The sequence below is a fragment of the Argopecten irradians genome, chromosome 3 (genome assembly GCF_041381155.1).
Source record: "Argopecten irradians isolate NY chromosome 3, Ai_NY, whole genome shotgun sequence".
Taxonomy (NCBI): domain Eukaryota; kingdom Metazoa; phylum Mollusca; class Bivalvia; order Pectinida; family Pectinidae; genus Argopecten; species Argopecten irradians.
Genome location: NC_091136.1, coordinates 374,138 through 446,226, shown reverse-complemented (window position 1 = coordinate 446,226; position 72,089 = coordinate 374,138). Strand labels below are relative to the sequence as shown.

Below are 72,089 nucleotides of genomic sequence, written 5' to 3'. Positions count from 1 at the left end.
TCAGTAGGTAAAAGGTTGTTCTTTCTAAATCAGGCATAAAAAGGGGTCGGTGTAATTACTTTTGGCCCAATGTAAATATTTCTTATTTTACAATATTTTAGAGTAAAGAAAAAAGATTAAATGTAAAAATCAAAGTGACAAAAGGTTATTATTTGTCACACATTAATGCTTATTTTTTAATTACCATGTACCAGTAAAGATTCACAGCAAAACTTAAATCAATTCAGTTTAAAACTGCTGGCAGTAGTTGATGAATTAAGGTACAACAATTTAAAGCAAACAGAATAGTAAAATTTTACGCTTGGTATCTGGAAGCAAAAAGAAGACATAGTTTCATAGATGGCCGCCCCGCACACGGGATTATTTACTTAAAACATCCCAATATAAAATAAATCTACTAAAAACTAGAAAGCTCAATTGTTTGACAAAATTTGCATTTGGCAACTTGTCTTTCTATAGATATTGATGAATTTAATTGATAAAATTCAAAAACGTTTCTTTGATCTAATCTGTCTAAACGAGACCTCAACGGGATCAAAACCTCAGGAATTGTTCCATCCCTAATAATAACTTAAGATAAGATGCTTACATTATGAAAATTGTAGAATTTTCATTTAGTTTTATTCCTACATTTTTGTTATTTGGTAAGATATATGGTCGTGAACTTATTATATTAATCCAATTTACATCAAGGTGAGGAACTAGAACCAACACAACTACTACATCGATATTAGACGGAGTAACCAATTTCGTTCTAACTTCTCGCCAGTTTTCAATTACGGTTGATTCGTGAATCATAACAAGTTCTATTATCTATAAAACTTGTAATTAAGACCAAGGTAAATGACATGTCATCAGCAAGATTATGCAAGATTATACAAATGTAACAGCGGTATCAGTTTATGCGAAAAGGTATAACACAATGTCACCAAGAACAGAAACAGTCTGAAACATTGCTTTACATGACCGATAAATGCTTTTTTAGTAGAATCAACTAATAAACTGTTGTTTCCAATTTGTTTAAACAGTCTTTTATCCAGAAAAGGATATTGTCTTTTTATTCTGTACTTATACAATTACAGATTGATAGGATTATTTGGTAAACATCCACTTACATAGTAATTTTAATCAAGATGTATATAACTGATATATGACCATTGGAAAAGAAGAGCAAAGCGTGCGTATTTTCCAATTATATCAAAAGCAGACAAAAACCATTATAATTTACACAACTTAAAACTAATTATGTAAGACTACTATTACATTGATATATCTACAATGATTGTTTTGTGAGCACTATCAAAAACCAAGCTAAAGCAACGTAAACTATAAGCCTTTTTGAAGAAGAATTCCCTTAATTGAGGATTATACGATATGATTACTATGGGCAGGGTTCAGGGTAAGTGAAGCACCTTATCATTATACTGACATTTGAATTAATACAGTCGCCTTTTGATTTTGCACTTCAGATTATTGGATTTTCGGATATTTAGTCTACTGGAATGAAAAACAATCATTTCCACACAACAGTACAGTTAACAATTGAATCTATTTGATGTCTGCAGTATATAGTCATTTTCAACGCAAAACTTTAGTGTCTTACAATGTATGATAATATCGGATGCTATAGTTGGATTCCCAATCTTCATTCATTAGCGAGTACATCTGTACGTCCCGTGTTCTGATCTGTCCAGTTGTCCCTAGTGAAACACAGGTGACTACAGTAAGTTGGTGTAGTCCGGTCCCCGTGTCAAGACACAAAACGGTACAGCCTAGGTGTACAGTTACGCTGTACAGGTGATGTCTGGTAAAAACGTGTCACTACTCTGTCCTGGTGTAGGTAGTGTCGGCTAGGTTGACAGGGATATTGATGGTTGGATGCAGGAGTATATGTAAACATGTTACATTATTTTTTATCTCCACCTTTGTAGCCAGCAGAAGTCGAGTAAAAATTAAATTAATAATGTGTTTTAATGTATTTAATGGTAATTGGGACATTTTGAATCCTTTTTGATTATGTCTGTAATTTTCATTTTGAACTTATATTCCTTTTCTTCCGTTACAAATATTTGGTAGCGTTTTGTGTTCTTGGTTTTAAATGTTTTGGTTTGTTTAGTTTTTATCGTCTATTAACAGCCAGGGTCATGTAAGGACGTGCCCAGGTTTGTTGTTGGAGGAAAGCCGGAGTGCACACAGAAAAACCACCGACCTGAGCGGTCAGTACACTGGCAAACTGTCCCACATGGGATTCGAAACGATACGCTTGTGACCAGAGGTGGAGGGCTTGTGGTAATATGTAGGGGTCATACTTAACCACTCGGCCACGGCGACCCCTGGTTTTAATGTAATCCTTTTGAGTTAACAATGGTTTCAACATAATGCGTTTACTTGAATCCAATACATGGGTTGTAAAATTTGTTACATACGTGCTGAAATCGGCTCGAAACTACAATGCATATCGCATATTAGATATTGCTAAATATTAATATGGCATTTTGTTAAAGAAATTACATTTGTAATTATTGTCTAAGTGTTGCAGATTGAATAGGTATTAAATAAATAGTTTCTTATTACTCTTTGCATGCAATTAAGATTACATTTCTCTTACAATCTTTGAAACAATAAATATCCATTAGTTCATTATAAAGATGTTGGACCTTGTCCAGACTCCAAGACTTCTGATTTTGCAACATAAATCACTGTTGACGGCTCGTCGATCCTAAATCCACCTCGAAATACCGATGATTAGAGCATTTGCGACCCCCGGCTGTTGTCACAGATCCTATACAATTTATACTTTATATCGAATGTATACGAAGCGTAATATATGGATAAAATGGTTATTTATTGTAATTGTAAACTACCTCGTGCGCAGATGCGAGGATAATGCACAAAATACGCATTTGCCTTTTTATAACATATTTAAATATGATTCGTAAAATTGTTTTCCATTATTTTAAATCAAACGTATATACTGTGTTATCATGAAAATTCATACACCAAACACATTACAGGTAAAAATAACTTACCTGCTAAGGTTGAGTGTGATAGTATCTTCACTGTCATGGGTTTGGTTTAGGTATGGTTAAGGTTGGTACGTCTACAGAACCACACTATATTCCTGGTCTCCCGTCTGTGGTTGTTTATGATCCACCGGAACACTGTCACAAGGTTACTTCCAGACGTTATGTCACAGGAAAACACATCCGCTGTACAGTGGGACGGGTGGGCTGGCTTTGGTGTTGTAACATTGACCACCAGCTAATTGTTTATACTACCCCAACTGGGATAGTGTAAACGACGTAGGACGGCGGTTAAAACTCGGAAAAGAGACGGGCCTCCTCTTCGTACATCTACACGTCAGTGTAAAATTTCAGTCACGGGGACAGCGTTATCAGACGATTAAGTCAGGGTTACAGCATCTGGATATCGTTCATCGAGATATGCATGTTGCTTTTGAATTTTAATTTTGAATCAGTGATTTCAGTGATATAATTGCTTAATGTATATTAAACATTAAAAACGCATAAGTGATTTTTTTTTCGCTGAAACCACTTTAAAATGTTGTGATTTGTGGTGGTGTCATTGTGGCACACATCTTAAAGAGGGACAGTTCAGTCTAAGAGTTCAGTTAAAATTTGATGATATATCGGAACAAATCAAATTTCTAATAAAAAATTGCATTACTTGGTTTTACTGTGGATCTGTCAGAAAAGTAGCCCTGTTGTGAAATGTATGTGAACTGTTCTAACTCGCTTGGCATGTCCGCCATTACACATTGCGGTCTGACGTCTTGTATGCCGAACCCTGGCCTTTGCCAGTGTAATAAAGTTTTTTGTCTTAAATACTGCTCAAATCACAATCTTAAGTAGTGTGTTTACGTTATTAGGTGCATGCTCTTCAATGGATTATGCTATTGCATTTGTTTAACGAACGTGACTTTGGCTTCGAGTATGGGCTACGATCATACTGTAATACCGATTGCTTAATTCTTATTGATTAACGATTTGGAATTTCAACCGGTCATCAATTCAAAATACCTTAGCAATGTAGTGGAATTTGTCAATATCTTCTTGTTACTATAGTTTTTTAAGGGAATAGCAATAAAATACTACTAAGATCTCTTCATATGTGGATTGCCTGTACATAGTAACATATTTAAAGCACCTCTTTCAATGGTGCGGTATGAAGGATCATGGATCTTCTAACCCGACGGGTCTACTAAATATGTTGTAAAACTCCGACGGGCTTGCCGAGCGTTTTTACAACATTCTTTGTGATCCCGATAGGTATAATATCCCTCAATCTTCATATTTACTTATCGAAAGAGTATTTTCTTTCATACCTCGACCGTTTTATTGCCAAATTTAACAACGATAATATCACGCCACGAAATATTCGAAGAAAGCCAAAAGTCTTTTCCAAGCAATCGGACATAATTGTAAACTCTTATTTTAAATACGTATGTTACTAAAATATAAATTAGTTTAATTTTCCTGAAATATAATCTAAATAATCACCTGATTGCGATATTACATTGTAAATTTACTTTTTGTCACTACCATGAGCAATGTACGCTTAAATGGTTTGCTTTATATTACCTATGTTAACCAGCAAACTCATCTTGCTTATGAGAACGTTATATGATAATATACTTCACTCATGATATACCTATATATGATCGATATTTAAGGATTGAACGCCGTGTGACCGTAGAGATTGTTGTTATTGCATGTGTAGCTGATGAAATACTTGCTAAAATCGTAATATAGTGTATTCTACCTTAAACCAGCAACGTATTACACCCATATTTGTATGAAAGAAATTAATATCATTTTTTTTTGCTTGTGGATTATGTAAACAGAATTAGCCCATTTGAATTATGCTCTTTTTTATCGACATAACTGTAATAAGCTCTTAATATTACATTCGTATGTACAGTAACATCTTTTTTGCCTCTCTAGTGATTATTAATCAATGCAAATATAATCTATTTTTAATATTCAGAATGATAACGAGATACATTGTAAATTAACTGTTTGTCACTATTTATCATTAGAAGATATGGACTCTTACAAATGGTGTTTTTACGCCATTACCTATTTTATTTTTGGGACCAGTATACTCAATTTGCTTTATCTGAACCTCCATTTTCTAATTGATATTCTAGATCACTCTGCCATACCATTTATATTCGATATCATGTATTATACTGCATTTGAAACGGAAAGTACTTTCACTTTACTTATAACAAAAATATATTTCTATTCGGACTTATTGTCTTTCTTAGATACAGTTAATATCTGAAGAAAAACTAATTCACTAAACGTTGTAAGAATAATTCCGGATTCTCGATGTAATTACAAGTTGTACCAACGTTACCCAGGTTACAAAATACACGGTATTAAAAACTTTAATGTCAATAACATAAAAATGAAAGTCTACGCTAATCATAGAAATCGAAACATAAGGACTATTAAAATCGATAAAAGGAAATTTAAAACTACCAGTAAAAGTAATTTTCCACCCCTAGAAAATTCCGGATATCGTGGATAGCTATGATACAGCAACGGGTAGGTGTCTTTCGTGTTATAGGTAATCCCATCATCATGTCGCAATAATCAAACTGAGGAGGAAACGTACTTTTATTCGTTTAATTTATTTTTTTTTTTCTTCGTCTCAATTTTAATATTATAAATATTTAACATTATAGAGTCCAAAGGGGCCTGGCATGTAGCCATACCGATTTACGAAATGTGCGAACCGGATTGGGTAGAAATCACGTAATATTTAGAGGTCCCTATCCTTTTCATTAATATCAATGAACAGATATTATAATAAACAAAATACCATTTAAAATAGCAATTTCTAATCTCATAATTTCTTTCTTCGTTTGTTTACCTGAAATGTACGGCATGTCCTTAAAGTTTACCCATGTATTGTTTTCTGTACATTCTTCTAGACTTAATGATTAAACATCTGCGAAAACAAATATTCCACGATTTGCTTTTTTTGGCATTTGTAATTAAACAATTGCTTAGTAGTATAGTGATGAAAATTTTCAACGACCGCGAAACAGTCAATATGATATATTTTTTGCAATAATAAACGAAGTACCGCATACAAATTTAAGGTAAATAATGTTCTAAAGACAACCAGAAGGATCGGAGTAATATATTGTATCAACGCGTTCAAGACGCAATGCTCTTATTGTTTTCGATTACCGATTCACGGTTGATATTTGAACAATTATTATAACAGTCAGTGATGAATAATTTGACAGCGTACCTGAATCTGACAAAAAAACAACGTTGCTGATGTTTACGTAATGCAAAACAACGTGAGATTTAGCTAAGAGATAGATAAGTGTGTCATTTTGTGTTGCTTTGAAACGGCTTTTGTAACTGCCTACCCTGAATCACATGTGTCATACCGTTTCGTCTGCTGATTGTTGTTACATTAATAGATTAAATACATTCTACATACATGTGCAAGTCATGACTATTATTGATTATGGAAGTCAAATAATGGTTTAAAATAATTCAGATAACATACCTGTTTTCCTATTCGCTGTTAAGAACACAAAGATGAAAACGTTAACATAGAATAAACTTCTGAAAACCGATGGATGTTGATTTTGTCGATAGATATCGGACGTATACCTGAACATGTACATGGTGTATGGTTCACTTCCTGGTTCGCAAAACGTAAACTTGAGTTAAAAATAGAACACCACAAATTTATATGTACACACTGGGTCAACAATAGAACGATTTTTATCTTATATATGACGATACATATTCAATATAGATCTCGACAAATATACAAACTACTGAACGATATAATTGTCTCAACCAAAAAGTTATGTGAATCGTCAATCATTTGTCAGCATATGGAATTGATCCTAATGTTATGCAAACGGAAAATAATCGGCGTTTTAAAAACATAAGTTACAGGTAAACAAATGAAGCTCATGTTTTGACTATCTATATATTCTTAATTTCACCCTTTCTTTGCTGTTTTCCAGGTAGTAAAATTATTAATTTAGCATTTGATATCGTGTTGCATATTATTGGTAAATCATTATAGGTATTATATTTACTAACATTTTAAGTGTAGGGTATTCTTATTGTTTATTGCATATGATATGGTCTCCAAATTGATATTGTTACGCCGAATCATATGTTAATAAGCAGAAAAAAAGAAAACTGTTCATTAGAGTGATTATATTAATTAATTAAGATTCTTATTACGAACCGGGTGATTCTGATATTATGTTGTATAGTTTGTTTGTCGTTTTCCAATCATCGTTATATCTTTTTCCACTTGCTTTCGTTAATATCTGCTATCTTAATCAACCATGTTTACTTCTATAGTAGAATACAAATAGCAAACAACCTATGACATAGCGTGAAGTCCATTTTTATACTCACATGGATATACAAGTGTATTTTATATTTTTGATAAACATAAACAATGATATAGAACATAGTTAGAAGCGCCATTTTATCAAACATAGGGTAAATATATACCAACATATACATAACGCAAAACTTTAGCCCCGCATATGTTACGCTAGAAATTTCTGAAGGAGGCAATTCATTGCAAAGTTGTCGCTACGCTTACCATCAACCAGTTTTCACTTGTTGTCAGAAATCTCTTACCACAGTGGGGTTTACAGTCATCTTTTTTCCTAGTCAGACACTTACACAGGAACTCCATACACTAAATATAAAGCAAGGAAACATTAGACACAGGTTTCCGGAAAGGGAATATTCTAAATAAGTATATCAAAAAGAACAGAAAACGTTACTCCATACCATTAAATGTTTGTTTGATCAGTTGTACCGTAGTGATTGGATGATACATCCGGAGGCACATTACTGGGGGTCCTTTTGCATCTTCTTCACCAACAAAACTGGGTAAACACGATAGAATTAGTAATATATTATACTCATTGCTTGTTTAGGTAGTTAATTTTCGGTTGAAGTAACACAATCGTAAATAGACACGGGTACGGTTGTCTAATGTATCTAACTTCTCGTTCATTAGTAATAACTTCTGTATACATAGAATGTTATGTATTGTTACAGTACTGTAGATGACATCGTAGATAGACATTGTTTGTAGTATAGGCCTAATATATTAGGTTTATACATGTTTATTGACTGAAAATTATAATAATTACGTTAAGTAGTACAATTAAAATTATGGTAAACACTAGCATACATAATTAATTAAAGCTGTTGTTAAAGTATTGTTACGATTGTAGTATGCACATATACTTGTGTTAGTATAGGTAGATCCCCATGATTACGTGAAATAGATCCAATTTTTAATGAAACAAAAATATGTCTTAAAACATTAAAGCTATGCCTAAAATATTCGCGCGATCGCGTAGATGGACATCGTAGATCGACATTTTGGCTATAGTTTAGGCCTAATATATTCGATATATCATATATAATTATTTATAAAATGACTGTGCCCTTAATTACGTGAATAGATCCATTTTAATGAAACAAAAATATGTCTTAAACACTAGAAAGTATATACATAAATAACTAAAATAAAGCTATCGTATATCATGGATTTGATCGTGTTTATGTAAATCGTTCTTGTAAGTACTATAATTCTGTTTTAGTTTCTAATTGTGTTAAGGACTTTGTAATGAAGAATGACATTCATCATCGATCAATAGAAAGAAATACTGAATTAATGCGGTTTACGAGTCATTCCTAAATCGTTAAATTCATTTCAATAACGAAAATATAATCAAGCAGAATGGGTGTTAATTATATAGTTATATTGTAATTGTACTCCTCATTATGCATAATGAAAAGATATGCTGCAAAATACGGGTCGCAGTCAGTTTCACTCAGATATTTGACTTTGTCAGGATAATTTACTTTGAAAAGAGAATGTGTTAAGTCTAATCATTAACTGAAACTGACTACAGAAACTAATAAAAAACAAATGCAACACAATAGAGTAGAAGTTATTACTTAATATAAAATAATAACATGGACTGTGCATAATTATTACACTGCCGATTCTGGGTAGTGTATAGGCACAAATGAATTTAAACGTGGATATCAAAAAGCATTTGGAGTGATATTTTACACAATATACATAGGTACTATCTAAAACCATTGTTGCTAACATAACCATTCAGTAACAGTTGCATGAACCTGTTTAACAGGTCTCTCTTCCGACTCAAGTGAGTTCGTTTTAAAACAGTCATGGCATGTTATTTCAATGTTCGTAAATGTTGAAAAGAACGTAACAACTTTTCTTTAAAAAGGTCAAACAAATGGGACATGTAGATACAGTAAAATGTAACTTTGCAATAGACATTTGTCGTATATGATAATCTCGGATCAATTCTTCTTTCGAGAGCCTGTGTTGACATAAGTACCCCTGTTACCCCTGAAAAAAAATCATAAAAAAACATAAATAAAACAGATCATACAAACCATATAATGCATCTCGAACATTTTCAGAAGAACTACGCTTGCGCCCAAACTGTGAAACCCTACAATTACATTACTCCAAAGCATATTGCATTTAACGACTCTTTTGACATACAATGCCAAAGAAACGGTCTAATATTGATCAACAGATGTATGCATTAATAAGTAACAAATTCCGTATTACCTGTTTGAGTATTGAGATCATCGTAAACGTTAGGCGTAGGTCGATCTTGTAAAAACTCGTATTGTCTGTTAACAAAATACAAAATACGATGCATGTACAATCTTAACATTATTATGCATGTAATAAGTAACGAATGCGATTTTATTTGTTTTGAGTAAGAAATAACGTTTTAATATATTAACAAAGCACATTAAGAATCAACTGTAGCATATAAGACGATCATCACATACCCTGTATCTGCCTCATTCCGCGGATCGTTTTGGTAAACTGTAAGTATAAAACAGAAACTCTGAATACCAAATTACAACGATGTGATTATACACGTATGGTAAACCTAGCTGGAAATAAGGTCTGTAGTACTAATGGATTTCACAAATTCTTATATCTCCCTGGAAAATCTAGTTTTACTGCGAAGAATAGTTTTGTACCAATTGTAAAACCCCGTCCCCTGTTAATGTTTGGATAAGAAAAAGAAGAAACCTATGAAGTGAAGAAACAGCAAAGGAATTCGGATAGAAAAGAAAAACGAATTGACCTACCGTGATTTGAACTTCCAAATCTCAGTGTATACGGACGGCCTTGGCTATGTTACTGGTTTTCAAGTTCCAAATACTGATTTCTGCGTAAACAAATGAATATCAATTTACAAAATAAGCAATATAATAAATAGGTAGACATTTATAATATCGAAATCTATTTAAAGATTTGTTTACATTATGTGACTGTTTTTGACAGTCTTTAACATAATTAAGGGCAGATATAACCACGAAAGTTTTTTTCCACACTGTTTGGAATTACTATTTTGACCACATAATTAAGGTGCCAAATTGCCAAAATCTTACCTCGTTTCAGGGTCATTCTTTATTATTCCTTCTGTAAATACATAAACAAACAGAAACTAATTATTTCGGAATTCAATCGCGTGAATTTATACGCAGCAAGTTGCTTTTAAAGTATTTTATAGAAATAAATTGTAGAAATACTTCTACATGAAAATATATTTTGTATAGCTATACGAGTATATATTTCAATGCTACTACACACATTTGGCCTTTAACTAATGCTTAATGGGTATATCATGTCGGTCTATTGTCTTTTTATAAGGACCTTAAACCGAAGATCATGGCCACTATATCAATTGACCATAGAACAGCAGAATGGTTTGGATACTTGGATAATGTGTTTTGGATTTAAATCATATTAGTAACATTGTAGTTTTCCTTGAATTTATCGGGAAATAATGTGTATAAGATAAATTATTATGATTGTCTTGATCTAGATGCTAATAAAAACGCCATATATTAAATATCCTATAAGATGACAAAATTAAAAGCTCGATTATACACCACACTTACATAAATGGTATTGTATTTCCCCTTACAAATATAATTAAATTGTCTAACATCGGGACCACATAACGATCGCTTATTACACTATGGTAAAAATGAGATGACACACTTCCCTATCAATAGCAGGAAACTATGTAGTAGTTGATTTGTTTAAAATACCATATTAAGTTCTTATTTATATTGTTAATTACATTGTGAAGGTGTAACTCTTTCCGAAATGTTGTCCACTTTGTGATTACCTTCGGTTTCAGAAGCGGGCAGCTCCTGAAATCATGTTAATTTAGTATATTATCCAATCGTCTTTAGTAAAGCTTAACGGTTTAAATTCAAAACAAAAGTGTTCTAAAACAATCTGGACGAACATATTGATGTGAGGTAACATTCATATGGTATCATTAATCTTCTCTAGGTCAATGAACATTCCCGTATGTGACTGATTTGGGGGTAAAATTGGTTTCTGATATCATTCTGATTTTAATAGGCTTGTGTTGTTTATACAGTCCACAAGTCTGTAATGTTAGAATGGTAATACAATGTATAAACTGAATATACTTACCGGTGACAGCATTGTCGGTTTTCCTAAAAAAATAAATACCGCTTTTCTCATTAATTACTTTAGCAATGTTGTAATATATCATAAACAGAACTATAACTGTACCATTACTTTTAAGGTTATGTCAGTATTGAAGAACACGAACTTTCTTTCTATGTATGTACGTACGGCAAATATAAATCACGATTGCAGCAATCAACAAAAGGATGAAGACACCGTTGAATGATAAAGATACTGCTAGTGGAGTCGAACTGTACGTGTCCTCCTTAATAGAGGCTAAACAACCAAAAGGAAAACTATATTTAATCACCATATCATCTATAATCATGTTGTTTGCTTTAGATTAACAATCTACGTGTTAACTAGTAAATAAGCAGGATATATAGCAATAAAACATGATTTTCATAAAATCTGTGTATTTATTAAGTACCGAAACTGGCCACTACATTTAATATCACATGCAGTTAATGGCTGATAATTCAAAAGTAAATGAGTTTAAAGTGTTTTATGTGAATAAGTCCATAGCGGTATACGGAATTGCAATTATAACTTCACCCGGCACTAAGCAAAATTTCCGCAAAAATAATTCACCTTTCGTTGTACAATTGATTTCTTGAAAGCCTGATGAGATTCCGAAATCATTAACAGCATATATAGTAAAGAATGTCTTGGTGTCAGCTTTTAGTCCAGAGACTGTAGCAGTGACAATCTTTCCAAGTCCAGGATCAGGAATCACGATAATTCTATTTATAGTGACGTCGATCCGTGTATCTGTACCAACTCCAACAGTAAATGTTTGGGTTGATCCTCCATTATATCCGGACATCCACATCAATATAGCCGTATCATCATGAGGGCAAACAGCTTTACCACCGTAAGGAGGATCTGGTGGTTTTCCTATAAAATATAATAAAAATGAATGAAAAGAACGAAAAGCAGATAATGTTTAATAAAACATGGTTAGAGTTTTAGTGAACATAGCATCAGGGTAAATAAGATCAAAATGAAGTCAACTGCATTATAACTGTAATATCCATTCACAAATTAGTTCTTTTACTTTATATACATGATATAAAATGCTATAACATTGCTTGGATTTATGAAAATAAAATGAAAATAAGGTCGATAGGCTAATGATGTTAATGTATTATGCCATGTTTTTATAAACCATCAAAACAACATAGTGTAAATAAATATATATATATGCAATTAAGCTAGTCATTAACCATTGCAGTAAGCTTTTCTGCCATCTAATTCTGCCATCTGTCATAATATATTAAACGAGATGTATTAAAAAATAGTTTACAGTTGTTGACTGGGGTTGAGGGCAACAGATAATTTGTTGGACATGAAGACAAAATGTTGCCCGAGACCGAAGGCCGAAGGCAACAGTTTGTGTGAGGGTCCAGCAAATCATCTGTTGCCAAAAAAACTCAATCGATAACTATTTTTGTTATGCCCATTAACTCAAAACAATACATTGACGTCATGAATTGTAGGTGTGACGTCACTCCGGTCGAACAGTACAGTTTTAACAGTCGATTTTAACAGTTCTTTAGACCGCTCGACGGAACAGTTTATCTGTTGGCATTCTTGTCAAATAGAGTTTATATAAAAGCTATTTTATAGGGGTATAACAATTTATATTACTTACTATTCTAATTATAATGTGAAAGTAATACAAAATATGCAATGCAAAAAAAGAAGATAGATAAATGAAAATGAAATTAAAAAGTACCTGGATTTCATGTATTTTCGTTGATGACTCGATTTTTCTGAAATATCTTAAGTATGTGATCGGTAAAATTTATTCACCTTTAGCTGAAGCAGTGAAGCTCAGAGTGTGACTCCCCTGACTGTTGGTCGCCGTGACGTTGTAAACACCAAACCAGGACTCCCGTATATCTGTCCGTGTCCCCACTGATACAGCCGACAGGTTAGTCGTTATAAAACGGTTATTGATAGCGAAGTTATCCTGACCATTGACGAGAGTTGTTACACTTGTGTCTGGTGATCCTTGGAAAGACCAGGTGTATGTTGGTTCGGGATTTGAGAGGAACACCGCTCTCATGGTCAAAGTCTCAGATGTGGATAATTTAATTTCATAATCAGTTAGAACTCTCGAATCAAGTCTTGGCTCACCTGAAATGTCGAATTAAAAGCCAACTTGAAATACCGTGTTCTAAGTGTGTGGGACGTTAAAGAACGACGGTAAGAGGACGGAGATTTCCATTAAAACCTTATGATCGAATACACACTTTGAATGACCTTGGCTAACCAAAACAGATGAATTAAAACGACAACTTAAAATGTTTGTGTTCAAAGTGTATCAAGGAAAGACAGTAAGATGACGAAAGATTATTTATTAAAAATTATCATTGAATAAACACAGTTTGTGACATCATGAGATACTGTCGGGTTAACGAGCTATCATCGGAATCTTTCTTGATAGAGTTATGAAGAAATTGAATTTTGCTAATCAGAAACTCGAATTAAGTATAAAAAAGAAATTATTCTAAACAATTTCATTAGGAAAGCATTGGTTCAACAATATCACTTTCAAGATGCATGTGTTTTTACATCTGTCATACGAAAGTTATAGTCTTCCATCGTTAACAACAAATGTCAACTTGAATTTTTTAGAAATGTACACGTACACTTTATTCAAAAGGCAAAGAAAAAAATGTTATGTTTTAATTACAAACTATAAATGAAATATGTTGTAACTTTAAAGAAAATGCAAGTCAGTTTTCCATAAATTGAAATCTCGTGATAATCATGAGGCTGTATGACATGGATAACCATGACATGAGTGCATTTCAAGTGACAAGCCATTACAACCGTGTGAGAGAATATATGTATATCCCTGGTGACCGCTGTGGTAATTACACAGAACGTTGATAAGTATATTCCTGGTGACCGCTGTCATACTTACACAGACTATTAAGAGGTATATCCCTGATGACAGCTGTGGTACTTTCACAGAACGTTGATAAGTATATTCCTGGTGACCGCTGTGATACTTACACAGACTATTAAGAGGTATATCCCTGGTGACCGCTGAGGTGCTTCCACAGAACATTGACAGGTATTCCTGGTGACCGCTGCGATACTTACACAGAATGTTGATAGGTATATCCCTGATGACAGCTGTGGTACTTTCACAGAACGTTGATAGGTATATTCCTGGTAACCGCTGTGGTACTTACAGAGAACGTTGACAGGTATATTCCTGGTAACCGCTGTGGTACTAACACAGAACGTTGATAGGATATCTCTGATGACCGCTGTGGCTCTTACATATAACGTTGATATATTCCTGGTGACTGCTGTGATACTTACACAGAACGTTTATAGGTATATATATCCCTGGTGACCGCTGTGATACTTACACAGGACGTTGATAGGTATATCCCTGATGACCGCTGTGGTACTTACACAGGACGTTGATAGGTGTATCCCTGATGACCGCAATGATACTTACACAGACTGTTGATAGGTATATCCCTGGTGACCGCTGTGGTACTTACACAGGACGTTGATAGGTATATCCCTGGTGACCGCTGTGGTAGAGACACTGTTTCGGACAGAACAGGTGTAGAGTCCGGTGTCCAGACAGCCAGCATTTGTTAGGGTATAGGTACTCTCCAGGACGTCTGGACTGGTCAGAAGAACGGTACCGTTAGCCTTATAGAGCCACTGTATAGTAGACGGAGGGAAACTCTCCACAGAACAGATCAGTGACTTGGATCCATTCTCAGTGACGTCAGCACCGGTACCACCGACAGTGTAACCAAGACTTAGGATCTGAGGCGGAACTAAATTAAATATACGTTTGGAATTCATATCAGCCTCGTAAATTTTAACAAATTGTCAATTCACCAATTACATAGTACTTATCATTTTTTGTGCAAAAATGTTTAAGTCATTATATTTCGGTAACATATATATGTGCGTTGTAACGACGTGAAGCAAAACATGTTTTTTATGTCCTCAAAATGGCAATTAATCCCCAGAATAGATACGAAGGCTGGCAGCGGCCTACTACTTGAGCGGGACACCGTCAATTTTTAAATGTTTTTAATGTTCGCATGATTTCTTTGTAAATTATTCTGATTTCAACCTTTTTATTAGCCTTCGATCAAGGCGATAGACAGAGGGATTAATTATAATTTATTTCAATTGTTTAAAGTTAGTTATCTTTTGAAACAGAATAAAATTTCGGATACAGATGTTATTATTAAATTTGGAAAATCCAAAATGATTATTTTCTTGAATTGGAAACGTTTCAAACGCTAAATGATTTACAAGAGTTCCCTTACATCTGACGACGAGGTTCCAGTCCTTAGTCTCCTGACTGACCGTGTTACTAGCTGTACACGTATACTGTCCGGCGTTGTTCCTCATGGCTACAGACAGACTCAGTGGGTTGGGGTAGTCTGTACTGTCTTTAGACCAGGTGTAGGTACACAGTGGTCTACAGTCAGATGAACACGTGACGTCAGATATAGTCTGGTTCTCCATCACATCAACACTGTCTTGTTGTGGGGTGAATGTAGTACTCTCACCTGGCCCATCTAAGGCATAATTGTAAACAAAAATAAATAATTCAATTGAGCAATGCCTATAAGATGAACGAGTCAATACCCTGTGTCTTCCTGTTTGCTATTTAAACGATAGCTTGTTTCGATTGACTGTCCCTTTAATAATGTACTGCTTCATTCACTCCATACATCCCATAATCCACACTATGTCTTGTATTAGTATATATTTTGTTACCCAAAGTTTTAACTAAATTTGCTATCACCTTATGAATTGTAGAATGAAAATAGAAAATGTTTGAAGTCGTGTTGGCATTTCCCCTTTTCACACAACCGAATTTTCGCTTTCTAATTGATGTGACTCATGTTAATGTTCGTCTTCAAATAAACTGACTCGAAGTAAAAAAAACTTTTGCGATACATAAATATGTACATATTAACATGTTACTTATTAAATAGGCTAGTCAGAGTGGTGCAATTGTAATTCAATAATCTACATACACTGTACGTTAACACTTATTGTAATAGCTGACTCCCCTGCGACATTTCTAGCAGTACACCTGTACGTTCCATGTTCTGATCTGTCCAGTTGTCCCAGTGACAACACAGGTGACACAGTAAAGTTGGTGTTGTCCGGTCGTATCCAGACAAAGGTACAGCCAGGTCTACAGTCCGCTGTACAGGTGATGTCCGGTAACGTGTCACCTTCTGCCCTAGTATAAGTGGTGTCCGACGGAGAAATAGCTATGGAAGTGCCGGGACCATCTGTAAACAGTTTTTATACATTCTAATCAGCAATCTTAAACTACTGTAAATATTAGGTAAGATTGCAAATAATTTATAACCACGCTGGTTGTTCGATAAACACATTGGAATCCCAAAATCGTGTTTGATCTGTTAATAAGTCGATATTTTCTATTTTAAGCTAGTCTCCATTTCTCTCGGCTACATAATTATGTAGCGTTTTAAAGGTATTTTATATTCATAAATTTATAATGAAATATGAGATGTGGAGAAAAATAATTGTAACAGATGTGTTGAAATAGACTCGAAACTAAATCGCCAAGTGCAAATCAAATTTATCAGGTATAACAGGTAAAAACATAAAGCTAAAAGAACTAGCAAATTCGTATAATTTCCATCCCCCGCTTTCAGGGGATATTGTAGGTAAACATTAGTGAGGTTAGGTTTAACCTTCGTTGAAACATGAAAAAATAAACTGAAGTCTTATTCTAAAGTAAGGCATATAACTTTGTTACCAAGAAAATAGGTTAATATTTTTTACAGTTATTGTACGCAACTGGCAGAAAATGACTTTTTTTTATAAAATCAAAGAGCAATAACTCTGCTAATTAAGATCTGTCATAAATGGCGATCGAATTTGGCTAAGCCCTAAGGGCATTTAATTTAATTCTTTATTTATTTCACGAGGATTACAAACAGCCCGAAGGCTACTAGATGCTCTCCTCAACATATATCAAACAAACAATATGTACAATTACACAAAAGACATACAAATGTCGCACACGCTAACACTCACACATACATACTTTAGAGAGAGAGATAGAGAAAGAGAGAGAGCGAGAGAGGGGGGACTGAGACAGAGATAGAGAGGAAGGTGGGGGGGTTCAAAATATGTTTGAATTTAATATATATTCAAATACATGGTCAAATAATGCTTTGTTCTCAATTTCGTTTAGAGTTTCTAAGCCACATAAAATTATTTTGACAAGAACATTTGGCATGAGCTCTACAATGAGGTTGGAATTGACATTTGGAGCGAATATATGACAAACAGTGCGGAGCATATTGGAACGGATTATGTTATATTTTGGACAATGTAAAAAGATATGAATTTCATCTTAAGGCATTTAACTCTGTTACCAATTTTAAACAATATTAGTTTTAACATTTGTTAGTTATTATACAGAAACTGCAGAAAAATGACATTGATATTAAATTAAAGGGCCATAACTCTGATAAATAACATCCAACGAAAGAATTGATCGAACCTGGCCAGGCACTTAAGGCATTCAAACTTGTTACCAACTTTGAAGAAAATCGGTTAATATTTATTACAGTTATTGTACGAAAGTGGCAGAAACTAACGTTTTTTTATTTCAGCAAAGGGCCATAACTTCGCTAAATAAGGTCCGTTGGAAGTCGCGATCGAACTTGCTCGAGTCCTTAAAGCATTTAGCCTTGTTATTAAGTTTGAAGAAAATCTGTTTACATTTGCTACACTTATTTAACTCCGCTAAATAGGGTCCATCGACAGTCGCGATCGAACTTGGCCGATTTTTTTTAACATATTTAAAACACGAAGGGCTTACATGATTAAATAAAACTAGTTTATGATAACTGCCCTAAAGCGGAATAAAGATAGGTTGATACTGCCTTTCAAAATTTTTTCAGTATTATTTCGTTTTTCCCTATTCACTTTCAAAATGTATCAAATTGAAGAATCATACTCATATATATTTGTTATGTGCTTCGTTTTTTTTTGATATAATATACGTCGATTGCACATAAAACGTCTCTCTGTTTAGGAATGTATTAAGTCTGGGGAGAAACAAAATTAAACCTATTTAAAATTATCTAATCACAAAAAACTGTGATATTTAACACTGACCTGCTAGGTTAAGGATATAGTCATCACTGTTCCAGGGTAAGTCAGGAAGGTTAAGGTTGGTACGTCTACAGAACCACACGGATCCCTGGTCTCCCGTCTGTGGCTGTATGATCCACCGGAACACTGTACCAAGGCTACCCTCCAGACGTTATATCACAGAACACACATCCGCTGTACAGGGGACAGGGCTTGATGTGCCTGATGTCCTTACATTGACCACCAGTACTGTCCTTACATTGACCACCATAGCTACTCTGTATACTACCTACTAGAGTATCAACATCATCACGACGGTAAAACTGGACAAGTATGGCCTCCTCTGGTACATCACACGTCAGTGTAAACACAGTCCCGGGGGACAGCGTACTCAGACGATCCCGTCAGGGATACAGCATCTGAATATTGTTTATGGAATACATACATGTTTCGATATAGGTATAATTCATTAATGTCACTTAGGTAAAATATATAAAAATATATAAAAGTACATACTGATTTCTGTCGGTAAACATTCTATAGAATGGGGTGGTGTTATTGTGACACATCTTAGACACAATTTTTTTCTGACAAACTAACCTCATCTTTTCAGAACAATTCCGGAACAGATGTTATTGCCAGCAGATACCACTTACATACAATATACAAGGATTATAAAAAATGATGTCGATACATAAAATGAATGTCTTCGCTAATCGTTGATTCGATACTTAGTAATACCTAAACCACCAGCGAAAGTAATTTTCCAGTCGAAAAATTAGGATTTTAAGGATAGTTATGATAAAAACGGGCATGTTTCGTGTTATTGGAAAACCCATCATCAATATGATTTACAAATCGGGAGAAAACGTATCTTTATAACAATGATAAGTTAGTTATCGTTATTCGTTTATTTTGGTGTAATTATAGATTCTAATTGAACCAATCTCGATATAAGAATGTGGACCCAATTGGAAACAAACCGTAATAATTAGAGTCCAAACTTTTCAATAAACATCTATGAGCAGATGTATAGCAAACGATGCATCTTAAAATAACAATGCTTAAAGATGCTCCACTGCTGACAAATGGTAGTTTTCTCTATCAAAAAGGAGCAGACGATTTAGTTTTTCTTCAGTTAAAAAATACTTACTTTACACCATTATCATAATTGAATAGTTTGAGCGTCTAACTTTACTTCAAGATGAAAATATTAAAAATAATTAATTCCATTCCGAACAAAATACCTGGCACTATGTCATAAATTAAATGAAGTACATATTGCGCATGCATCAAAAGCAAAATAAATATTTTTTTTATTATTGTTTGTGTTAATATGACACACATATACACGATTAAACACCAATTTGATGAGCATAGTTAATGTTCTGTCGGCGATGGAGTATGTTTTCTATTTGACCTAAAGTGTATACTGGTTAACCATATTCATACACGGCATAGGTATTATTGTAGCTAGTTTTCTGTACATTCTTCAAGACTGAAACCTAAACCTCAGCGAAACAAATATTCAAGATTTGGTTTTATTGGCATACGAAATTCAATAATTTCTTCATATGTCAGTGATAACATTTCAACGACCGCGAAAATAAACAGCCATACGATATTTTTGTTTTGCAATAACTAATGTTAACTAAAAAGGACAAAATAATTATTATATCAACGTGTCCAAGCAATTAGATCATTTTATTCATATTCACCTATTGTGTTTGGTATTTTAAACATTAATAATATAAAAATTCAGTGGTGATTGGATTGACATTTTACACGAATTTGATAAACATTGTAGGGTTTACTCATTTTGAAAAAAAGTAGGATTTAGCAAGAGAAAGATAAGCGTGTTTTTCTTTTATTTTGTTAGGTTGACTGGCTCTGTAACTACTACTCTAAATCACATGTGTCATACCGTTCGTGTCTGGATTGTTGTTATATCATATAGACATACTTGTGCAAGTTATGACTATTATGTGCTGTGAAATTCAATTAAGGGCTTAAAATAGTTTGGATAACATACCTGTTTTTCTATACGCTGTTAGGAACACAAAGATGAAAACGTTAACATAAAATGTACTTCCGAAAACCAATTGAAGTTGATTTTGACGATACATATCGGACGTATACCTGGACATAAACATGTTATATAGTACACTTCCTGGTTGACAAAACGTAAACTGGAGTTAAAAATAGAACACCACAAATCTATATGTACACACTGGGTCAACAGTAATGCGATTCATATCTTTATATATGACGGTATGTATGCAATATAGATCTAGACAAATATACCAACTACTGCACGATATAATTGTCTCAGCCACAAAGTTACGTTAATCGTCAATCATTTGTCACCATATGGAAATTTATCCTTATATGTTGCAAACGGATAATTATAATGTTTGCTAAAAGTTAGTTACAGGTAATATATTAAGCTCACGTTTTACTATCTATGCTCTCATTTCACCATTTCTTTGCGGATTTATACGGTAGTATAAGTTATGAATTTAGCATCGATTTTGCGTTGCACAATATTGGTAAATTTTTGTATGGCATGTATCAGTCTCCAAGTTATATTGTTACCGAAATCAAATTTTAATAAGCAGAACAAAAGAACTGTTCATTAGAGTGATCATATTAATTTAACCAGATCTTATTCCAACCGTAATACTATATTATGTAGAGATAGACGTCTCGTATGAGAAATGTGTGTCGTTTCCATTCATCCGGATCTGTTTTCCGTTCTTTTCGATAAATGTGCTAACATAATCACCATATTTACTTAGAGAATAAAAATAGAAACACTTAGAAATAGTCTGAGGACAGTTTAATACATGTATACCAGAGTATTTTATACATACACATGAACAATACTTTAGAAGATACATGTAGTTAGAACCGCTATTTAGTCAAACATAGGTAATATACCCAATCATGTATAAAACATATGATTAACATGTACTTTAGACCGCGTATGTTACGCCAGAAATTATGACGAGTCAATTCCTGAAACATGTACGGTTATGGTATCTTCAGTTTGCACTATCTCTACAGTTTGCGTTTACCTATCGCATATGCTACAATTTCACTATGTTGGGCACTCTTACCACAGTAGGGTTTACAGTCATCTTTTTTCTCTACTCAGACACTTACATCTGAAAGAAATACTAAATATAAAGCAGGAAATATTAGACACAGGTTACGGAAAAGAAATATTCTAATAAGTATATCACAAAGAACAGAAAACTTTACTCCATAGCATAAATGTTTGCTTGCAGTTGTACGTAGTGATTGGATGATACATCCGGAAACATTACTGGGGTCCTTTGGTATCTTCTTCACCAGCACGATAATTAGTAATATATTATACGCATGGCTTGTTTAGGTAGTAATTTTCCGGTTGAAGTAACAGTCGTAAGAGACACGGGTAGGAGGTCTAATGTATCTATCTCTCGGTCATGAGCAAAACTTCTGTATAAATAGAATGTTATGTATTGTTAGAGTACTGTAGATGACATCGTAGATAGACATTGTTTGTAGTATAGGAGCCTAATGTACTTATATGGTAATCGTACTCCTCATTATGCATATTGAAAAAATACTGTATGCAGCAAAATACGGGTCACAGTTTCACTCAGATATTTGACTTTGTCAGGATAATTTACTTTGAAAAAAGAATGTGTTAAGTCTAATCATTAAATGAAACTGATACAAAAATTAATAGAACAAATGCAACACAATAGAGTAGAAGTTATATTTAATATAAAATAATAACATGACTGTGCATAATTATTACACTGCCGATTCTGGGTTGTGTACAAATGTATAGGCACACATAATATAAGCGTGGGTATCAAAAGCATTTAGATTGATATGTTACACAATATACACAGGTACTCTAAAACCATTGTCGCTGACATAACATTCAGTAAGAGTTGCATGAACCTGTTTAACGTGTCCCTCCTCCGACTCAAGAGATTTCGATTTTAAACAGACTTGGCATGTTATTTCAATGTTGCATGTTAAATGTTAAAGAGAACGTAACAAGTTTTCTTTACAAAGGTCAAACAAATGATACATGCAGATACAGTAAAAGGTAACTTTGCAATAGACATTTGTCGTATATGATAATCCGGATCACTTCTTCTTTCCGATGACTGTGTTGACATAAGTATCCCTGTTATCTGAAAAAAATAAACAGAACATAAAACCATAAAAAATAAACAGAACGTAAAACCATACTATGCATTCGAACATTTCAGAAGAACTACGCTTGTGAAAATGTGAAACCTACAATTAAATACTTCAAAGCATATTGCATTTAACGACTCCTTTTACATACATGCCAAAGAAACGGTCTAATATTTCTCACAGATGTATGCATTGATAGTAACAAACATATTACCTGTTTGAGTATTGAGATCATCGTAAACGTTCGGCGCAGGTCGTTCTTGTAAAAACTCGTATTGTCTGTTAATAAAATACAAAATACGATGCATGTACAATATTAACATAATTATGCATGTAATAGGTAACGAATGCGATTTTATATGTTTTGAGTAAGAAATAACGTTTTAATATATTAACAAAGCACTTTAAGAATCAACTGTAGCATATACGACGATCATCACATACCCTATATCTGCCTCATTCCGCGGATCGTTTTGGCAAACTGTAAGTATAAAACAGAAACTCTGAATACCAAATTACACGATGTGTTATACACGTATGGTAAACCTAGCTGGAAATAAGGTCTGTAGACTAATGGTTTTCACAAATTCATATTCCCTGTAAATTACTTTTACTAAGAATAGTTTTGTACAAATTGTAAAATCCCGTCTACCGTCAATATTTGGATAAGATAAAGAGGAAGCATATAAAGTGATGAAACAGCAAAAGAATTCTAATAGAAAAAAAAACGAATGACCTACCGTGATTTGAACTTCCAATCTCAGTATATAGGGACGCCTTGGCTATGTTGCTGGTTTCAAGTTCCAAATACTGATTTCTGCGTAATAAATGAACATCAATTTACAAATAACGCAATATAATAAATAAGTAGACATCAATATCAAATCTATGCTAAGATTTTTTTTACATTATGTTACTGTTTTCTGACCGTCTTTAACATAAGTAAGGGCAGATATCCACGAAAGCTTTTTTCACACTTTTTGTATTACTATTTTGACACACAATTTTGTGCCAAATTGCCAAAAGCTTACCTCGTTTCCGGGTCATTTTTCATTTCTTCTGTAATATAGATACATAAACAAACAGAAACTAATTATTTCGGAATTCAATCGAGTGAATTTCTACGCAGCAAGTTATTTCAAAGTACTTTATAGAAATAAATTGTAGAATACTTCTACATGAAAATATATATTGTATAGCTATATACGAGTATATATTTGAATGCAACTTTGGCCTTTAACTAATGCTTACTGGGTATATCATGTCGGTCTATTGTCTTCCAATAGGGCCTTAAACCGAAGATCATGACCTATATCAATTGAACATAGAACAGCAGAATTGTTTTGATAGTTGGATAATGTGTTTTGGATTTAAAGATTAGTAACTCGTTGTAGAGTTCCTTGATTTATTGAAGTAAATATGTGTATCAGATAAATCTTATGAAAAATTCCAAATAAAACGCCACACAATAAATATCCTTCATATGCCAAAAACATAGCTCGATTATACCACCACTTACCATAAATGGTATTGTATTTCCCTTACAATATAATACATTGTCTAAATGGGACCCAACGATCATTATTACCTGGGTAAAAAATCAGATGACACACTTCCCTAACAATAGCGGAAACTATTTAGTTGATTTGTTTAAAATACATATTAAGTATTATTTATATTGTTAATGCGTTGTGAAGGTGTACCTCTTTCCGAATGTTGTCCTCTCTGTGATTCCTTCGGTTTCAGAAGCGGACAGCTCCTGAAATCATGTTAATTTAGTATATTATCCTATCGTCATTAGTAAACCTTAATGGTTTGAAATTAAAACAATAGTGAACAAAAGTGTTCTAAAACAATCTGGACGAACATACTGATGTGAGGTAACATTCGTATGGTGTCATTAATCTTCTCTAGGTCAATGGACATTTTCGTATGTGACTGATTTGTGGAAAAAATTGGTTTCTGATATCGTTTTGATTTTAATAGGCTTGTGTTGTTAAACAGTCATAAATTTGAAGTGTTAAAATGATAATAAAATGTATAAACTGAATTTACTTACCCGTGGCAGCATTGTCGGTTTCCTGAAAAATAAATACCGCTTTATGTTAAGTATTTGAGCAATGTTGCGATATATCAGAAATAGAACTAAAACTGTACTTGCACATACTTACACAGAACGTTGATAGGTATATCACTGGTGACCACTGTGATACTTACACAGAACGTTGATAGGTTTATCCCTGGTGACCGCTGTGATACTTACACAGAATGTTGATAAGTATATCCCTGGTTACCGTTGTGGTAATTACACAGAAAGTTGATAGGTATATCCCTGGTGACTGCTGTGGTTTCTTGCTACAGAAACGTTGAGTTTTTTATCCCTCGTGACCGCATGTTAGTAGTGACACTGTTCCTGGACTGAACAGACGTAGAGTACGGTGTGCCAGACAGCCTGCGTTAGTCAGGGTGTTGTAGGTACTCTCCAGGGGACGGTCTGGACTGGTCAGTAGTAGGTTTATTGTTTTCACTTATAGAAACCACTGTTTAGTGGTGATGGATGGGTATATCTTCTCCCACAGAAACAGATCAGTGACTTGGTTCCATTCTCAGTGGACGTCCAGCACAACCGTCTGTGTAACCGAGACTGAAGAAATTGAGGCGGAACTGATTATAAATAGAACGTTCAATTTCATTACGCAGCAACTGTACTTGCCAAACTTTTATCTATTTTCCTAATTGCCATTTTATTTCTCTTCTGTGTGCGAAAAATAATGTTTAGGTACATATTTTGTAACATATATACGTGCGTTGAAACGACGTGAATCAAACCATTATCTGGCAGCCGCCGACCACTTAAGTGGGACACCGTCACTTTGTCAAGGTTCTTCATGTTCGCATGTATTCTTTGTAAATTATTCTGATTTGAACCGATGCATTTCCGTTAAAGGCAATAAACTGAGGGATCAATTACAATATTTTCAGTATTTTGAGCTAGTTCTATTTCGAAAACATAATGATTGTTTCTGATACAGAAGAAAATTCTTAAAAGTCTTACATTAAATTAGCATTAAATTCTATAAATGCAAAATTATTTTTTTTATAATGAGAAACGTTACAAATGATAAATGATTTACACAGTTCCTTACATTCTGACGATGAGGTGGGTACCAGTCCTTAGTCCCCTGGCTGACCGTGTTACTAGCTGTACAGGTATACTGTCCGGCGTTGTTCCTCGTGGCTACAGAGAGACTCATTGGGTTGGGGTAGTCTGTACCGTCTTTAGACCAGGTGTAGGTACACGATGGTCTACAGTCAGCGGAACACGTGACATCAAATATAGTCTGGTTCTCCATCACATCTAAACTGTCTTGTTGGGGGCGAGTACAATACTGTGACCAGGTCCATATGAGGCATGGTTTAGAGTTGAAATAATTAAAAAAAATACAAGAAATGTATTATATTGATCGATGCCAGTTAGATAATCAAAGCCATAGTTTGTGTCATCTTATTTCTGTTTAAACAATAGCTACATTGAAATAAACATATCCGTTTGCATGTCTTTAAACATAAGAATGAAAAGAACAAAAATATGGATTCATTTGTGAACTTGTAACTTGTCAACTAGGTCAGTAAGAGCGGTAATCCCATAAATGTACATACACTGAACAGTAATACCGATTGTAATAGTTGACTCCCCAGCAATATTCCTAGCAGTGCACCTGTACGTCCCGTGTTCTGATCTGTCCAGTTGTCCCAGTGATATTATAGGCGAGACAGTAAAGTTGGTGTTGTCCGGGTCTTGTCCAGACAAAAGTACAATCAGGTCTACAGTTCGCTGTACATGTGATGTCCGGTAAACGTGTTATCCTTTATCCTGGTGTAGGTAGTGTCCGGCGGGGACAGGGCTAAAGAAGTACCTGGACCATCTATAAAAATGGTGTTCTATATAATTGATGTATCACATAACTGACCAGTCAAGCCATGCTATAAGGCCTTGTCATAAACGTAAGACATAAAGACATACAGACATATTCAATGTAGCGCTTTAGCACTACATGTATAATATGTCTGTATCCCCATTGCGTTCATACCACCTTTAACGCAATCAAAACACTGTTCAATCAATATATTTAAAAACAATAAGTCTATTTTTACACCCCCCTTGTTTGTGATCAAATTTAAAATGACTATTGGTTGCTAAGCTCGGTTAATTACTATAGCCGGTTGACCGTAGATATGGCTCCGATTGTTGAATGTTATAGCTGTAGTGTGATTTGAAATACATCAATGACACCTTTCAATTATCTTTAAAATGTTTTTTTCCAAATTGATCATATATCAAAAATGTCCATTTCGAATAAACAGATTGGGATAACAGAGGCGGAACGACTCTCGGCATTTATCTTTGCCATGGTAGTGATGCGCTCCGAAGTGGAGCACCATATAAATTAGTTTATCATGTCACCCAAATTGGGTGTTGGGCCATTGCTTATATTTACATTCAACTATTTTTTGAAGAAACGTCGCTAAAAATGCGTTTTTTAATTTGCCGCTTGTCACATTGCTGACGTCAGCAGGTACAAATACAGTACCGGAACAACGGATATTTTCCAGATATTATATAGTTCCTCATGGTATCATGAATAAAATAATCAAAAATACATTTTATACCACATCAAACTTTATTTTAGCAATAATATGTAAAAATCTACTAAATAACATATATTTCAAAACATTTAAACATTATATCTCTCGATGTGACAGTTAATATCGCGCAATGTAGATACCCTACAATAGTAGTGATGTGGTTCCGAATCAGCGCTTGGGGAAGGACGCTGCTGAGGTGATTTAGGCCTAGCTGATGATGGAATTTTATTCCGCGAGAGGCAAAGAGGACAAAGTGATTCATATTATATTTTAAACCACATATTTTGACGTAGGATAATGGGATGTTTTGTGCCACTAGAAAGGTAAGATGTAATCTTATTTAAATCTGACTTTTCTATGATAGTTTTGTAGGATAGGCCATTGAGTGTGCCTGGTTCCGCTTTTATGAACTCTTTATGTTTCTATCAGTCTGTCAGATATCTGTCGATAATGTCATAATGTCTCGTGTCATAATTTTCATACCACATAGTCATTTATGTAATATTCTTTATTTTTATAACGGTAGCAGTTTTCGATTACTTTGGAAACTGATAGAGACGTTAGAAAAAAATACAAACATGATGTAATGGAAATTCTACTTTAAGATTGCTTTGGTAACTTCATCTGTCAATATGGGACAGTGATTTACCGATTTGATGCCGTCGGGAAATGTATAGTCTAGATGAAATATAAGAAAAATACGTATCTATGAGTTTTTACTTACCAATACTAGTATCCAACAGCAAAAGCATGTTTTCATATATGGGTGCATTCATTTGAGAAAATGCAAATATTATATCAAATGCAAATATGAAATAGATAAAAAAAAACCATATTTCTAGTATTTAAAAAAAAGATAATTAAGTGTCTCTCTTGTTACCTTTCTACTTTCATTCATGCTAACAACATATGGCACTGTGTTTGTTACCTGCTACGTTGAGTGTATAGTTATCACTGTCCAGTGTTTGGTTAGGTAGGTTACGGTTGGTACGGCTACAGAACCACACAGATCCCTGGTCTCCCGTCTGTGGCTGTATGATCCACCGGAACACTGTACCAAGGTTACCTCCAGACGTTACACAGGAACACACATCCGCTGGACAGGGGGTGGCTGGACTGACTTGTACGTTGTAACATTGACCACACGCCTACTTGTATACTACCTATTGGAGAAGTGACGTCAGGACGGCGGTAAAATGTAACAAGGGTGGCCTCCTCTGGTACATCACACGTCAGTGTAAGCTTAACCCCGGGGACGGCGAACTCAGATGATCCCGTCAGGGTGGCAGCATCTTGATTATAAGATTCCATCTATTTTTTACATTTATTTAAGTGAACAATTATCAGTGACAATTTACGAGTTTCGCGAAATTAATGTTCATTCAATTTGCTTTAATGTTGACGAAAGTAAACATAATGTGATTTAGTCATGTATATCTAAAAACTTAAATTGGCATTCAAACTACCCCAGCGAGAAGGTGATGAATAATTCATGGATATTCATGAACAATTCTAGAAAATTCAAGAATAAAACTAATAAATATTCTTCAATTATTCATGAATATTTTCATGAACTAAAAACTTCTTGACTAATTTAGGAAAATATTTCTGGAACATTCATCAATCCTTTCATTCATGAATTCATGAACATTCATGGATCTCTTTTATTTATAATATCATATATATTCATGAATCAATCACTTTTATTCGAGAAATAATTAACATTCATGAAAAATCCATTAATGAAAATTCATAAAAAGTTCATGAATATTTGAAAATTCATGAACTGAAATAATTCATGAATATTCATGAAGTTGAGTCACGTCTGCGTGTTGTGTTCACAATTGTCAGGATTGCAATTTTCAATTAATCCAATGGAAATTCAATATCTGATGAAACAAATTCTTATGAAATAGGTATCCATATATAATGCAACATCAGAAGATTTTAACATGAACTCACCAACAGTTTACTGTGATCATTATGTTATCATACTGTCACAAATAAGTACTAAGAAAATCTGTTTTCAGGGATATGCAGCAATCAATTTCATAATAATATTCCAATAAGATAATTGTAAAGCATGATGGTTTATAGGGAAAATTTAATTCAATAACATTTGACAAAATTTCACAAAGCAATATCTGTACATAATCACTATAGCAACATCAGTGTGCAACAATGTCCTGTTGGAAAAGAACTGCATATAAATCAAAACTTACTGAAAGTGTTCATCTGTGTTTAAAGAAATTCAAGAATGGGATAATCCTTTCACTAATGTGCCAAAACTTCCATTTTAAGATGAATAATGTTTCCACTTCCACAATGCTGCAGCCATTTTGGATAGTGACTGTTTTGGCGGGAAATATATATATATAGAAGTCATGTGACTCGCGTGGTCATGAGACAAGTCATGTGAATTCAGTGGATATTCACTAAAATTCATTAAACTGAATGAAATTTCATGTTAAGAATAATTCATGAGTTCTTAAAAATGAATGGAAAACATCATTTATTTTGAAGAATTTTAATGAACATCAGTTATGCATAAAATTTTATAAATAATAATTGACACATTGATCATGAACAATCATGAGTGTTTAATGGATTCATAAAACTTCATGAAGAGTGCATGCATGAGAGTCATTTGATAAATATTCACGATTTTTTTCTATTAAACACAATCTGCTAATATTCTTGAAAGTTCATAAATCATAATGTCATAAATACCATCTCACATGGGTAGCTTTCTTCCAGAATAACATGACCCAAAACATCAAAACGTTTATACAACATTGATTAACACATGTGTATTAATTTTTTATATATACAACACACATCTAAAAATGGGATATTGAATTTAGATTTATGTCATTTAGAAAGCGTATGTTAAATCGCATCCTCGTTATGCCAGGGATTACCATCATCGACGTTATATCCTGGTGCTTTCATAGCGAAATCGAAAGCTACAGATCACACATGTAATGCAGACCTTTTTATGTGCATAAAAAGAATCGAATACCAGTACAATGTAGTTAACTGTGTCTTTGAAGTTGTGTTAGCTGTCTCTGTAATCGTTAACAAAAGTCTTTGCAGGTCTGTGGTTGGTCAGGTTTTTTCCCTCTAGTTTTACGATGACATAGTCCAGGGTTGATAGTACGTCAGTTATAGTCATCCCTGGAGTATCAATGATGGTTAAAGGCCGATTATGTTTTTATGATCATTCTACAAACTAAACATTTATGATCATTATGCATTAAGTTTTACTTCATTTTGTTCAAATATGTACATCTTTGACAAAAATGCAAATTAGAAATATAAATATTCTTATTTTTCTGGATTTTTTGTCACTTCTCATTGGTCAAAAACACGCCACGTGATCACCGATAAAAATTATATATTACACGATTTTTCCGGAAGTAGTTTATAGAAAAAGTATATTGCACGGTTAGTTTTAGATAACGTTATCGTCTACGTTACCAAAACGCTTCGTGTTCCTGGCGCTTTGAAACAAACGCGTTGATGACCTGAGTTTGAAGCGTGACACAAAATGTGACAGACGACGTTGATTGTTTCGGTTTCTAACAAAGATGATGATGACTTCCAGCTGGTGACTACAATTTAAGGCTTTCAAAGTTTCAATATAAACATGATAGGAGAGTAGGAAATAATCGAATAACATTCATTAAGCATTAGGAGCCATTGAATAGTGAATACGTTTGATATTTATTTTTAAAATTCCACCTATGCTAACTACTTACAACATTAGGCCTAGGCTAATCCTACTGTATGTATACGATTTTTATTTTACGGAATGGAGTACTAAACATAAGATAATGTATCGTAATGTCAATCTGAATCTGTTAATTTATGTTTGACGTCGAAGTGTATTATTTCAACGGAGAACAAACTATACATTTAATTGACTGTGTCCGACATGGAGCTACATGTATAATGGAGTAGTACATGTACATGTATGGAATTTATAAACACGCATGCACCGGGTCCATGTAATAAAAGCTTGAAGTGCATAAATTGATACTGTTTTTCATATGTTGTTTTTTGAATTATTCTTGTTACAAATTAATAGGATTGTAACTCTCATCACGAAGCAAAATTTACAATGCGATGCTCATTTAGTTTCACACTCATTTCAAAATGTAAAAAATCCAGAAAAATAATAAAACAATTATAGCATTTTGATTTCGGTCAATACATGGTTGTATCCCCTGGTATTCCCCCGTCATTGCTACAATCCTGATTAACTACGGCATTTTTAATGAAGACATATCGCTATATAAGATTCTCAACTCTATCATGGGACAACATTTAGTATTTTTTTTATAATCGTATTGCCATAACGGGAGTTAAATTTGTGTGTGGAAATTAAAGGGAAATAGCGGTGAAATCTAAATAAGGTGCTAGAGGGACTTGCATTATGCTGAAAAATATAATGGGCCTAAGCAAACAAGTTTGTCGGCGATATGCCTTACTGCATGTGTTAACACTAAAATATGCAATTTATGTATTGTGACGAGAGGAAATTTGTTGTTCGGTATAATAGACAAGTGAACGCCCTGACGAGAGTATGATGATTTAAAAATAACATATCTTTATTTAAAAAAAACTCTCATTATGATATGTTATACAATCGTCTGTGATTTTAACTATAAGTACCACAAGTAGTGTTATGATTGTTATATGAATTTTCCTGAATGTATGTATACATGTACTAACCTGTTGATATTGTTAGATGAAACAACGTGATCCATAATGAGAACTTTGATGTCATTTCTTGAAACCGTTAAATACTTATATTGTCTGTAAATATTACACATATATGTGTTCATACTGTACACTGTACTTCCTGGTCAACATTCCGTTCAATGGTATAAACAGAGCTATAAATAGAAACATACTTAAATGTACGAGTGTTATATCAATTTACATCAAACTTATATTCAAGGGTGTACACCCCAGCGTGTATATTCTAACCTTTTGAAATGTAAAAAATAACTTCGTTATGATAAGCATTGCTATTAGATGTAGTTATAATTCAGCCCGTACTCTAAATAATATGCAAGTCTGTAATAAACAATCAGATGTATAATATAAGATCAGAAATAACAAAAACATATTTAATGATTTAATTCTACACTGCATGCAAAAACAGTATGACAGGTAACACAACACAACTAACATCAAAATGTCAACGTCACCATGCATAAGCCATGCACCATCTAGTATCAACTAGGACGAGTTAAGGGATTTTAAAGTTTGTTTTAAAGAAACTTACATAAAATAGTCCGAAGGGAGACTTTCATTCCGTTTCATTCTAATATTCCGGGAAAAAACCAAACACATTTAATCATAAGGAACACCATATTCACCTTAACTTGCACCACTCTCTGCATCTTTCATACAGCTATATTCAACATTCACACATAATAACAATACTTATTGTTACAGTAATACTGCATAGTAAGTTGGATTGTTTGTGTAATTAAATAATAATAATTATGATAAATATAGAAGGAGATAAAATCATTATTTGAAGGATATTTTATAATAATAATGATAATAATTACAGGAGGACACATATAATCATTATTTGAAGGACATTTTTGTAAAAATATAAAAAGACATACTGAGTATAGAAAGGGAAAACTTTTCAAAAATTAGAAGTTATAGTCCTATTTTGAAAGAAAAAAAATGTGCAAAATTTACAGTATGATAAAAGAGTTGTTTTCCACGCGGTGTTCTAGCTTATCTAATATACACCCACATTCATCGTTCTGTTATACACACGGTTACTGTAGATAATAACTTCCCGGTTCAACTAATAGGGCATTGTCGTAGTATACCCGGGTAGGCGGTTTAATGTATGCGTTTAGGCCTTATGGGCACATATGAGAACAACTTTTGCATCGATACATGTATGCATATGCCGTATGGTTAATTTAAGTATAGATATGCATTGATTGGTGTACAACGTACATGTACGTATTTATAAACCGACTGGAAACATGAGCGATTTTATAAATATGTTAAACAGCTTTGTTTTTAGTTAATTAAATTAAAATGCATTACATATACGATTCATTTAGAAAGAGGCGTGACACAGTAAATGTCTCTTAGATAAATTAGTTAGTTATGTGTTTCGTTCACAATATGTGGTTTGTTGTTATCAATTAAAGTGTGATTTATAATTGTAGGCTGAAGTAACGGGGGTTATATATGCAAATGTGGTACTACAACTGACAGGTACCAGAACGGTAACGTGGCCAGGTGTGTGATCCAGAACGCGGACGAGACGCTGGGAGAGAAGATGACATCAGTAACATTGAATATTAGTCCCTAGCGTTTACCTGTAGAATTTTCTCCTGGTGTTTCCAATCTGAGTTAGTAGAATGTCTATTCAAAACATCATACGAGTCATTTCCATCTTCTGCATCGGGGAGCACGATGTCGAAATGTAATCGATTATGTGTCAATTATCTTTCTAATTATTTCTTCTTGAAAATCTCTGAACATTATAAATCGTTCAAAGTATAATATCTTCATAGTATCAAAACTAAATTCTAGCATTTTTTTATGAAATGTTCAACTACTATTTGCATAGTTACAAATCTAATTTTCTCAAATCCATGCTTGATGACAGCAGATTTCCATACACTGTGTGCTATGTACGATGTGCGATGTGTTTTTTTTACTTATTTGATGTATCTGATTTTGATTTTTCAATATTGTGTTTGGCAATAAGTAATATAGAGAAATATATGGTTTATGTTGTTTTCCTTGGTGTTTTCAACATAACGCATATGTTCAATCCAATATTAAAATTATTAGTTAAACAGATGATAATATATGTTGTATGCTTTAACTACTAGTACTTATCCTCTTTGCAGCGTCAGAGGTGGTCTACAATACGTCAGCCCTTCTTATATAAATACGATGGTATTTTGATTAATTTCTTTAAAATGCCGCGCCGTATCATTGTTCCTTTAACATAAAAATACACGACAAACTATATATATCCAATTACGTTTTTGTTTTATTCAATTTACTTTTCGACGCTAGACGTAAATATACAATCATTTGCTCAATCTCAATTACATCTGTTAATTTTAAACCGTTGTGCTATTAAGACTTTATTTTTCACTAGATTTTCAAAGACAAAAATTAAAAATCAAAGTGAAAATTTTATTTTGTAAATAACTGCAACTCCAAACGCTGAGGTCGATCTCCCTCTGTCGCTTCTTTGCCAATTACTCAAGACCTTACAGCTGTGCCATATCACATCTTGATGACAATCCAATTATACCGCTGGTCCTGTATAATGATAATGACAAACGTCATATAAATTATAAAAGGTACAGATGCGTTCGCCTCTTAACTAATAAAATCAACACAGAAAATGTATTATACGTCGACTTATATACCCCATCATATTTATATCACCGTATTTGTTTTATCAATCTCGCTTCAGATTTTGACCAAGATAGAAAACATATGATAAAACACATGGCGGTAATAGGTCATAAGCATACCTTCAGTTACAATGTAATCATCATTAGCTTCATGTGAATACAAGCGTTATTTTTTATATGTTCAATGTTAAACATGTTGATTCCTATTCATACAGGTAGTTAAGATATATATGACAATATCAGAATTCACTACTTCGATAACGCCAGCAAGATTATCAGACCTTCTGATACTTCTATTGAATTTTGATATTGAATATATATTGAATGTGGATAGTTTTTACACCTATATATCAATAAAACATGAAACTAAATATATATGTTTATACATATACATATGAAATGTCGGCATATATTAAACAATAATAAACTACACTAACCTGGGGCAATGATCTCGGTATCAGTTTTATTCAAATGATCAGACATTTTGTGACTTCTAATGAAGTTTGAATATTGAATATCAATTGAATGTGGATAATTTTCAATATATATATATATAAATTAAACATGGAAAGTACATGTATATGTATATACATATACTCATGAAATGTCAGCAATAATAAACTACACTAACTTTGTACTGTGAAATCTGTATCGGTGATGGTGTCGTTCAATCCTATAGATTGGTACTGTCCGTCTAGATTGACTGTAACTTGTATATTGTACGTAGTCCCAGCTACTAGATCTGTCTCGTACTGTGGGGTAATGGTACAGGTGTAACTGTTGGCGTCTGTGTCACTACATCCGGTGTTACCAGTGGAGGTACATGTGTATGTTGACGATAACATACTTACAGTTGAACCTCCTCCTTGGAGCTGAATCATAAACAGCGGTATAAACATCATTCCAATGGATAATGTCGATAACGTCAAACAATAAATTATTTTCTAAAAGCCTTATAATCATGTACATGTATTGCCAATACATTTAAATTCCATCTGCTTACCTTAAACACTAAGTCCAGTAAGACTTGTGGATAAGCACATGTCACAGCAGTGGTCAAAGTTTCCGTATTGGGAGTGGATGACAACATTATGGTGGATCCTGGTGTTGGTTGGCGTACATCTAGTGATGGAATGGCTTTAATCAAACAATATGTGGTTATCAGCAATGATGAACTGAGGTAACTAATCCACAAAAAATTTAAGTTATCTAAGATACATGTGTAGAGGATGGAGCAGAACCGTTTTCATTATGATGACTTACAAAATAAAGAAAAAATAACGAAATGAATATTGATCGATTAATGAGTGCTGTGTTGTATATATTAAATCATCAGCAGTTAAATTTCAACAGGAAATTCAAATTAAACCTATATACAATATACACATGATGATCTCACTTATTCGTATAGTTAATATATACTTACTTAACACTGTAATGTTAATGAATCCCTGTTCAGTTCCGTGAATACCTGACCACACACCTTGATCTGTATCTCTCGACACTGAAGCGATACTGAATGTAGTAACCCCTGTTGTTAGATCTTGTGTTAGACCGGCTGTGCATCCTCCAGGGACACCTCCAATAGGTGCAAAACAGATTCCAGTTGTTCCATATGGCCCAGTCAATTCTACTACTGTATTGATTGTTCCAATGTGCATATATATCCGTAATGGCTGATTTCGTACAGCGTTACGATTTAATGAAATATCAAAGGATTGACCTTGCCAAAAAAAATAACCACATATGGATAGCTGGTACAAACCAAGTTTCTACATAAAAACGAATGATTTATTATATGCAGTGGGTAGCATTTATAACCCTAAACTTTCTGTTTAAAAAACTGCTTTAAACCAATTTTCTAAAAGATCATTTTCGATGATTTATAAATAATTGACAATGAAGTGATATAAAGTCGAATAAAATAAAATAGTGTGATATGTACAAACATTCACACACGCAGCAAATCGTACTTAACTTGACCAATCAACCGATCAACCCCTGCAAATAATACCTTTTCTTCTTCTTGATTTGCAACGTTTTGGTAAAACGGGAGCAGGGGTGCGGAGCTAAGTGGCCGAAAGTGAATTGATCCACCCTTATGTATACATATATATATTCTAACATTTTGAACAATTTATTTCTGCAAGCTATACACAAATAAATCAGTAATACCCGATTGTTAAATCGTATTGGCAAATTAATAACATTAGCTATGCTAATTCATACCTGATTCAAGAAACGACAAAGCAATAACAGCCATATAAAAAAATGATACACCTGTTCCCTGTCTCATGCTGATCTTCCTTCGCTGATACAACCTCATTCTATAACGCTTGTCGTATCCACGACACTAAATGGAAAAGTACAACAAAATATACATTGACAGATCAAACACATTGCAATATAACGTGAAGAGTCATATTACCACCCGGGCTGGTGTTGTCTCCAAAGTCACAGAGAAAACAATGCAGCTATAAATTGTCTTTAGCATTAGTCACTGCATTGTCCACGTTCTCCTCTATTACGCAATAGAATTGACTGTTGTGTGCACATCCAATTTACGTTTTATATTCAATCTGGAAAAGAGAATACCATATACCGTTGTACATTTTCATGGGAAACAACCAAATACTCATTATATAACTAGTCCATGTATGTTAATGGGGATTCAGTGGAATAAAATCGAATGATGACACCTGAATGATGGCCAAGAAAAAAATCGCAAACGAAACAACGCCCAATTAACTAAGAATTATTTGATCAAGTAATGCATCTCAAAGATGATTTTGTATAAAAAGCAGGTTCTTTGTTTACCAGGAAAAGAATCAATTAAAAAAACACCTTCATAAATATACATACCATTATGATTATCACCCAGTAGATAGACATTGAAATAATTTATATAATACAGCCTGCCAAGTATTTAATGTCTGATGAGTTTAATCAATAATGTAGATGCAAGTTATATCAAACATTACCAGGTTCTTCTGATTATATTCTCTGACTTTTGTGTGAACTTTAGATGGTCATCTCCAATAAATATTTCCAGAGCCCACTTACTCAGTGAAGGGCCATAACTCTTTTTCCGAATCCTCAAATTTATACTGACTCATTTACACTTTTATTGTCGCCATAAAAATATGTAATAACTTGCAATGAGATACAACAACACATTAGGTATTGCATGGCGCTCTTGAAAAATACAGACAGACAACAGTAAATTATTTGAACAAGACGGAATGTTTATTGCTATTGCATAAGAAGGAGATTGTTCATAATATGTACAAAGAATTAATGAAGACATAGTAACCAAGCAGCTTTAATCACATAAAATATTATCAATTTAATACATCGAAGGATATAGCAATTATTTTACCCTGATTTAACAAAAGACGGCGAGGGGGTAAACCATAGAGCTCTAAACTGAAAACCTTTGATAATTACATACTTTCGAGTATAATAAACTCTGTTTTTCATTTTATGCCTTCACTTGGTTTCCGAACAATCACTACTCTTTCGTCCCTTAGCCCACACTTGAGTCTAGACGAGGTAAATTAATAATTTCCTGGTGAACGAACGGGATTTATCAGTGATATCTCTCGAAGCTACCTTCCTTAGATTCCTCAATAAGATTCCACGTATTGTTTTTAAATGTATAATTGTTAGTATATTAAATACCATGTTCAGTACATATATTTAAGTCTTAAAATATAGAATATGGTGATATGCTTAATACAAACATCACGTGACAGAATACTTGATTCCGATCGGGGTTATTAGAAATATTGAAGAGGCGATTCGACGTGAATCGATTTTGACGTCAGTATCGTGTTAGACCAAGACGTCAAGATGGCGAACAGGCTGCGGTGTACGGGGAACCAAATAAACAAGTTTTGCTTTACTGCAGATGACAACTCACTACTTCTATATGCATCTACTTTACAAAATCATTAAACTGAATCTTGTTGAAGGAAACATTTACTTCTTGCAACAATTATAAATATATTCACAACGACATGTGGAAATGAAGATATCTTTGCGAGGTATTTCTGTGTTTCTGTTACAATAAAATGAAAAAGGTGTCATAATCACAGTGATGTACTTAATCCATTAGGGCCTGGTTGTGTGGGCACTAATTAATCCCTCGACGATACTATAAGACAATAGTGCCCTCTCAACCTGTCCGTATTAGATGAATATACGATATTCAATGAACGAACATCAATATTTATTTTTTTAATATCACGTAGAACAAATTACAGGTATTCAACAATCAAAAGGAATAAAAACAAAAACACGTACCTTTGCTTTTCGATGCGACGTGGACAGATGATATGGTGCGTAAATTCACGACAATACCGCTTTTAAATTATTACATACATATATATATTCAAGAAAGAAAAAGCATACTGTGAAATCATAATTTTTTTTAACTTTGTTGGATTTCGTTCATCAAATCTTTTTCATGTAATACGATAAAAACATCAAAGCTCCAGTGGAAAGGTATTGTTCAAACAAAGATAGTGTTCATGATTTGATAGTCTATTTCTTCCAAGAAATATTAGATTGAGTTTATCATAAAACTATTAACGCTGACACGATATTTTTTTCATGGAACATCTGTGAAACATTAGTTGATTACCGGCTTTAGATTGTGATTGTAACTGAGTTATGTGGTAGCGCTTAGTTCCGCTTAGTGATTACACAGTTCAGTGGACAGTGTTGTCTGTGTTTTCGACTGTATGTTATGCACGTTCAACGGAAATTATATATTCATCGAATTTGAGACCATCGAAAATAAATGAATTCAGAGTATATGAAGTGTAAATAGAAATAAAGTGGAATTATGCATCATAAAATCAGCCAAATGTATACTAATCTAAATATTTTTTAATGAACGTTGAATCAAATAGGCATACTAATAGTAAATAAATAAAAAGTATTATAAAATAAAAGATACTAACATGTAATATGGATATTTAAAGTAGTGCTCGACTCTCCGACTAGATTTGTAGCAATGCATTTGTATTTCCCGTAGTCTGATCTATCCAGTTGTCCCAGTGACAACACAGATGACACAGTAAAGTTGGTGTTGTCCGGTCGTGTCCAGACAAAGGTACAGTCAGGTCTACAGTCCGCTGTACAGGTGATGTCCGGTAACGTGTCACCCTCTGTCCTGGTGTAGGTAGTGTCAGGCGGGGACAGGGCTACTGAGATACCGGGGCCGTCTAAAATAGATATGTAAAACGTTTGAATATGTTTTTGGATGTATAAACACATTTGATGAACTCCTGATATATTAAGACTGCAGTTTAATTATCCTCCGTCTAAAAATAGTATATGTAAATGTATATTTACAGTCAGTCATATACATAATATTTTACTCACAGTGTACTATTACACTATTTCCAATACTTGACTCTCCCACAATATTCCTAGCAGTACATTTGTACGTCCCGTGTTCTGATCTGTCCAGTTGTCCCAGTGACAACACAGGTGACACAGTAAAGTTGGTGTTGTCCGGTCGTGTCCAGACAAAGGTACAGTCAGGTCTACAGTCCGCTGTACAGGTGATGTCCGGTAACGTGTCACCCTCTGTCCTGGTGTAGGTAGTGTCCGGCGGAGACAGGGCTAGGGAAGTACCTGGGCCGTCTAAAATAGATATGTAAAACGTTTGAATATGTTTTTGGATGTAAAAACACATTTGATTAAGTCCTGATATATTAAGACTGCAGTTTAATTATCCCCCGTCTTAAAAATAGTATATGTAAATGTATATTTACAGTCAGTCATATAAATAATATTTTACTCACATTGTACTATTACACTATTTCCAATACTTGACTCTCCCACAACATTCCTAGCAGTACATCTGTACATCCCATGTTCGGATCTGTCCAGTTGTCCCAGTGACAACACAGGTGACACAGTAAAGTTGGTGTTGTCCGGTCGTGTCCAGACAAAGGTGCAGCCAGGTCTACAGTCCGCTGCACAGGTGATGTCCGGTAACGTGTCACCCTCTGTCATAGTGTAGGCAGTGTCCGGCGGAGACAGGGCAACCGATGTACTTGGACCATCTTCAATATATTTTGAATAATATTAAGTCTTTGTTTTACTATATAATTCTAGAATCTTATATGATTGTTCGTTTCATATGTGATTGTATTCATCGAGTCAAAGAAGTTTTTATTTTTTCGAGCCTTCGAGACGACTTTTATAAAATCTCATATGAAATAAACTCACATTTAAGAAAGTTTTTATCACATAACTACAAAAAATTAAATGTCAAAGAATCCAATGTCAAATGTATTGCGAAAATCCAGCTAAGACTGCCATGTTGTCACGCCGTCCCCGAAAGCCTGACGTCACGTCATTTTTCCTGGCGTTATTTTAATGTTTCTGTCTTGACATCACAATGAATTTTTAGCCATTAGAAATCGCTCCAGGTCATCTTACACTAGTGACATACCCAAAGTATTACACGGGCGAAATCACAGGACACCAGGCAAATTATATGATTAATATGCATAATAATTATTGTCTTTGGACACTATATAGAATTTATAACATTACACTCAATATTGATATACCCCTCAGTACAATGCTAATGATACTGAATAATTACCAAAACATTGAAAAGGGTATATTTTGATTCTCTTTATATGTATTAGTGATATGCTAAATGTATATTCTTGTGCATTTCATAACAAACATTATATTTATGGATGGTAATAATTTCTCATAACGGGTGAATACATAGCTGAAACATGTTGTTGTGATAATATGTATCTACTTTTGTGTTCTGGTCGCCATTTGTGTTGTAACATATCATCCTAGAAGTATACACTGAACTCCATATATCTTCTGCCTATGATCTATGATGCATGTATTCAATCCGAATATAAAATAATCTAAACTTATAACATCGTTTTCGCTATAATTTTCTTGTGATATTTCAAATTAAAAATAATAAGCGTCTCTCTTGGTTTCTTTGTTCTTTCATTTTATCTTTTTTGTTTTGATAAAATATAGCACTGTGTCCATTACCTGCCAGGTGGAGTGTATAGTTATCACTGTCCAGGTCTGTGTTAGGTAGGTTAAGGTTGGTACGTCTACAGAACCACACAGATCCCTGGTCTCCCGTCTGTGGCTGTATGATCCACCGGAACACTGTACCAAGGTTACCTCCAGACGTTACACAGGAACACACATCCGCTGTACAGAGGACGGCTGGGCTGGCTATAGTGTTGTAACATTGACCACCACCTACTTGTACACTACCTACTGGGACAGCGACGTTAGGACGGCGGTAAAACCGGACAATATTGGCCTCCTCTGGTACATCACATGTCAGTGTAAACTCAGTCCCGGGGATAGCGTACTCAGACGATCCCGTCAGGGATACAGCACCTTTAATTCAAAACAGTTGATGTTAACTATTCCAAAGCAACAAAGTTATTTAGCAAAATACACATAATTAATTCAGCATGCAGTTTGTATCAGAAGCGTGTTGCATCTACAACTGAAATACATTATTATATGATTGTTGACACAATTATGGTTATTGAGTGGAGGTAAATGGAGACGGAACAAAGGACCATCAACATGACAAGAAATCAAAGGGTCATATTATTATAATCCCAATGCATCAAGGTATTCCTACCTTTTTGGACGTGCGTGATTAATCAAGTAATTAAACAATCATAAAAACGGTTTGGCGTTGTTATTGTTGTGTCTGTCTTTCTTACATTCTGCGATGGTATTTGCAAAATTAAAAAAAAACAGTTTAAATGTACATATTTTAGCAGAAGCGGCTTTTGATATTTTAGATGGAAATGTAAATTGATAATTTATACATCCCCATTACTGCGAAGGTGTTGCGTTGACTTACACTTCGCCACGAGGCAACAATGCGAAATTAGCCTCCATTATAATCATGTGTACATGTATCTATTTAATATGATTTATTGATCTAGAAGTACGACAGTTAGGTCTACAATTTTATACCAGTATCTTAGTAGGATATCATATTCTAACCATACATATATATAAATACATAAGAAAGTATCACCTGGTTGGATGCGTTGGGTGACATCATCAAAGAATGAATGAATCACACAGCTTAAATATGAATAAAGGACTATATGTTATAGCACCTAGCTCGCATGATAGTCAAGAACTCCCCGGTCAGTAAGCAATGCCGTGACGTCAGTATTCCTCGATGTAATGACTAAATGACGGATTTTACTGATTGTTTTACTCAATTCGACGTGGTTATTCTTTGAAATGCAGATTTTTTGTTTAAATAGACGTTTACACTAGTTTTAAAATATCTTACATGCATGACGAAGTCACAATTGGAAACAAAAACCAGTGATATATACGCCTATCATATTGCTTTCAGCTACTTAACTAGATCGCATCGGTGTTTGTTTTTATCAGAATTAATTCATTTGTTAATGACGAAATACAATTATAGATATGCCAGACATAACATTTTTTACAAGGAATATGCCTACCTGATTTGTGACAGGAAACCGCAAGGATTAACAGACAAATCTCCGTGAAACAGATTTTCAGACACATATTTGTCCTGTCCGGATCGTTGTGCCACAAATCTGTAACTATCTGTCTGCTGAAAATAACTTTATGACTAGACGGGCCGTTGTGTATTCAATAAATACTGATATATGATTTCCTTTGGTACTTGTAACGCAGACACCACTTTAAAGTGTGTTAAAACGCATGGAGAGATGACGGTTTGTTGTGTTGTAACTATACATAATACAAAATTGTTCACTGTCATTCCCGTTTACAATTTGTATCTTAGTTTGTTTTACTTATATCGACTGCCTTACAATGATATACATGTATACGTTGTATAGTTCACAATAAGAAGAAATCGATAACATTGTGTAAAAGTTAATGACTATATGCATTATCGTATTATATTTGTGTACATCAAGTAAGGAAATGACACTTTCAAGATATGTATCCATGACAACGCTCAAAATAGTAAAAATAAGTACAATGATCTCATACAACTTTCGTGACCATCGATTATTGAAAATGTATTTGTTGTGGTATCTATCCAGTAGCATGGGAAACATAATAAGGCGGGTTATATAATTAAGTATCACAACCCCTGGAAATACGTAGTTCCCCAATAATTCAAAGATTAACTATTGTAATGAACACATTTTCATGTTGTAGTGGTGGATATAATTATTCTAGATTATAATATATAATTGCTAATTCTAAATTTTCAAAATATACTCACAAGTATCAATGAAAATATCATTAACGGTTTAAGCTCCATACATTTGTAAAATATTATTTCAATAACCACATTATCATTTATTGCATATAACAATTATAGAAACGATGAAATTCGCATTTTTATTACCTTTCAGAATTGTATTAAAATTATACATATCATAAATTATGAATATTTATCAATAAAACAAATACATATTCATAATTAGCTCTCGCTATATCAAGCAGTTGAGTTTAATATGTCTACCCTCTGTCGCTGTATGCTCCACCAGAACACTGCTCCAATGTTACCCTGTTTTTTTTTGTTTTTTTTTTGTTTTTTTTTTTTTTTTTAAATGAACAATTATCACTGACAGCTCGATTCCTTTCTCAATTAATACACATGACGCGAAATTAAGCCTCATTAAAACTGTTGAACTGCTAACAGTTGTCAGCGTAAATCAATTCCATCGGCGTTCCAATTAGCGTTATCATACGTGAACATCACCCAAAACATCAAACAACATTTACACAACATCGAATGGCATATGAGTATAGTTACATCTAAGTATTTCTTGATATATAGAAGAAAGTGCAAATTTGAGTAAGCATATCTAGAACCTTTGCGTTGTTGAATACAAATGATGTGTATAACATAATAACATGTGTATGAATGTATGAACTGTTTATTTAATCATATATACTTCATAGACATTTATATGGCAATGATCCAAAAAGCGGTTTTTATTTTTTATGTCATCATGTCTGATCAATTCATACAAAATATAAAAGATAAAACAAACACTTTTCAAGTTAGTATAGCTTATCTAGCTTTGAAGATAAATATAAATAATTAGTAAATTATATGATTTGTACAAGATTTGTTTTAGTTGTCATCAATTTATGTGCAATTTACTACAGCAGACGATGTGATTTTCGTATCATACAAAACAATCATATGTTTATGCCATGGTTATGCCGCATGTGATGATAATGTCAATTGATTGGTAAGTACATAATTTTTGTTCCAGATAATGCCCGGTCATATTTTTACCGCAAAATATTGATACGTACTATTATGTCTGCAAATATTGGGGCGGAATCTATAGAAATGAAACAAAAACATAATTTTAAATTTACCTTGATGTTCTTGCTTTATCACAACCGTGTTGTTAAACATGTTTTGAATATTTATGACACGACAGATTCCTACATTTAAAGTCGTAAGTGTTGTTTGATATAAGTTATTTTTCAAGAAGGACAGCGTAATAAATCAATTTAATATTGCGTAAGTTTGTTTGCATAGTGCTAAATGCCTGAAAACGTTCGAAATATGTGCAATAATCGTTGTATTGATTTCTGCTTGACTTTTTCTACTTTTTTTTATAATAGTACTTGTTGTTCCACGAAAGTATAGACGAAATGCGAACTGTAGACATAGTCAGAAAAGAATAAAACATCAGCTTATATTAATTGTTAAAAACAAACAGGGAAATAATACGTAACTATCCAGCACTTACCTGATCCATTGTTTGTATTGTGATAGATATGGAAAGCCATTGTTTCATACATAACACACTTTCTTTTTTTTTTTGTTGTTCATTCATTATCGGACTCTTGTCCTTATAATTTGTTTCCGTTTTTAGTCAATAAGGATACACTTACATAGTTGAAATATTACCTGCAGTTCCGAATTATTTTAATATTAGATTTCAGATACTGACATATTAAATTAGGAAAAGAAGGATGTGTCCCGTAGGAAAGGCATATGTAAGGGTTATAAATCTCTACAATCAGTTCAATTGATTTTGAAAAAGATTTTAAATAAGCGCCCAGGTATAAAACATGCGGCTGTAGTATTTTGTTATAAAAGTTATATGCACACTGATAAAACACCATGTTAAACTATTTCTTTGGGATTTCAGCAATATCGATTGTTATTGTGCAAGGTAAGTAATGACTTGTTATTATAAACAAGAACATTGTTTCGCACCATCAATATAGGAGAGCCGTTAATAGTCATAAGTATGGATTTCTTTCAAAAACACCAGAGAGTCACTCTCTATTCGTATAATTGTGATTAAGATTTACTATCAACCAATACACATGCAATACACACTATGCAATACAATGGCGCAGTAATTTCAAGCTATAAATGTTTATATTCATGATAACAAATTAATTGCTGTGTAATGTCCGTGTTGTAGGTAATACAGTAACCCCTGTGTATGTCCAGATCACCAACCCCGTCACACTGACCTGTCCGGCGGATGACCAGGCCACAAACCTGACCTGGACCGGACCTGGTGGTCACCTTTGGGTTACGGGTACCACAGTGGAGGATGGTGTGGATGGCGGTAGTATACCACGGATATCTGCTAACCACTCGGGAGGTAGTTACACACTGACGTTAACACAGGTCTGGGCCAAGGACACGGGTGTATATACATGTACAGTGGACGGGACAGTGGGACTACAGATGGTTATTGTACAAGGTATATAGAATACATATAAATATATATAGAAAAAAAAATGCACAAACGACGAAGTCTTCGTTAAGCATTAGCGCTTTCACTTTATCTTCAGATGCTCAACTGTAGTTACATGGTAACAATAACAACAACAATACATGATGACGTCTTAACGAAGACTTCGTCGTTTGTGCATTTATTTCTATATTATTACACCGGACAATGTGAAGATTATTTTTTCTGTACATATATATATATATATTATGCCTATGGCACGGGCATTTATACGTGTACAGTTAACGAAACAGTTAGACTGTTAATGGCTTATAAACCAGGTAAAACTCACAGAGACATGTGTAGTATGTGCTGTTTTATGGGTGCACAATGAAAACAAATATCATGTAGTCTGTGTTAAGGGTATTAAGGTTCGCAATAGAACACAAAACTTTTATGTTTAACATGCATATTCGTCCCCGTCTACTAACGACACAATTATACCAAAGTAACCAAATATAAAAATAAGTTGATTGTATTGAAGTCAGACCGTTCCCCTAAGCAAAACATAGTCAAAACGTTTTATGGGATAGAAGACTACATGTATTTCATATGTGCACATAGAGGATAGTGATATTCTAACTTGAGGTCACAGGATGTTGCAAAACCCGGTGTTTGCCGAGGGTTTTAAAACATTTTGTGATCGCATTGATAGTGTTACATTACATTTAGTATATACTGATTGTGCATCAAAACTATTCAGATTTAAATGAAGTTTAATGACAGAATATGCTTAGTTATCACATTGCATTTATTGTATTCCAGTTCCCATGCCTAAACATGTAGATATAAAAGGAATTATAAGAACACACTGTAATTGTCGAGTACAGCATTTGTATTTATTGGGTTTTTTTTTTGCAGAGTTAACTTTTAATTTTTGTGACAAGCTTTCTTTTGTAGACAGTCTTCTGGTCTAGAGCTGTGTGGCCTTTGGTCTCTTGTTGCATTAAATCATTGGTTAGCGTAGCCCGCAACTTTATCTTTGTATGGAGTGTTACATTTATTATTTCATAATCTAGGTGGTATGTTAGTAAACGTGGGTTACACCGGACGAGGTTTGACTGCAACATTACCATGCAGCTATAATGGTGGTCCAGCGGAATGGTCCGTTACCTCTCCAACGGTATTTCTGTACACGTCCGGGTCAGATATCAACCCGAGTCTTCCAGAGTCAACAAGGACTAGAATTAATGTGGTGTGGGGAGACAGTGACTATGCTCTTCAGATCACTGACGTGCAGTTGTCCGATATAAGGGAGTACAGATGTGTCTTCGGGTACAGAAGCATCTTTTATTATCTTTTACTATACAGTAAGTTTCTTAGTAAATCCATGCATGTTGTCAACATTTTACTACTTTGGACATAATGATAATGATAATAATTCATATTCTATAAACGTGTCACACATTTAAAAAAAATACATGCATAGTATTAAAAGGGACTAAATCGTTGAAAATCATGTTATAAAAGATAAAAAGAATTATAAAACTGAAAATAATTCTAAAAGTTGTGTACTTTGTATTAATAACAAAATTCAAAAGTTTATATAACCATTTTGTTCAAAATGAAGAAAAAACTGAAAATAAATAGAAACGACATAGTCACTATTTCATATTATTATCTTTCGGCGAGTGTAAACAATCCCTATATGCATGCGCGATGCGTGAACATTCAAAACATCCGATCGAAGGAAATCTCATCTGTCTAATGGACATATCTGCTATCGACTGAAAACACAAATTTGTCTACTACATGTTCCTGATTACTGTGTTAAATCTAATAAACGTTGAAATTTATGCAGAAGTTTTGTGAAGAGTTTCTAAGTGTAAATAATCCTATACTGTACAGGTTTTTGCAGCCATAAAGAATAGTTTTCATTATATCATATAGTTTTATGCTTGCTTCTACCATTATTTTATTAGCATTTGTCATAATATTATGTACTAGTCCGCTAAATCTGCCAATATTATTAGGAATCTTATTTTTTTTGCCTCATATATAGAGTTTATAATAAGGGAAAAATGGGAACAAAAACTAGTAATATAGGCATATTAGCGGAATAAGTAAGTACGTGTATTTCTTTTATCATTATATCAATATTCCTTATAAATTGTATATCCTTAGTTATAATGTCTATCCGTCTAATGGACATTCCCTATATATTTCTAGTTATAGTCTTTTCCGTCGAATGGACATTCCTAATATAGCCCTAGTTATGATATATATCCGTCTAATTCCCTATATATCCTTAGTTTTATGTCTATCCGTCTAATGGACACTCCTTATATAGCCCTAGTTATAATATATATCCGTCTAACTCCCTATACATCCTTAGTTTTATGTCTATCCGTCTAATGGACATTCCCCTACATATCACTAGCTATATAACCTTTTTCCATCTGATTTACTTAAAATAATCAGCCTAACTATGTATCTAAATTTTATGTGTAATTTTATGTATTCAAAGCAAAAATATACCTTACATTTACATTGTAGACCTATGTATATGTTTGCTTTATAATGTACATGTACACCTGTATTCATGCATAATATATACATAACTAACGGTTGAAAATACCTCTCACTTCTTGTCATATTTCCATCAAATACCCTTAAGCTTTATAGAACGTTTGTCGTTTTACTTGGCAATGTAGATACAGAGGCGTAGGAAGCGGGGGGGTGGTAGGGGTGGGAGAGGGTCGATGGGGGTTCTACTAGCGCGCTCGATACTCTGTTCGTCGAGCCAAAGAACAAAAAGGTAGTTATATTTCTTCACGATCGATTAAGTGGTTTTGATACAATGACTCTTTCACTCTTTCTGATTCCTTCGACATAAATGTTTGTCATGTGTCGGAAGGGTACATACGTATGAGAAACATCCATGTAACATTCTAGTTTGGAATGGTCTGAGTACTGGTAAGTACCGTTACTCCAAGCTGAACCTTAGAGTTCGAGAAGAAACCAAGATAATCGTGAGGCACACTAATAAAATTTACCATAAACTTTCCCCTTAGGGAAAATGCAGGTAAAGCCATGTTGCAATTAATATGGAAATTATAGTATGGTTTTATAATGACTTCAACGGTATTATATAAACGTTTAATAACTTTTCATACCACAGTAGGCAAACTTGAAGTAAAACATGGTTTCGTGCTAGATAAATTGATAAAAAACAACACTTTTTTGGCTTGAAATTTTACCTCCTCTATGAGTATCTTTGATTAAGATGTACTACACATTAGTAATGTATGTTAAATATTACTTTAGTGAATATAACCAATTATGCATGAACATGATTACATTAATGTCAATTTATGGTTTGTGACATGGGCTCAGTAAGTGTAATTTATGATATAAGACAATTTGACAACATAATTCGATATTTTGATTATAGTTACGCCCCGTTTCCCTGAAGTAGAAAACACAGTGATGTTAGACGGCCAAAACATAACAAGAGGAGTGGAGGATGCTAATCTGACGCTGACATGTAACGCACATGGTGGAACTCCCCCCTCAACCGTGTCATGGATAAGGGATAATACCACACTTGTGACGTGGGGAACCAAAGCCCAGTACACTAAAATGTTTACCAGAAACGATGACAAAAGCTTGTACATATGTCAGTCCAGTAGTCCAGCCCTTAGTAGCCCTCAGACCACCAGTGTATTGGTATACCTCGATCGTAAGTATATATGTATGCATTTCTGATACTGTAAGCTCGTTGATTTCTTCTATGGTAAACCTGTTTTAAACTTTTCGCTTTTTAATATATTATGTTAGCTCCTAATTATGACGGTAAATCAAATAACTCATAATTGAGGCAAATGGTGTGAAAATAACCACTTGTTTGAATAATTATTATTATGACGGCATTCCGCTTGCTACTAATAAAGTTGTGTGCTAAATATTCACACCATATCACTTTTCTATTAGATAACATCGAAGAAAGACTTTTTACATTATCTAATAGAATAATATGATTGATACATAAACCATTTAAAACAAGCTAAAGCAGCATTATCAATCTATCCTAATAAACAAATTATAACTCTACCTTATAATTTGAAATTCCAGTAAATATCGCCAAGCCGTTTTTAAGTATTTGGGGCTTCAAGTAATAATATTTCAATGAGAAAAATATATATACCCCTTTACTTAGTACGTTTTCACCCTGTATCGTTTACAGGGTGCTTCAAAACATCCTGTATGTGGTTTTTAGAATGAATATATTGTTTGTATAATAAAGCAAGAATTATAACGAAAATTATAAACATATTTGTTGGGACATTTCAACAATAATTCAACAGAGATGGCACATTGTATAGAGAACAACCAACTAAATAATTTAACATAGACCACAGTGTTAAACTTTGTTAAAGTTTTGGTATATATTATTAAAACAAAGGAATATTAGTAAGCTATTGTGCTCTATAATTAAAGTCTATGTTTTCTTATAACACTAGATAAAAAAAAAAGTTTGGGTCCTTCTGCTCAAACTCTAAAAAATCCAGAAATTCTAATGTTTTTACCTATTCATTGTCAAAATTGATATTTTGAACCTAAATCTCAATATGAATTTCCAAATTCACATCATGGTTATCTATAAATAATTACCTGTCAGAAAACATTTCTACTTATGAAATTCATAATTAGCCAGCCAATCTGCGGCCAGGTTTAAATTCTATCCTGGGCTCAATCTTGTATAAACAGGGGCCATTTCGAAGGTATTTTTCATTCAGTTGGTTTTTCCCTATACACACATTAAGTTGGATGGCGGTGCATTGATTGCATTTTTAGTGAATCATACTATGATGTATAAAACACTGTAATCCATTATGTCCTCCTGACGGACAAGCTGTTTTATAAGTCTTAATATGAAATAAGCTTAATATACACCACGATGAACCTTCATTATGAAATGTGCGAAATTATTCCTTTAGTACTTTATGAGAAATAGCGATAATAATAATTCTTTGTGGATGGGCGGAGGGACAGACCGACGAACGGACCATGGATGACGGGCAAAATCTGATGATGATGGTCTAAAAAACCTAAGTTGTGTTGACCTGAATAAAAGAACCTTTACCTGACCAATTTAAGTTTCGAAATCGTAACATCGAAGTTGTGAGACTTAAATCAATAATGCAAAATAAAGGGGCAATTATAATAGCATGTATATTGTAATGAGTTATAATTATTTCTGAATTGCGAATACCGCCGTTATTTTCAATTCTATTGTTCAAAACTCTTAACCCTGATATGTTATAAATTATCTATGGAATTGTGTCCGTTTCCGTTCATACTGGCTAGATTTAATAAATGGCGAGCTATACTTATATCAACAGTATAAACGTCACAGAAGGAATATAAACATTATCATCAATAAATATGTAATCCGGACACCTGCACGTCCTTAAGCATCAATACATCAACAGGGTCTAGATTTGTACTCAAAATATCCAAATAATAATAATATAATCGATCAAAAGTATCGGCATTCGCTAGCGGCCTTATCCCGAAATTAACAGGCACGCAACACACAAAGTAAACATAGGAAAATATCAAATTTGTTTGGGATAGGGAAGCTAATGAAACCCGATGGTACTGAAATCGCACTTGGACGCGGTCAGTAGAAAAATCGTTTGATAGTTGCATAATTATATCATCGTTGTCCTAATATTGTTAGAAATTAAGTCTCTTACACATAAATTACCATAATCATAGTCTCCTTTCAGGTTCTTAACATATGAAAGTTTGATGAAAGCAATAAAATCTCGATATGCCGCATGTGTACGCTTTGGTAAGCAAAATAATGTCATTAACTAACTTCAAAGATATTTGCTGAACTAAATCATTGTAAAGTTTGTTGCTTCTTTGAATAACCGGCCATTGACTGTTCAGATAACTACGTTTAACGCTGTCCTTATAGGTTTGCGCACACATGAAAAACTCCTCTAGCCTCGGCCGTTTCCGTCTATTTGGAACAACCGGTTCCCGTTTGTTTAAGCAATCGTGACGGACCTGCAGTTTGTTTTATATAGTCGTCTGAGGGCTTTGTCAAGACTAATATTTATATAATTATTATTATCATTTAGTGCTTATAGTTTCTAACATATGATTAATCAAATAAAGATTTCTAAATAAATGTATATCCTAAAACGAAATGTTATCTTCAGGCTGAATGCTAATTTAATTCTTTGCCATCTCTTCACGCAATAAAACTAAAACACACTTAATTGTGTTTTTTTTAATCCAGTAAAACCTTATATACCACATCTATCACCCTATTCATCACCGGTAGAAAACACAGATATTCAGATCGTTTGCGAGTCTGTAGGAAGTAGACCTGCTGCTGACATCGAGTGGAATGTTGGCGGAACATGGCTGTCAATTAATCCAGGGGAGGTCAAGGTACTGGACACTTCTACCGATACCTACACCGTGACGTCATCACTCTCACGCCGTGTCACACGTCAGGACAATGGGAAGTCTGTGTACTGTAGAGTCAGTAACCGGGCCTTGTCTGGAGGGATTGAGTCAGTACGACAGACTATAACAGTATTGTGTAAGTATCTCTAACACAGACACACGTCAGGACAATGGGAAGTCTGTGTACTGTAGAGTCAGTAACCGGGCCTTGTCTGGAGTAATTGAGTCAGTACGACAGACTATAACAGTATTGTGTAAGTATCTATAACACAGACACACGTCAGGACAATAGGAAGTCTTTGTACTGTAGAGACAGTAACCGGGCCTTGTCTGGAGGGATTGAGTCAATGCAACAGACTATAACAGTATTGTGTAACTATCTCTAACACATTAAGTATTATTAAGTCAAACACCTGTCCTTGTCTGCAGGTATTAGCCCGTTTATATTACTTTACACTTATGGTAGATGATTAATCTGATGAAAGTGTTCATTAAATATGAAATTTTACAACCAGAATCTCAAATAGTATGATGGCTACAGCAATTAGAAGTATAATTATAGCATTAAGAATAGCTAAATATTGATTAATGAAAGAAATCCCGATTCAATCTAAACAAATAACAAGATAATGAATTTACATATTTACCGAAGTGGCCTAGTAGTTCAGATATTCAGACAAACAAAGTAAAAATAAAATATAAAATTAGATTTTGGGAAAAAAGATGCCCCGACATAACACCACAAAACTTCCATCGTGTTCGTATGTTGGGCAATTGCTAGGTACTGACTGTTAGTCGATCTTTTTCTCTAGATTATTCGATTTTCCGCTGCCGTCAAGCCTGAAACGATAACAAACATATCGAAATCCCATAATAAAAAAATAAATACAACAATATTTAGTCATGCCTATTAAAGAAAACAAAATAACAATCTAACACAGTACACCAGAAAAGACATGTCACGTCATTGTCAATTATACTCTGACTATGTAACGGATTTAGCCGTAATTTGATTTATATCAAATGCATGATATAGACATATTGATGCAAAAGATAATTAATCGAACTGTCATCGATCACATCAACTGGTTTCAACCAAAAACTTTTTTTTAAATCAGCCTATCTATGTTGATAATCTGTTGTGTTTTAGTTGGGCCTGATTATGTAAATATATCAGGGAACAGAGTGGTGGTGGCGGACGGTACCAATACTCTGACCTTGACCTGTACAACACAGGAGTACAACAGACACGTACACATCACGTGGTACAACGGAACAACACGAATACCTAACACAGCGGTCGTCACCAACACGTCAGGAAGTTACGGGAGTTTTATATCTACACAGGTTCTACAACTCGCACCTGACAGGTACCAGGACGGTAACGTGATTAGGTGTGTGGTCCAGAACGAGGACGTGACGCTGGGAGAGAGGACGTCCTCCGTTACACTGGATGTCAGATGTAAGCGTTTTAGACTATATTATAATATTTAAACTGAGACTTAGAGAGACTTGGCATGGTAAAAATACAAAGATTTACATTTTCAAAGTGAAATACAATGTCCTATTTTAGAACACAAAGCGGAAACTGGTCGAAAGCGATGCTATCAAAATGTACACCCTACTCGATGAAATATAACTGTTATTCGTCAAGAAAACAATGAATATCCTTTATTTTTCCTTCTGGAATAACACTTTACTTAGATTCATGCATTTTATTTTTGTAATATACTAGCTCCTTCATAGAAAGTTTTATCTGGTTTTTTAACAGATGGTCCTTACTTGAAGTTATTTGCGATTCCTGGAGAGAAAGTGATAGAAGGCGTAAATCTTGAAATTGCGTGTAACGTAGACAGTAATCCTGCCCCGTTATCTATAACATGGTCCAGAATAGGAGGTCAACTTCCGGTCGATGCTGATGTCACGTCTGGTCTTCTTCGAATACCATCTTCTAGACAGGTAGATGGCGGCACATACCTTTGCACTGCGGTAAACTTGATTGATATTGGACAAGCCTTCATCCATATCGAAATAAACAGTAAGTTCTCATACGAAACTATATTCCATTCCACCACGAATCTTTGAAATAATTCCGTATATGGAGTTATAAACCTCTAACGGTACTCCTAAGGAATCATTGATATCAAATTGAAGCTATATATGTTATAGCTATATATGGTATTCTGCTTGTTAAAAAGCAGATATTTTATATTCAACGGATTTAAATGTTGATGTGTGATCCTGATTTGTCACTGGTGTTAGCTGTGGGAAATTAATCTGGCAACCCGTTGGGTATGACGGATTGCGCGCGCTAACCTTTTGAACATGAAGACATTTACGTAACGTCATGACTTCAGGAGGTGTGACTGTGGCGTGCATTGTCGATGACGTCATAAATATTGACGTGCAGCCGATTGAATTATGTTCATCTCGCGGTGAAAATGTTTCTGTTTAGGCTTTAATTTCTTCTTTTTCTTTTGTATGTGAGAGAAAAAGAATCGTTCCCTACCTATAATGGTGTGTCATCAAAAGTCCAAACCTCGGGGGAATTCCTGAATGTCCAATCCTCGGTAAGCCTCCGGTTGGATGTTTATGAATTACCCCTCAGGTTGTGATTTTGTTGTCACATCCTCTAGGTAGGGAAAGATTATATTAATATATTCTATCACATCTTGAGATGAAAACTAACATGCTTATGCAAAGTATTTAAAAGAACCATATTGCAATTACTCTTTAAGTCATTTAATGGTATTATCGCCAGTATGAAATATGCATTGTACGTATGTACGTATTCATTCAATCATCTAAATACTTTTTTATGTTTATCATCTCAACTTTCAACTCATTTTATGGCAATCTGTAATAATGGGGTAATGGGGAGTGGGGTTGAAAGTCTTAATGGTGTACTCGGAATGTACAAGAAACATGGTTTAAAGTATAGAATAAAGGTTGGATATAGAATTCATTCTTGTCACTCCAGAAGTTCTATAAGTACACATTTCCTAATACTGATCCCAATTCCTTAATGGGGAGGGTCAGAGTCAAATGGGGCTGATTGGAGGACGCATTGTGCTTAACCTTATGTTGAGGAAAGGTAAGACAAATCAGCGTTTCATGTTGTAACAAAAACATTGACATGTTTTGTAGCATTAATAATGTATGTCATACATATATGTATATGCATTGTTGTCTTTATATTGCACTGTATCTTAACATCATTGTTTTTGTTTAATGCTGCCATATTCAAGCACACTTGCTCATTTATCTTATTCTATTACATTAAACTATTGTCGTATTATATGGTCCTCTCAGTACTTATTAACTGTCATATTTAACCATATGAAAAACTTTGACATGAGTAACAATAATATTCAGCCTTGGAATACGTTTGTATATACATGAATTATAAAATGATATTTGCAAATACATTTTACGTAGATTCAAAACTTAAAAGTCGGTATTTTTCAGCATTTCAAAATTGTGAAAAGTAAGTTACAGTTGCACAGAAACCATTAATTCCATCAGTTATCGACATGCTTCCATAGTTTGATATAAGAAGCATGGCAGTAGTTTATCTAAAAGCTTCTGATGCGTAGATGAATTCTTCAACGTTGAACGAAGCAGAGAAGATTGTGGTAAGTAAAACGTGAACGATTTTATAAAAGAAACTAAATTTGTGTTTGTATTTACTGGAAACTACTTTTGTACTTTTGTTATATTTAGCAATTATGATTCTAGCTAATTTTGAAATAAGAGATCATACGCTACGATTAACCACAAGTGAAGTGTTATGATTCTTTTTAGAATTTATCAATGTGACCTTCCATCAAATTATATGCCTTGTACATATACGTCATAAACCACTAGTATAGTCAAATCATGTCTTTACATTGCTTAGTTGGCTGGTATAAACTACTGTTCCAATCTAATTGCTAATTCTATATAAAAATGGTTGTTCAAAATTATCAACGAAACTATCAAAAACGTTTAAAGCTTCATACATTTGTAACATATCATTTCTATGCACATGATATTATGATCATTTATTTCAGCATTTATGAAACTTGATTGATTCACACTTTGCCTCCATCAGTATTAAATGTGATTCCTGCCTTTACGTCAAGATCGCCTCTTTCTTTCTACCGACTACGCTGATGTTTTATTATAACACCAACGCAATCATAACATGCATCGGTTTAGAGAACAGCTATATGAAGCCGTTTAATTTGTACGTTGTTTATCCGTATGATGAAACAATTGACGTCATGTTCATTGACGTATAGTTTTCTATGTGATAATCTAATTGAACCGTAAGTAAGAACGAATAGTGTGTCGAATTTTGTCATTTTTACTAACTGTAATTCAGAAACAGAAAATGTCCCTGCAACCAATATGTTTAGATAAAATGTATGCGACAGTTAACATACAAAGCGTTTACATTTCTGCAATGTTATATTAACAATATATTTATATCATGTTTTGTTTCTGTTTTGTATAGATTTCTAAAGTGACATAATTTTTGCAGAATTGTCACATGAACATACCCGTAGTCCGGATCACACTCACCGTTTAAAAAAAGTGCACAGGAACGCCCACAAAACAGGAGACATCGAAGTATTCATTCTACAGACTGAACTAGAAAGAGATACAGATACTTTTACCCAGAAGCTAGAGTGTACCAAACTAAACTGCATTATGCGAAAGACGCAAAGACATAATACAAACTCTTTTTCTTCGTGCATGTTGTGTAATATTCCCAAAGATTGAAAAAAAACTTACTATATATACACTTAATATAATACAATAAATGTTTCTTTGTCGATGATATGCGACCAATAAAGTAGACAATACTATTCTATGTTTCATGTGGGAGATGTTTTGTTTTTTTGGTGTGTCGGTAGTTTTATTTGTGTATATGTATTGAATACATGTATTTATGCGGAGCGAGATGCATCGTCCATTAGAATAATATTGTTCGGGGAGCTGACAAAACGGGTATAAGGTATTGATACATCTTTGATGAGCTTTTACAAACTGAGGACATCAACTATTTTACAGTCAAAAATAATTGGCAGAGGGATTTATATCAATGTAGCTATTCAATATCATGGTGGCAGAACAAGAGCCATCCGTACAGTTCAATACAATCTTCTGTTTCATAAAAACGGGCTATGATATTCCAAACTATTTCAAATATCTTTAGGGTGATAATAGTAACTCTAGAACTATTATACATGAATTTTGTTTTATACGGATAAACGGGCAATCGTTGAAGGAAAAATTAATTATAAACATTGATATCACTATATATTTAGATTTCATATAATAGGATTATGAAATGAATTCCGTCTGCAAATTTTTATGAGAATCCGTTACGCGGATTCATACAGTTTTCTGTCATACCCCGATGGAATTAAAAATATATTCACATTAATGCTTAATTATCTCTATATTATTGGGTATAGGAGATTTCAGAAAAGATGGCGTGACGTCACAGAAAGTTTACATCCGGGTCCTCAAAGGTACAAACACAGTATGGCGACTAATAAAAAACAACACAGATACGCACATCCCTGCTACACAATCGATATTTTAACAAAAGTATCCAATTTCATACTTGCAAATTCTGATTTTAAAATGGTTTCTTATTGTCTCGGATTTAGTGTTGATCATGAAGCCAGCTTGCGAAGCGGTGCCGGGCCGTCACACGTACCGTTTTTTGTTAACACGTTGAAATCCATGTTGTGAAAAATTTATGAATAGATAATTGATTTAAATGTGTCATGTTTTCTGTTATAGATGAAAAAGCTGTTCACAACACTATTATAATAATAATATAACGAAATGTGAACCACCTGGCCGGACCACGGTCGCTCGTGCATGGCTTCGCTAGTAGATCACCTCAGGCCACAGCCCATAGTTGGGGAAATTAATAATATTAATACGTAATTACCAACACATATCTCGAGTACTTGTAAAAGAGATATATTTCGATCTTTACCGTGTATATCTTGTTTTAAATGAATGTTGTAACCACTGTATGTACGTACACGTATCGCAAAATTGAAATGGTGAAATCGTTCAGATTTCATGCTGTAGAGTTTATTCTTTTTATTTTTTAGTCGCTTTTATTCCATGGACTGTTATGTGAAGTCTCAAATTTAAGTGATGTTACTTTTAAATAATTTGAATACATGTTAGATAGACTACATTTAGATTTATACATAGTGAATACAGATCGTAGTACTGTAAATGCCGACCAGGACACATTGCGCGCGGCTTCGAGAATCCTAAATAACTCAAAGTTTTGTTTAAACATATGATAAAAAGTAACTATAAACTGACTCATTTCTATGTCATAAGCTAAATTCCAAAATTTCTGACGAAAAAGTTATCCAGAATACGTAATTCTGTGGCTCTGAAAAAGGACGAAATTCGGTATCTCGGCAGTACTGTACGTAATGGCTGCCGTGCGCTTGGGGTGATCTACGAAAGCAAACTTTAATTTGGTCATAATCACACATTGTAGGTGTTTAACCAAGTAAAAGTTAGAAAACAGTAATCGCCTATTAAAATGTCAGTAAAATATTTTGAGGAACTTTGAATTTAATTTGTAATTTCAAGTTGATATTCGCAATATGTCTGTCAATGTTTATACGTAATGGCGACCGTGTTTTCTCGTGGCGGTCGAAAATGGAGTCGAATAAACAGGGTAAAATATATGAATACCATATGTTGAAATATATATATTATTGTTAAATATTTTTATTTGCATTTTTTTGAAATTAAAATAACGCAAGAGTTCTCGGATTGTCGTACTATTTATTACTTTAAAATGTAAACAAACATCGCAAGCGGCTGTGCTCCCACCATGTTTATGTGTACAGATATACGGAGTTGTACCTTTGAGCGCCCGGATGTACCTTTGTGTGACGTCATCGCCATCTTTTCTGAAATCTCCTATTGTAACTAATGAAATATTCAGTTAACATACTGATTATTGTTTTATAACACAATAAAACATTTGACGTTTACCGAGGTCATTCCGTTATGTTTGTACATATTTTGACAGATTAAAGGTCAGGGGTGTTTGGTAAAATGTGGTTTACTCTTTTGCAAAGCAACGCCTTCGTGAATATCTACAAATAGGCAATAGGCATTGAAAAATCGTTCCGACGGAATGCCAGAAGAAAGATTTGTCATGAAATATGTACAGAGGGAAAACATGTAATTACTATGTTTGGAACCTGAAACAGCGATTACAACCAATAAGTTCTTTACTTTGTTTTGTGTATACACGACCCCGGTTTTAGTATAACAAAAAAAAAAACAGTTTAAATGCAGACATTACAGTGATTTATTATGTATAGCGTATTCTATATCTCGAGATTGAACATATTGTTCATCGATTAAGTATTGGTACATATTTACATTATTAATTATTTTTTTTTTGAAATCAGTACAGATAAGCACTGTTTTCAGAAACATGCAAGAGGCCTTTACATCATTAATAAACTGTTTGCTGATTTTACATTAATTTTAACCTGTTACATTGATTGTTATTGATATGTCAGCATTAGATATGCTTCATATGCATGCCCACCTGCTTTAAGTAAGCATAACACACAGATTGATAGAACAGAAACCAACAAAATATTTCCCTGTGCCATAATTGTCATCTATCCCCAGCTGGTCGATTCTCCTCTCCGAACTGCAAAGGTCTTATAGTTCTGAACGGAAACAAAGTTATCGTTCCTGATTTGGAACTCTTCTTTATTGGTAACTACTTCCGGGGACTATTATCGCTTGGTTGACGACAGCAAAATGGAGATACCTGTAGGCCTAATCGACGATGCTTGTGATCTACAAAGTTTAAACGTGAAAGATTTGAAGAAATATCTGAGTAGTCGTGGGCAACATGTGTCAGGTAATAAGCGGCAACTACTTGAGCGTGCGCAGGGGGCAAGACGTTTATGTTTAAGCGACATTAGTATAGATAGAAAAGATAACATACAAGAGCAGGAGAACAGAAAGAACGACAAACTGTGTACACCGCTAAATGAACGTCTTCCTCATCCATCGGAGTTGAAAAATTGGACAGAAAATTTTTCTAACATTCCAGATTTCACAGAGAAGGAAATTTACAATTATATTGTGTTGAAAATGAACCACAAAAAACAGTTGAAATCGAAAGTGTTTTACGAGGATGGACACGTACATTCAGTGAAAATGTCGGACGTCGATGAGAACTCAAGCCACTGTTATGTGAAAGCAAATGTGCTCCCATCCCTTCCAACAGCAAATAAAAAGGATACACCGGACTACAGTACCTGGGTGATGTTATCTAAGGTGTCAGGATGTGTATACTCGGCAGAATGTAACTGCACAGCAGGGTAAATATTATTTTATTTGAAATACTTAATGTTGTATTTTTTTTTATATTAATATATATAAAATAATAATATATTAATGTCTAATTGTATTCCCGTTACATTGGGCCTCCTTGTCTGAGAGTTTCTATTGATCATGGCAATAATCCTCAATAGGCAGAGTGTTCACATATTTGTATCAGTTTGAAATTTTCTGCGCAATAGCAAGTTTGTTTTTGTTTATTTGCTATATGATTAATTGATTTTTTTTTCCTTTTCAGGGAGGGAGAGAGGCTTGTAACCATATTTCTGCATTGTTATACGCTGTGGCAGATATCTCAAAGAAAAAATCCGAGGGTAAGCTTGCTCCTACTGCCCAGAAATGTAAATGGAACAACCCCAGGAAAAGAAAGTTAAGCCCTAAAAAAGCTGAACAAGTCCAATTCAAGAAACATTCATTTGAAAAGTCTTCAGAAGGTACCAATGTCCAAGTAAAACTCTATGACTCAAAAAACTCTACCTGTACTGCAAATGTTCAAAGGTTTAAGGAGCGACTGCTTCAGAATCAGTCGACATCAAATGCTGGATGGCTTGCAAATTTTATGAAAGTTGATAGTGACAGTTTAGTTGATGTACCTATGCTTCATTCAATTTCCTACCAGTTTAGAGATTGTGTTGATATCAGAAGTCATTATATCCAGGGAACATTTCAGAGTTATTTTGATAATCTTTGTGTCACAGAGGATGAATGTCTTTTGATTGAACAATGTACAAGAAAACAGTCTGAAAGTTCTCTATGGAAAAAGGCAAGACAAGACCGCATTACTGCTTCAAACTTTGGGTATGTAATGAAGAGAAAAAGCTTCGATAATCCAGAAGGTTTGGTGAACAAACTCTTTGATTACACCTTTCAAGACAATGAATATACAAGGTATGGGAGAACACATGAAAAACCTGCAAGGAAAACATATGTAAGGTACATGAAAAAAAACTCATCCTGGCATCCAAGTCAAGGAATGTGGATTATTGGTAAAGCCAACATATCCCTTTTTGGGAGCAAGCCCAGATGGTCTTGTGTACTGCACTTGTAAAATGTGTCATTCAATGGGACATGGACTCTTAGAAATCAAATGCCCAGCTTCCCAGAAATGGAGAATGCTCTCCCCAGAAGATTGTGCCAGAGATAAGGATTTTTATTGTTCTCTTAACGACAATGGAGACATTGTTTTGAAAAGGAACAATGTGTACTATTACCAGGTACAAGGACAAATGGCAATTTCTGGTCATAAATGGTGCGACTTTGTTATCTGGACCTGCAAAGGGAAAGTAGCTGTGGAGCGCATAATGTTTGATGAAAGTCTCTGTGGTCAATAATGTTGAGAAAACTTGCTCTGTGCTATGTGGAAGTGTTTATACCAGAACTGTTTACTGAAAGAGTGAAACGCGGAAAAAAATTATTTGGATAATTAACTCTGTCGCTTTATGTGTTAAAATCTATAGTATAGAACATTTGATACATTGTTTTGCTAGAATTATACATAAAACTGCCATTTTTTTTTCATTACAGTGTTATAGCAGCAAAACTTTTGACCTTTCACGCAAAATGAAATGCATATTGATATGGTGTAGCTAATAATGTTTTCATATATGCATGACATGTAAAGATGTATAATTGAATTATATATATATATAAATGTAATTTTTTTACTTTTCATTCAGGTGAACCCAAGGGTTATGAAAGTGTTTTTATATTCATAATAGATCCACAATTAATGAATTTTTGTTTGTTATGGATATGGGCAAAAGAGCAGAAAGTTATAACTTACTAAATAAAATATGAAATTTCTATAAATGTTTGTAAATGCTTGTAGTTTTCTATCTAGGAAAAAGAAACCATTTCAAACTTTACTATAAAAAGATTAATTTGCTGTGTTTAGAAATATGAGGTGTTCATGATCCTAATACTGTAAATGTGCATTGCAACTAAGTGGTATATACATAAACCTGCTTATTTTTGTTTTATACCTAAAAGCTATAAGCCAGAGTCATTTAAGGAAGTTGGTGAGACTAGAGGTGACTCAAAGTCACCGACTTTCAGAAAGTTGGTCACTATGAGAGGGATCCATATATACCCCACTCATGTACACTAACTCAGTACACTAACTGTATATATATATAATTCAATTTTGCTTGAAAAAAGCATTTTCATTGGCTTTAAAATTACTTTATCAGCCCATAAAGGGAAAAATGGTATCGCTGTTTGTAACGTCGCTTCGGATTGGCATCAGCTTCGAACTTCATAGACAAAAGAGTCCCAAAATGTATTTTAAATATTGACGAGATTATCTTTAGAAAATTGAATTATAAGGATTAATTTGAAATTTTGAATATATTCTTTTATGTTTTGGAGACAGATATAACAAAATCTGAGTACTCTCATCATAAACCGCTTCACGGTTTATTTAGAATACACTCAGATTTTTTGTTATATCTCCATAAGATAAAAAATCTATTGAAGTTAATCCTTAATTTTAAATATACTTTTAAAAAACGTGTATCAGTAGATACTAAAATATAAAAACGGCATTCTTTTTTCGTTTAAGTTTTAAGGCCTTTCTCGCCATCTTCAGGCATTTATTTATTTACTTTAGCTTAGATACAAGGTGACGTCATAGTAAATGATGACGTCATCATAGTTAACATTAGTGAAAAGGAATGCCACGTTGATATTTTTAATTTCAGTATATATATATACATGCAGATACCTGGTATACATGTATAAGTGTGTACACTGTACAGCAGACTGCATAACTACATGCATCAGGGATCACTGCAAGGATCATTTCAGTTGAAAATATATGGGTCATTTTCAATATAATGGTAACAGTGTAAATACAGTTCACAAGATAATTAAGCAAAATACCAAATTTATTTGATTAACATGAAAAATCTTATTGAATGTCAATACATATTCTTGATCAAGAAGATATTTTAATATATTCAATGCTAAAATCTATATAAAAATAATTCTTCTGATACAAGGACACACAGAAATGATCCCATATAGAGGAACACTTTTGATAGATTTTATCTGTACAAACTTGATTAAATCTACCTTCTGCAAAATTTTAAATACATAACAAAAGTTCAATTTAACTTTAATAATTTATCAATATGTTGAGTCAAAACAAGATATCATACAAGTCACTTGTCTAACACTAACGGCGGCTGAAGATTGGTTAGTTTGGCACACAGACGCCATACTTTGGATGCCCGTTTGGACATTGTAATAGGCATAACACCTTGTAGAATTCTAAAGTTCTTTATTCTTTCCATTTGCTTCTCTACATGTATACGGACATTGGCAATATCTTTTGTCTGTTGTACATCTCTCTTAGAAAACCTGACACTTTTCTTTTTAAATATTGGAATAATAAGCCTCACACCTCGGGGTGTGGTAAGATCAGCGATCGTGAAACCTTTGTCTGCCATTATAGCATCACCTGGTTCGCAGAATGTCCACAAGTCCGGTTTCTTTAGTGATCTGTTTATCACTGATACTACCACACCATAGGTCGGAAATAAATGTCACATGACCATCAGGACTTATACCAACTAACGACTTCCAGGTCATATGCGATTTATAATCGCTATACATGAGAGATTTAAGCTGAAGTGAGCTTGGCGTTTCAGTCCTAATTTCAGTACAATCAATTATGACCCTTGTTGCCGGAAACTTATCCTTAAATACTTGCGGCATGTTGCTGTCCACCACTTCTCGAGAAGGCCACATGATCAAAAATGATAACTGTGAGTCCAAGTAGTCAATCATTGATTAAACACATCCCCACATGTTGTCACTGAAATGCAGAATCGAGCTGCCAAGTCTTCTAGCAAAAGTCCAAGTCGAAGACGCATTAAAACAATTAAGAATTCATCAATTAAGCGGAGACTTCGAGGTCGCCCACTTGTACCTCTTGCTTTGCTTTGTCCTGATAGTCGCATCCATCTTTGATTTCATCAAACACTGCTTTCAAACATGTCTTTTTAGATGGAATGCTTTGAGCGCTTTCATGGTTCGATGAATTTTTAGAGTAGTTTCTCATGAAACAAATTCAACATGAAGTGCGAATAAAATCCTTAATCGTAACCCGATACGGTCAAACATAGCCTAACCCTTTTCCTAGACGCAACGTGAATGCATGTTTATAGCATTGGAGTACATGGGAAAAACGTCAATGCATTTAAAAACTATATGCTATCAAATAGTAATAACTTTATCAAATTCCCTTTCTTAGATTTGGCCTGTGATTCTTGTATACTTGTTATATATAAATAGCAAAGAACAATTAATATAGTTTACCTTTTAGATTCCACAAATGGAATGTTTACTACAGCCAAGCCATTTTCAAGATGTATACGGTGTTCTGTCCAGCAGCCGTCCAGGGTTTCGTTGTACACTTCTTTTAACATAGTTATTTAATTGGAAACATCAATATCGTTTAATATCTATTTTGCTGACATACGAAAGAAGCACAATTTAAAAAAGGATGCCATTTTTTTGACTCGTGCCCTATCCGGACCTCGAACATTAGATCTACGGCACCCAATCGTCTGCGCGCCACATCCACGTCCACAAAAAAAGGACGTCTTTATGACGAAATTTAGTCGGTTCGATATGCTGACATGATCACTGTGTCAATTGTAAAATGATACCTTTGGATCAACAAGACATAGTGCATATGAATCATTGTATTTAGTAATTATGAAATATCACAGAAACACAATTTAACATAGAATGACAATTTATTGACTCATGCCCTATCCAGACCTCACGATCTACGGCACCCAATCGCCAAGCCAAACATACCTGCGCCTTCTACCACCGCGCCACATTTTTGCTGACATTTATACTAAAATAATTATTTCAAGCGTGACATATTGTACGGATGAGTGTCATATCATAAATGGCTTGTAGCTGCATTTGGAAAATCCCTATTCAATTTAACAATTGAAATGACCAAATAAAAACAAACCTCCCATATCAGGTGCCGGGCTTCCTTGTTGTGCATGTTTTATGTGTTGAAGGAATACACTGCCAGAACACCACCAGGACGAAGTACCCGTGTCGCCTCCTTCCAAAAACACGGCTGATTTATCCAATGAATGAATATACCGGCTGTCATAAGGTCCACACTTTCATCCTGTTGGAAATATAAGTCCTCTGCCAGGCCGACCCTGAAGTCGATGTTGCTTTTTACTGCCAACGCTTCAGCTATTTGGGATCCACTAACATCCACTCCTATCACATGTTTCCAGGTTTTCGCCAAAGGAAAGGTACTCTGACCGTTCCCACATCCGACGTCAATAGCCAGATTATATGCATACGTCTCAGACTGCATACAGAATTGTTTTATCGTATCATATACATACTGAGGATAAGATGGTCGGTACTGGGAATACAATTTCGCATGTCCTTCGGCTTTAAATCGGCAAAGTATCTCCTCGCGACATCTTTAAAACAATGAAAAATGAAAAATAAATGTATACATAAGAATTACGCTTAATTATGAGTATTGCCCGTACCGCATTGTTGATTTATTACATAACTATAATGGAATATTTAAAAACATCTGAAAATAAAGCAAAATGAAGGAAAAGTGAAATGCAGCGTAGTTATGTCCTACAGCATCTGAATCCCACAGGCTGAAATGAATCCTGCAAAAGTACATTCCAAATCCTGCGACAATTAAGTGTGTTGGTGTGATGATGATAGAATTTAGCTATATTCCAAGATTGTTAAGGATAAGAGTTACACATTTTTAGAAAGTGTTTTTAGTTTTAGAAACAGAGGTAAACGCAAAACTTGAAAGTCAAGTCTTATAAATAGTTCAACATCCCTAAGTTTCACAGCCTCTCCATACCATGGCCTGAAATGAATCCTGCAATAATTTGGTGTATTGATATGATAATAATGTCCTTCAGCTAGGTTTAAAGTTTGAATAGGAATGGACTTAAACTTTTTGAGAAACAGAGCTAAACGCAAAATTAAAAAGTGACAACGCCACCGCCGCCGCTTCACGAACTATCGTCGCGGGCGATACAAAAACTAATATCTGAAATGTTGAAAGACATTTCACAAACTGCAACTCAGGTATCGAAATAAAAGAAGCATTATTTATATATATTATCTTTTGCCGTATTTAGTTCTTCAACACTTACTATTTACTTCATTATTATTAGTTTACATTTTATGGTACATGTATATATCTACACAAGATCGATTGGACTAAATAGGAAAGCTGTAAGGACAGTCACAAATAGAAACAAGTCATATTTCTTGGCCTATTATATTAATGAAAAAAACCAGCAATGCTATAATCAAAATATGAAAATATTTTCTTTGTAAGACACCAAAGTTTTTCATTTAAATCTTTTTATAGAAAACGTGATTTCCGTAGTGTTAGGTCACGTTCTATAACATGTTGGCGACTGTTTATCTAAATATTGAGAGTTGCTTAAATTGGAATCAACTTAAAAGGGATTTTATTGTAATAAAGATACTGTAGCTGAAAATTCACTAAATTATTTGGTCAAATGATCATTGAAATACACTGTCTCGTCAGCGTCTCATTCACCAAACATGTTGTAAATAATGGTACCCTATATTGATACAGGTTAGTTTTAACGTTATAGGGAACAACCAACTAAATAAAAAAGACCTTCGAAATGGCCCCTGTGTATACAAGTTTGAGCCCAGGATAGAATTTTAACCCGACCGCTGAATTTCAAAAATAAAAATGTTTTCTGACAGGTAATTGTTGTGTTTGTGTGGGTAATTCAGGGTAAAAGAACACGCACCACTGCAGGTAACATTAAGACATTTAATCATGGCGTTCAAAAACTACAACACAGACATGCGCGTTGATCAAACCGGTACCATGTGGCTACACACTAATGCACTGATAATGACCAGATCTGACATGAACATAACACTTTTCCCCTCTCTCAGAAAAATGGTTAACTTTTACCTTATCAATAACGCTTTCTTAGCTCAGAAACACTGAATTAAAGTTATTGTCCACTTATAAAATGTCAATAGGATAATAAAACTGAACTATTATCTGAACACAATTTAACACATTTAACAGTTCTCAATAAGACGCGATGGTTTCACGATATTGCGACGCGGATAGCGACGATCACTAGTCGTGTTGGACATGGATTTGGTGGGCGTTGGTGGTACACTGAGAGTCTTTGGTGTACTTGTACCATCAATTGGACTAGAGTTAATACCGGGGTTGGTCATTCTCTCGGTGGTAACAACAGGATTTGGTACAACGGAAGTTACAGATGGCGCACTGACAAAGAATGGTACACCAGAAGTATTGGTTTCTGGTGGTTCAATGTTACAGTTTGGATTACATGCGCGTATTTGATCCACATGTCGTTTCCAATTCAGTTCGTCCACCTGAATAATATAGGTCATTGGTCCAAGTTTTCGGACAACTATACCCTTGATCCAAGAAGGTTTCTTTGGGTTACTGCGATAATCACGAGTAATAACTACATCGCCTATTTCGAACACACGAGTTTCAAACCTTGTTGGTGTAGTTTTCCTCTGTATATGTCCAGATAGGTCTGGGCGCATGACATCCAGTCGCGTCCTTAATTTCCGTCCGAGGAACAGTTCACTGGGCGTCATTTTTGTCAACGTATGCGGTGTTGTACGGTAGGATAAGAGAAAAGAAGCCAGTTTCTGATTTAAATTTCCTACCTCACTTGACACTGATTTCATCGCTTGCTTAAAAGTACGTACAGCTCTCTCTGCCTCGCCATTAGAGCTGGGGTGATACGCGGCAGATCGAATGTGACGAATGCCATTTTCACGTAGAAATGTTGAAAACTCAGCCGCTGTAAACTGTGGTCCGTTGTCAGACACGAGTTCACGTGGCAATCCATAGGAAGAGAATATGTATCTCAAAGCACTAATGGTTGATGTCGTGGTTGTGGATGACATGCGTACTACCTCTAACCATTTTGAGTGTGCGTCAACCACGATCATAAACATCTCACCCATGAATGGGCCGGCGAAGTCAATGTGTATACGGTCCCATGGTGATGACGGCCACCTCCAAGGATTGGCAGGTGATTTGGGTGCATTCGGTAGAACCTTCCTACAATCTTCACAGGTTGACACTCTCTGCTCAATATCAACATCGATGCGAGGCCACCAGGCATGCAACCTTGCTAAAGATTTCATCCTTACCATGCCAGGGTGGTTGAGGTGTAGCTCATCCAAGATTTCCTTACGAAATTGATCAGGTACAATTACCCGAACTCCTCGGAGTAAGCATCCCTCCTCAGTAGTCAGTTCATCGCGGAGTTTGTAATATGGATGCAAATCATCCCCATCCTGAACCTTTGGCCATCCACTCCTTGTAAACTGCACTACTCTCGCCAACACTGGGTCATTCTTGGTCGCTGCTGCGATGCGCGACGCAGTGACAGGTAAACTGTTTACCTGCATCCTATTCACTAGTTGTGCTTCTTCATAGAACACATAATGGTCATCAGCTTCATTTTCCTCCCCTTTTACTGGAAAACGTGATAATGCATCAGCGTTTCCGTTCTTGCTTGTAGAACGAAATTTGATATCAAATTGATATGCGGACAATTGTATAGCCCATCGCTGCAGTCGCGACGCGGCCAAAACAGGAATTCCTTTCTTTGGTCCTAAAATGGTGGTCAATGGTTTGTGATCCGTCAATAACGTGAAACGCCTCCCATATAGGTACTGATGAAATTTCTGTATTCCGAAAATTATAGCTAATGCTTCCTTTTCGATTTGCGAATAATTCCGCTCTGCAGATGTAAGAGTACGCGAGACGTATGCAATCGGCTTGTCGCTTGACTCGATGGTGTGCGAAATAACAGCGCCGAGTCCATAAGCTGAAGCATCTACTGCCAATGTCAATGGTTTTTGGGGATCATAATGAACCATGACTTCAGACGAAACTAAAAGTTCCTTGATTTCCTCACAAGCACGTGCACATGCTGGAGTCCACTTCCACTCCACATCGTTGGACAGCAAATGAGTGAGCGGCTCCAGTACAGTAGCCATGTTCGGAATAAATTTCCGATAATAGTTTACGATTCCAAGCCAAGATTGGAGCTCGCGTTTGTTTTCTGGATCAGCAAGTTTCAGAATAGCTTCAACTTTCTTAGGTGAAGGGTGAATGCCGTCCTTGTTTACCTTGAAAGCGAAATATTCAACTTCATCGCGGAGGAAGTAGCACTTGTCTTTCCTCAGGCGAATACCGAAATCTTCGAGTCGCTGAAGCGTTGTATTCAGGTTTTTTCGGTGTTCCGTTTCTGATTTTCCTGTGATTAGGATATCATCCAAAATACATCCTACTCCCACAATTCCTTGCAGGACTTGATCCATGGTCCGCTGAAAAATAGCGGGGGCTGCGGCCACTCCGAACGGAAGGCGAGTGTATCGGTATAATCCCTGGTGAGTGTTAATGGTTACCAACTTTTGTGAATCCTCATCCAACAGTACTTGCTGGTAAGCACTAGTCAGGTCAAGTTTAGAAAACTTCTCACCACCATTTAACTTGGTAAACAACTCTTCACTTGTTGGTAATGGATACTCCGGAACATCCAGGTACGGGTTTAGTGTGACCTTATAGTCACCACAGATCCTCACAGACCCATCGGGTTTCAAAACAGGTACAATCGGTGTGCCCCAATCAGAGCTTTCCACACGTTTCAGGATTCCTGCCTTTTCTAGTCGTTCAAGCTCATTGCTGATTTTGTCCCTAAGTGCAAAAGGCACTGGCCTTGGCTTGAAAAACTTGGGTGTGACCTTTTCTTGTAGTCTGAGCGTAGCAGTTACCCCTTTGACAGTACCCAGTTCCTCGTTGAAGACCTCATATTTCTGGAATAGTTCATCCTCTAAGTTTCCATCAATGGTGTACTTGATAGACTGCCAATTTAGTTTCAATTGACTCAACCAGTTCCTTCCCAACAGTGCTGGTCCGTCCGCTTTGACAACTAGTAATGATAAAGGCAACTTTTGTCCTTCATAATTCACAGTCACCAACTTCTCACCCACTACTGGTAATATCTGACCAGTGTAAGTCCTTAGAACTGTTGATGTTTTGCTTAACTTTCCACCAAACTTCTGTTTATACTCCTTCTCTGACATTAAGGTTACTGAAGCACCTGTGTCCAACTCCATTTTCAATGGCTTGTTGTCGATAATCAAATCAATTTTGATTTCCTTCGGTCGGCCAGATTTAATAGAAAACAACGGCCATGCATATTTCAGTTCTGTTTCCTGAATATCAGTAGTATCTGTGTCGGAGTCTACAAAGTTCACTTTCGGATTCTTTTTCTTTACTTTGTGTCCCTTTTTGCTGACAGTACTTTCAGTACTTTGATGTCCGCGCTGTTTGTTTACATGATGACGAGACTTGCACATTTTGCTAAGATGACCCGTTTCCTTGCACTTA

The 72,089-nt window shown here is 34.4% G+C and overlaps 6 protein-coding genes, 1 long non-coding RNA gene and 1 pseudogene across 7 annotated transcripts; 4 read left to right on the top strand and 4 right to left on the bottom strand.

The window, feature by feature from the left end:
* Positions 1–10,521: 10,521 nt before the first annotated feature.
* LOC138319858 (protein turtle homolog B-like) lies at positions 10,522–18,949 on the bottom strand. The gene is made up of 10 exons (XM_069262988.1): positions 18,733–18,949; positions 16,602–16,865; positions 15,882–16,136; positions 15,090–15,377; positions 13,375–13,701; positions 12,151–12,456; positions 11,727–11,835; positions 11,563–11,583; positions 11,198–11,270; positions 10,522–10,530 (listed from the first exon to the last, which is right to left on the bottom strand). The coding sequence occupies exons 3-10, from the start codon at positions 16,081–16,083 to the stop codon at positions 10,522–10,524; spliced, it is 1,335 nt and encodes a 444-aa protein (XP_069119089.1). The 5' UTR covers positions 16,084–16,136; positions 16,602–16,865; positions 18,733–18,949.
* A 16,665-nt stretch (positions 18,950–35,614) lies between these two features.
* Positions 35,615–36,741, bottom strand: LOC138320181 (uncharacterized). The gene is made up of 3 exons (XM_069263224.1): positions 36,415–36,741; positions 35,992–36,125; positions 35,615–35,860 (listed from the first exon to the last, which is right to left on the bottom strand). Exons 1-3 carry the CDS (start codon positions 36,647–36,649, stop codon positions 35,615–35,617), a joined length of 615 nt encoding a protein of 204 aa, XP_069119325.1. The 5' UTR covers positions 36,650–36,741.
* Positions 36,742–39,950: 3,209 nt separating this feature from the next.
* LOC138320180 (peroxidasin-like) lies at positions 39,951–41,075 on the bottom strand (the record flags this gene model as incomplete). The annotated part of the gene is made up of 3 exons (XM_069263223.1): positions 39,951–40,219; positions 40,380–40,643; positions 40,805–41,075. Coding segments are annotated over 3 exons (804 nt in total), but the record flags the coding sequence as incomplete, so codon positions are not given.
* Positions 41,076–46,437: 5,362 nt separating this feature from the next.
* Positions 46,438–53,864, top strand: LOC138320179 (hemicentin-2-like; the record flags this gene model as incomplete). Its single annotated transcript, XM_069263222.1, has 4 exons — positions 46,438–46,741; positions 47,791–48,081; positions 50,166–50,453; positions 53,028–53,864. Coding segments are annotated over 4 exons (1,206 nt in total), but the record flags the coding sequence as incomplete, so codon positions are not given.
* Positions 53,865–54,382: 518 nt separating this feature from the next.
* LOC138317223 (uncharacterized) lies at positions 54,383–58,058 on the top strand. The gene is made up of 2 exons (XR_011207735.1): positions 54,383–54,662; positions 54,972–58,058. It is a non-coding gene; the product is annotated as an uncharacterized lncRNA (long non-coding RNA).
* Positions 58,059–61,024: 2,966 nt separating this feature from the next.
* Positions 61,025–61,597, top strand: LOC138320178 (uncharacterized). The gene has a single exon (XM_069263221.1). It carries the CDS (start codon positions 61,025–61,027, stop codon positions 61,595–61,597), a length of 573 nt encoding a protein of 190 aa, XP_069119322.1.
* Positions 61,598–61,838: 241 nt separating this feature from the next.
* Positions 61,839–63,271, top strand: LOC138317222 (uncharacterized; annotated as a pseudogene).
* A 3,373-nt stretch (positions 63,272–66,644) lies between these two features.
* Positions 66,645–66,971, bottom strand: LOC138320177 (putative methyltransferase DDB_G0268948). The gene has a single exon (XM_069263220.1). The coding sequence runs from the start codon at positions 66,969–66,971 to the stop codon at positions 66,645–66,647; it is 327 nt and encodes a 108-aa protein (XP_069119321.1).
* Positions 66,972–72,089: the final 5,118 nt, after the last annotated feature.

Coding starts and splice junctions, on each gene's coding strand:
- LOC138320178 (XM_069263221.1), top strand. CDS start 61,025: ATGGAGATACCTGTAGGCCTAATCGACGATGCTTGTGATCTACAAAGT.
- LOC138320177 (XM_069263220.1), bottom strand. CDS start 66,971: ATGCAGTCTGAGACGTATGCATATAATCTGGCTATTGACGTCGGATGT.
- LOC138319858 (XM_069262988.1), bottom strand. CDS start 16,083: ATGGAGAACCAGACTATATCTGACGTCACGTGTTCATCTGACTGTAGA. Junction 12,457..13,374: donor CTTCACTGCTTCAGCTAAAG/GTGAATAAATTT, acceptor TATATTTTATAG/GAAAACCACCAGATCCTCCT. Junction 11,271..11,562: donor AACCGACAATGCTGTCACCG/GTAAGTATATTC, acceptor ACATGATTTCAG/GAGCTGCCCGCTTCTGAAAC.
- LOC138320181 (XM_069263224.1), bottom strand. CDS start 36,649: ATGCACATTGGAACAATCAATACAGTAGTAGAATTGACTGGGCCATAT. Junction 36,126..36,414: donor CATTAACATTACAGTGTTAA/GTAAGTATATAT, acceptor GTTTGATTAAAG/CCATTCCATCACTAGATGTA. Junction 35,861..35,991: donor TACTGGACTTAGTGTTTAAG/GTAAGCAGATGG, acceptor TTTATGATTCAG/CTCCAAGGAGGAGGTTCAAC.